The sequence below is a fragment of the Sarcophilus harrisii genome, chromosome 4 (genome assembly GCF_902635505.1).
Source record: "Sarcophilus harrisii chromosome 4, mSarHar1.11, whole genome shotgun sequence".
Taxonomy (NCBI): domain Eukaryota; kingdom Metazoa; phylum Chordata; class Mammalia; order Dasyuromorphia; family Dasyuridae; genus Sarcophilus; species Sarcophilus harrisii.
This window is the reverse complement of record NC_045429.1, coordinates 220072776-220144864: the sequence shown is the minus strand read 5'-3', so window position 1 is coordinate 220144864 and position 72089 is coordinate 220072776. Positions and strand designations below refer to the sequence as shown.

Sequence of the window (72089 nt, the reverse complement as noted above, 5' to 3'; positions counted from 1 at the left end):
GGGGAAAGAAAGAAAAGCTTAGGGAAGGAGCAACTTTATTTCATTCATAATAGAACCTCAGTTCATGTAAGAAACAAAACATTTTACCAAAAAACTTCACTGACTCACTGATGAATCCTGGAAGGATCTTATTTTACATTCTTGAAAGAACAGGCGTCTAAGCTACTAAACACATTTTTGAAATCACAAAGGCAGTCTTTTATCTCCTATACTAAAGTGCAAATTCCTCCCCTGTTTCTCCATTAATTGTGTTACAGAAATTACAGAGTGTGAATCTACATTCCTCATTACATCTCACAAGTATCTCTTATTCTAATTCTCCACTCTAGATTATATCCTGTTATTATGTGCCAAGCACACTGTGCCAAACAAACCCTGGGAAAATAAATGCAAGAAAAAAGAAAGTCTGCTTTCAAGAAGCTTACATTCTTCTGAGGGAAGATAACACAAGAAGGAACCAGAGAAGGGAAAGAGGGTAAAGACCAGAGTGTTCTTTTTCAAAACTAAAACTCCACCCACCCCTCCATTACATTCCTTGTTCCAGATCCCAGTCTCCCATTTCTTTGGTTTCAATTTTCTAATTTAAGTTTCATTTCTCTGTATTAATTCATTTTTCATAACTCTGTGGAAACTAAATCCCCATTCAATTCTCATAGCATAGCCATTCTAAAATGTGTTCTAAAGCAAAATTTCACTCTGATGAGCTACCCAAAATCAGTTAGCTTAAAATAATCCCCCAAAAGAACTAAATTAATTTACATAGAAAATAATAACTAATATTTACATAGCATTTTAACACTTATATATGCATATATTTATAGTAGAAGGGACCCTGGCAACAATTTAGTTCAACATTTTTTACAGATGAAGAAACTGAGGCAGACAGAGGTTAAGTGACTTGCTAAAGGTCACATAGAGATTAGGGAATGGGTTTCAGTCCTCTAACTCCAAACCAATCTTTCCACTATACCATACCACTTTCTATTATAGGGAGTTACTTGAGTCCATTTTTTCTTCATTTAATTGTTAAATAATAGTTAATTTGTCATAATTCTCATTTAAGAAGGCTGAACCATATATTGTAGTAGATACACTACAAGAATTAAGTTATGGTCTCTTCTACCCAAAAGAGGTGCTAGTCTAGTCAAGAAGAAAAAATATATATGCAAGTAATTCCAACACAGCATGTGAAGGATGATGGTTGAGGAGATATTCAAGAGAGAGTGCAAAAACAGAGAGACAAATAAAATGATGTGGTAGTCCTAAGGAGGGAAGAGGTTACTTCTTGCTCAAATGAAGTGATAAGGGAGATAAGGTTACTGAAGGATAAATATGATTTCAATAAAGAGGGCATTTCTGGCAAAGAGATGGTATGAGAAAAGACATGGAGATATGAAAGCAGGAATATATAGAAAACATCAAGCTAGTTTGACTAGAGTATAGTATAAGCAATCTATAGAATTGTATTTCTATATAGGGACAAAGACTTAGAGAAAAATCATGTCAGTTGACTTAGTTGTACAAGATCTTGAACCATTGAACTGATAAACTTATAAAAAAAATCACCCCAGTGCATTGAGTGTGCATGCTTAATGAGTTAATTATTAATGTCTCTTCCTCAAAGGGGGCATTTTTGCCATTTTTGAACATGGATTATATGATGAGGGAGGGAGAACATGTCAAGGAGGAACATGTATTAGGAAAACCAGGAAGTCTTAACTTCATCATCCCCAGCCAATTGGACCCTTGTGCTTCAGGTTAGAAAATAAAAGATTCATTCTTGATTCTACAAGTGTGGATCTGCCCAGGGACTGTCCTTGTGTGGATTGCCAATTTTTTACAAAAACCACAAATAAACCAATTTATTTCATACATTCTTGAGTCCTTTTAATCTTTGTAGCATACTTCTAACAATACCATGTATAGGGGGAAAGGCTTTGGACCTATTGTCCTGGTGTCCTCCTTTGTCATCACATTCTAGATTACAAAGCAAGTTCAGTTGAATAAGGTTGAGGATAGCCAAGTGTATGGCTTACCCTCAGTAAAATAAAATATATCTTTTACAGGTTAGTAAAAACCTATTAACTCATCTCCCTTTTTCAATCTAACCTACGTCCTGCTCTTAAATTAATGTGCCTAATGCATAGATCTAATCATGTAATTTATCTGCCTTAAAAAAAAAAAAAAAAAAAAAAAAAAAAAGCTTTAATGACTCCCTATTTCTGCGGAATAAAATCCAAATGCTTAACACCTCTGACATAGCAGTTAAAAGTACAATATTTAATAAGATACATAAAAGAGAAAGTTTAATAAAAGAGATATAACCAGAGAGTACAGAAAAGGGAGAGGAAACTTTCTTCTATGGGGAAGGAAAAATATCAGAACAGATTAAAAATAGGAAGACAATTTGGGTTTTGTTCAATAGAAAATGGGGAACTATTGAAAGTTTTAGGGTTCATCAGATAAATGACATATCTATGCTTAAAGAAAATTTAATGCTATATATACATATATGTGTATATATATATATATATATATGCACAGAATGAGACAGAGAGAGAGACAGAGACAGAGACAGAGACAGAGACAGAGACAGAGACAGAGAGAGAGAGAGACTGGAGGAAGAAGACCAGCTGGTAGGCTATTGCCTCATAATCCCCTGTCTAACAATATTTTGGGGTCAGCTTGAATTAGTGGAGCCAATATTCAACTTTCAGGGTGATCATTTATACCTTGAAAATTGACAAATAAGGGCTTTAGGTATTACTTTATTGATTACTTAGACTTAAGAAAATAATGAAGAACAAATGTATATATTCTTCTCCTCTTCCCACACCTATCAGATTGGCTAAGATGACAGAAATAGAAAATGATAACTGTTGAAGGAGATAGGGGAAAACTGGGATATTAACACACTGGTGGTAGAATTGTGAACTAATCCAACCATTCTGGAGAGCAAATTGGAACTATGTCCAAGGGCCATCTGTAAAACTGCATACATTTTGATCCACCAATACTACTACTTGCTCTGTAACCCCCAAAAAATCATTAAAAGGTGGGGAGAGGATCCACATGTACAAAAATATTTGCAGCAACCCTTTTTGTGATGGCAAGGAATTGAAAATTAAAGGCATGCCCATCAACTGGGGAATGGTTGAACAAGTTATGGTATGTGAATGTAAAGGAATACTATTGGGCTATAAGAAATGATAGACAGACAGAATTCAGAAAAACCTGGAAAAACTTATACCACCTTAAACTGAGCAAAGTGAGAAGAACTAGGAGAACATTGTGCACAACCGTGTTACAACAGTAACAGCAACATTGTGCAATGATAAACTTTGTTCTTCTCAGCAATATAGTGACCCAAAACAATTCCAATAGACTTATGAGGGAAAATACAATCCTTATCCAAAGAAAGAATTATAGAGATTGAATGCAGATTAAAGCATACTGTTTTCACTTTTTTGTTGTTTTTTCTTTCTTGTGGTTTTTATCTTTTATTCTGTTTTTTCTTTTACAACATGACTAATATGGAAATATTTTTTAACATAATTGTACAAGTATAACCTGTATCAGATCGCTTGATGTCTTGGAGAAAAGGAAGGGAAGGGTGGAGGGAAGAAAAATTTGGAATTCAAAATCTTACAAAAATTAATGTTGGAAACTGTTTACATGTAGTTGGGAAAAATAAAATGCTATTAAGTAGGAGGGAAAAAAGGGAAAAAAAGAAATGATTAACAATACTCCCCCAAAACATGGAAAGATTTATATGAACTGATGCAAAGTGAAATGAACAGAATCAAGAGAACATTGTACACAGTAATAGCACTATTGTATGATTTTCTACTATGAAGAACTTGGCTATTCTCAGCAATACAATGATCCAAGACAATTGTATAGGACTTATGATGAGAGATGGTGTTGTTCTCCAAAGAAAAAAACTAGTAGGGCCTGAATGTAAATCAAAGATACTTTTTCTTTACTTTATTTTACTTAGGGTTTTTTTGTCTGTGTTTTCTTTTACAGACTGACTTACATGGAAATGTGTTTGTATGACTACACATGTATAACCTATGTCAAATTAGTTGTCTTCTCAATGAAAGGGGGAGTGAAGGAAAGGAGGGAAAGAACTCAAGATTTGGGGGAAGAAGAATATTAAAATTGTTTTTACATGTAATTGGGAAAAATAAAATATTGAATTAAAAAAAAAGAAAAATCACTGAGGCAGAGCTCTGAATCAATGGCATTTTATTAAAGGTTCCTTGATCTCCATTCATGAAATGACCTCATGATCTGAGATGTTCCTTCCTCCAGAATCTTATTTTTATAAGGCTTGATACCAGAATTCATGTCTAAATACTTGAGATGAACTGCACAAAATATAGAATTTCATTGGTCGATAGAACTATCTAAAAATTAAGATGGATAAGGCAAGTCATCTCCAGTAACCAAGTGATCCTAAAATGGTCATAAGATAACTCATGTTGAGGAAGAGAGGGCAATATTGAGGTACAAATGAGTTAAGGAATTTTCCAAAGAATTTAGGCATCCCACTATAGTGGGTTTGAACAAAATTTGAACAAAACAGAATGAAGATATCTTTGTCAACACTCTTGTGTTTGAGCAAGTGAACTTCATAACCATAAACAAGTAGTGAACATAACATTAAAGTTTGAAGCCTAGTATATGAACCTATCTTATCTAATTATCCCTATATGATATATATATATATATATATATATCCTTTTATTCTAATTAGAAGTCCTAATCTCACACCATCAAAGAAAGCCTGAAGGAGAAAGGGTAGAGGTATTACCATCAGCTGCTGCTTGATCTAACCCCCTGCCGAGAGAAAGGAAGGAAAAAATTGTTGCCAGTAAGTAATACAATAAGGAAAAAGAACTCAGAAAACTTGTTCATTTTTATGCAGGCACATCCTATTTATAGCCAGCCTTATCAGTTACTATGTATTCATCCTTTTCTTACTCTTTGGTAAAATCTTGATTCTATAGGTAGTATCATACCTTCTGTTTTTCCAAATCTATGACAGGTCTAAAGATCAGTGGACAGACGTACCACCCTCTTTCAAAGGGCAAGTAAGCTCTGAAATTATAATCTTTCTCTATTGAGTCAAAGATTGATGAAATATTAAAGAAAGTCTTAAATTCTTTTCAACTTTTTTTTCAGTGAGCTAACAGAAGGCATGATAGTGTTCAGTAGTTGAATAATTGTTCCTGAAATCTTCTTGCTCTTCATGTAATTTGCTAGCTTCTAAAAACTTACCCTGTAATTTATCGAAGTGCAAGTGGAGGGAAAAAAGCAGTTATATAGAATTTTAAAGGAATATCCAAAAGATTGATGAATCTATAATCTGTATCAGGAGACTGCTGCCTGCCTAGCTATTCTTGGCAATTTAGTAATTAACAACTAATACCTAAATACCTTATTTTGTTGTTCAGCTGTCCTGACTCTTCATGACTCCATCTGAAATTTTTCTTGCCAATACTAGAATGCCTTGTCATTTCCTTCTCCAGTTCCTTTCCAAATGAGAAACTGAGGTAAACAGAGTTAAGTGATTTTCCCAGATTCACGCAGCTAGTAAGTGTCTGAGGCCAGATTTGAACTCATGAAGATGAATCTTCCTGATTCCAATTTTGGTGTTCTATCCACTATACCACTAGATGCCTGAATTACCTTAGAAGTGTTTGGAATTAGAGGGAAGAATATAATGACTCATCTCTCCCTAATTGGTTTCAATCAAGATAATAATTCTCAGGAAACTGAGCCTCAGAAGTCATGTGATACCCTTGAGGAGGCAACTTTTTAGTATATTTTCTGTAAGCCAGCAACAGCAACCTATTTATTTATTTGTTTTTAAATAATATTTTATTTTCCCTAATTACATGTTAAAACAATTTTTAAATTTTTTTAAGTTTTGAGTTCCAAATTCTATCCCTCCTTCCCTCCCTCCACCCTCCTTGAGATAGTAAATAATCTGATATAGATTATAGATGTGCAATCATGTAAACATTTCCAGATTAGTCATTTTATATGGAAGACCCAAATGAGAGAGAAAGAGGAGAAGGAGAGAGGGAGAAGGAGAGAGAGAAGAAGAGGAAGAGGGAGAAGAAGAGGAAGAGGAAGAAGGAGAAAGAATATGTTTCAGTGTATGTTCAGACAATGTCAGTTTTTCTCTGGAGGAGAATAGCATGTTTTGTCATGAACTCTTTGGGATTGTATTGCTGTAAATAGTTGTCATTCACAGTTTTTCATTGTATAATTGTATAATATTGTCATTACTGTATACAACATTCTCCTGGTTCTGTTCACTTCACTTTACATCAATTCATATAAGTCTTTCCAGGTTTTTCTGAAATCATCCTGTATTACCTATACCTCAATAATATTTTATCATAATCATATACCACAGATTTTTCAGTCATTCCCCAATTGGTAAGCATCACCTTGATTTTCATTTCCTAGCCACCACAAAAAAAGAGCTGCTAGAAATATTTTTTACTGATAGATCCTATTTCCTTTTTAAAAAAAAATCTCTTTGGGATAAAGACTTAGCAGTGATATTGTAGGATCAAAGTATATGTACAATTTTGAGCAAGGTTCCAGATTGCTCTCTAGAATGGGATGGATCAGTTCACAATTCTACCAACAGTTTATTAGTGTCCCAGAAACTTTCTATCATTAACAGAGTTGTACCTCTATGTTCAAAATGACCCTCAAAAAAGGATAAAAAATATCCTGTTCAGTCTAGCCCAAAAATAAAGGATCTCAAGATTTGCTGTTAGTAGGGCAGAATCTCCTTCATTTAAAAATGACTTACCCTGTGGGGTGGGAGGAAAAACTGTCTCTGTTGTCCTCAAAACTTGAAATACTTGGTTTTTCCAGGGCTTAGCACAATACCTGCCACATAGAAGATGTTTAATAAGTGCTTGTTTATTGACACTGGTTTTGCTTCCAACCAAGACCTTGGGTTCTCCAGGAGGCAACCTAATTAGAATGCAAGGAGACTAAGAATTATTTCCAGAGAATTTTGGTCTCTCCTGATCTCTAGTTGAATGAAGGAATAATTCTTGCCTCTTTTGATTGTTTCAGATGGCTGCACAAGTATGCTGCTTCACCTAGGCAGATTATTGATTACTAATTCTTTCCTATTCTCTTTTTAAAAGAAATATTTATATTTATTATATTTTAGGAGTTACTCTTAAGTATTAAATTCTCAATATGCAGAATGAATTTTGATGACTTTTTATGTTCATTACTGACAGAAATTGTCCCAATTATTTAATGCTCTTCATAGTCCAAATTTCTCTCTCTCTCTCTCTCTCTCTCTCTCTCTCTCACTTGCTCTCTCTTTTTCTCTCTCTCTATGTCTATCTCTGTCTCTATCTCTATCTCTCTTCCTCTTTCTCCCTCTCCCTGTTACTGTCCTCCTCCTCCTCTCATCTTCTTCCACTCCTCCTCCCCTTATCCTCCCTCTCCTCCTCAACACCTCAATCACACTCTCTCCTCTCCCTTGCCTTTCTCTCTCCCTTTCCCTCTTCTTCCTTTTCCTTTTTTCTCTTCCTCATCTTGATCTTGTGCTGGTTTTTTGGTAAAATAAAGTTTTAGTTTGTTTGTTTGTTTAACAATCTGGCAGAAGCCAGAAGACCAGAGTTTATTAAATATTTCCTCCTGTCTTGTTGCTCAGAATGTCTTAAAGAGAAAAAGGGATTTTTCATTTGAAAAACTGAATCATACCTTGTATTCATCCTGAATGAACCTGTAAAGTTAATTGTAGCAAATAATTTTGCAAATATCAGAGTCTGCTTCTCAGCAACAGAAACAATTATTTTTCTCCTGGAAGTTTTTTTTTTTATTTTAAGCGATTCATCAGATATTGTAAACTGAGTCTTGGCTTCCATAAAATTTAAAGAGATCATAGAATTAAGGAAAACAACTTGTCAGCTATAGCTTCCTTTTCACTGACTACAAGGGAAGAAATAATCTTAGCTGACACCTTCAGATGTGTGTAAATAAGCCAAGTCTGCTATGAAGATATGCTCACTTCTCTGAAAACAGATCTTAAGAATTGAAACAGGAGGAGGACCAAAAAACTCATTATCAGTCATGTGTTCACTGGCAGAGTCTGAGGTTTCATCATTCCCCAAGTAAAATCATGGCTAAGTCCAAATACTCCCTAAGACTTCTCTTTGACCATCAATTAATACGACCAACAAACCCTTAGCCAGAATACTCAAGGCAGGTGAAGTGATAACAATGGGAAAAGTATAGTCTCTAAAGTCAGATGACCTGTATTTAAATACCAGTTTTTCCACTTCTGACCTCATGAGCTTCATTTCTCCATGTCTCCGTTTCTTCATCTACAAAATGAGGGAGTTAGACTAAATGGATTTTTAGGTCCCTTTTAACTTTAAACCTAGGAACTTTGAGGCCAGCATGAGTAGCATGGGTGACTATGCTGTTACACAGAAAGGCCAGAAGAAAAGAGAACACTGAAATTTTAAACAAAAGATATTTCTCAGAACTATATGTTATAATGACTCTCCTACATGCCAAACTTACATCACTTGGAAAATAAGTCCCCAGAGAATGTTCTAACTAAACATATGATAACTGTGAAAACAAAAATCCTCAGCTGGCATTTGGACATCCAAGACATGTAATAAGTGAGAGAGATGACAGCTGTATTGTTGTATTCATGTATTCCATTCTCTCTCTCTCTCTCTCTCTCTCTCTCTCTCTCTCTCTCTCTCTCTCTCTCTCTCTCTTTCTCTCTCTCCGTCTCTCCTTCCTCGTCTCTCCCCCTCCATCTCTCTTTCTCCAATTCTCTCTCTCCATCTCTCTTTTTCTGTATCTGTCTGTTTCTCTCTCCTCTTCCTTCTCTCCCCTTCTGTCTGCCATTTGTGATTATGAAATTAAGCAAGATTTGCAATTGCTCCATTTATGGGTCTGCCCTTTCCAGGCCTAGTAACTGCTGGAGTAGATCTATTATAAGAGACAATTTTCATAATGATCGTAACCAAGGCAGGTTTCCCATCTAGCTTATATCCACAGCCCACAGCTCCTCTAGGGGTATAATTACCATTCTCTGACAAAGCAGTTTGCTGACATGCATTTTCCTATACCTCTATATTCACTCATATTGACGAGGCCTAAGCTTACTCACCATCTCTAAACTCCATATGCAGTTATGTTTTCTGACATTTTCAGTCACAAACATGATTTTTATGTGACAACCAGATTTATAAATGAGAGGAAATTTAGGATTTCCTCCTTATGTTTCACCTCCTTATTTTATGAGATGAGGAAACTAAGTCCCATGAACTTAAGTAATTTGCCCAAGATTACACAGGTAGTAAATAAGCAGGTTTGAACCCCGGTTCAAATGTTTGCATTGACATAATTATGCTTGCAAAAGTCACAACTTGGGAAACAATATCTCAAAAACTGAGCCCCAAATCTTCTAATGGTATCTTTTGTCATCCAGAATTTTGTTAGTGGAGATTGCAATTTTTTTCCACTAAAGGGATCTAGTCATAAATATAATACACATGATTTCATGAAAAGTCCATTAGAAGGTGCTAAACGAATGTATAAAGAAGTTCTCACTAGTCAAGGAACAATAAAAAGTTTCATGAAGGGAGTGGTATCTGAGCTAAGACAAAGAAATTTTTCAAATAAAAAGCAACAAAGAGGTATAGTGAACAATCAATAAATAAATAAATAAATATGAAAAATTGGTGTCTCAAATCCAAATCCTTATCCTCTATTGGAGATAATTAATTATCAGTAATTAATATAATACCCCTATGGATCTGTGATCTCATCAGTATTGTTATTTTCTCCAATATGCTGACTGCAAATCCCCCCCCCATATGCTGGACTATCTTGTGCAAATATTGTCTTTATCAATGTATAAGGTTTGGGGGTTTTTTTTGGGGGGGGAGTATCTAATTAGATACTAAGGATCTTCTTCAAGTAATCTGGATATCAATAGGAAATCAGTGGAGCACATGGGCTATCCATTTGGTACTCCTCATTTTAATAATATGACCATTCTATCTTCTGTTTATGACCTGCATTTGATGAAATACTTTACATACAACCTCTTTTTCCAAATAATTTTTATGTGTAATATGTTGGAGTCTGTTCATACCCTCTTGAATATCTCCATATCCAAGACAAAATCCTCAAATTCAATTCTTCAGAAACTAAAGGAGGAAACTCTCTCTACCTATGCAAATAATTACTTGTTCCCCAGTTTATGATCTTAGGGTTACCTAGAGCATTGAGAGGTTAAGTGAGTTATCTAATACTAATATCTAATATCTAATACTAATAATGTTACAGAAAAGATTTGAACTCAGGTCTTCCTGACTTTAAGACTGGCTCTCTATCAACTGTGCCACATAGGCATTTGATTAATGTGAAGAGAGATAGACAGACACAGAGAGATGGAGAGAGACAGAGACAGAGAGAAAAAGAGAAAAAAGAAAGAAGAAAGACAAAGGCAAATGGAGACACAGAGAGATAGAAATAGACAAAGGGAAAGAGACAGAGAAAGAAGAAAAAGACAGAGACAGAGGAAAAGACAGACACAGAAACACATAGAGAGAGAGATGGAGAGTGGAATTTCTAGAAATCATCCAAAGGCAGAGAAGTTATAATAGAATCAAAGAAATAATCATCCAAGAGAGTAACAGGAGTAGACAAAAATCATGCTTTTTTTCTCATATTTCCCTTCCAGGGAGGAGCTCTTTTATATTAAAGGCATTATAGTTATGTCCTCTCTTCACTCTATGTCAAAGGCATTATGTTGACTTGTTCCTTAAAAAGTTATTTAGCTTGAATTTGCCATAATATCTTGACCACTAGGTCAAGTAGATTTGTGAGTTTGTTTTTGATTTTAAGAAATTTTTATCAAATGAAGAAATAGAATTATTGGTTTTTTCTCTTCCCAGGGAAGGAAAAAAATGCAGTCAAAGCAGACTTTGACCTACTTACTAATTATTGGTATCTGCTTAAAGGGAAAGCACCTCCTAAAATATAATGTAATCTACATTCTATAAAATCCTTGGGTCTTAGGAGGTTGATCAAGGATTTGGAGAGATCATCACCTTATCTATTCTAGTGCTGTGTGTGATGACTCAAGGTCTGAAATACTTATTGAATGTCAGAATGAACTGTGAAAAGAAATAATTCATTTTGATATAGTCTAGGATACTAAATTTTGAATAAATAAGGAACAATAGAATAATTTATAAACTTGCCCCATCCCCTCACCCAACTCTCTTGATTTACCCCAATGGCTGCCATTTAACAATAAGTTAGATTTGGGATCTGCTCACCACTGGGGATGAGGAGATGACTGACTTCTGCTTTTGTCTTTTATCTCTTTTTGCTTTCACATTTGAGTCAGTGGACCTATAAATCTTAAGAACTTTTAAAGTGAAGAGATCCAGGAAAATGCTTGTTTACTTCTCTTACAATCCACACTATTCTCCTTACACAGATAGGGCCCTTGCTCACTTCTGAATATTTACATCCTAGAACTGTCATCTGGCACTAGGAAATGAATGACAGAACTGCTAATGACATCCATTCCTACTCCCAATTCTAGCAAAGGGGTCCCTTCAGGTCTCTTTTTGCCAGGTGTCCAGAGGAGTGGGAAGTTGCTCCCTGCAATTGTTGACTGCCACCACATCCTGGTCTACTTTCACTATGCTCCTGGTCAGAGCTCACCTAAGAGTCTCCAGGTCTTTCTGTCTACCTTCCTAAGCTACCTTAGATTGAAAAACTGATTCACTGTGACTTTTTTCCTTGGCCTTCCTATTCAGAATTATTTGGAATATTTTCAAGGTCCTTGTAGAAGAAATTTTGGGAAGCTGAGCCAAAGTTTGCCTACACTTACTTGACCATGTTGACTCTGTCCTTGTCTTCCAGATATTTTCCACTCAATATATTTATTTCTCAATAGTATTTTATTTTTCAAACACATGTAAAAATAATTTTCACCATTCATTTTTGTAGAACTTTGTGTTCCAAAATTTTTTCCTTCCCCAAGACAATAAGTAATCTGATATAAGTTAAATATGGGCAATCTTTTAAAATATATTTCCTTACTTTTCATGGTGTATAAGAAAAATCAGACCAAAAGGAAGAAAACCATAAGAAATTTTTAAAAACCACCAAAGGTGAAAATACTATGATTCAATGTACATTCAGTCTCTATTCAGTCCGCATTCAGTCTCCATTGTTCTTTCTCTGGATTCAGATAGCATTTTCTATCCCAATGTTATTGGATTTGTCTTGACATTGAATAAGAAGAGCCAAGTCCATCACAATTGATCATCACATAGTCTTGCAAATACTGTGTACAATGTTTTCCTGATTCTTTCCACTTCACTTAGCATCAGTTCACATAAGTCTTTCCAGGCTTTTCTGAAATCAGCCTGCTAATCATTTCTTACAGAACAATAATATTATATTATATTCATATACAAATACCTTATTCAGCCATTCCTTAATTGATTGGCATTCACTCACTTTACAATTTCTTGCCACTACAAAAAGAGCTGTTACAAACATTTTTTTGCACATGTGGATCTTTTCCCCTCTTTTGTGATCCCTTTGGTATTTAGAACTAGAGTTAGCACTGCTGGATCTGTGATTATTCAGGTCAACACCTTTTCTGGAACTTATAGTCTCAAAGTTGCTTAAAATATTGAGGTATTAATTGTCTTGCCTACAATAACTAGTCACTATGTGTTAGAGACCAGGTGTTCCAAGCTCTAAGGCCAACTCTCTATCAATTATAACCAAACTACTTCTCAAAATAAGTACTATAAGTATCATTCATTTTACAGAAGAGTCTCAGAGAAGCTAAGTAATTTAATTATTGCCATACAGGTATTACATATCAGAAGTGGGAACCTCTAAATCAAATCTAGATCTGCCTGATTCCAAGTCTAGTAATCTAGACACAGTACAAGAATTCCTTTAGCAAAAGCCATCGCAGTCATTGGCAGGGATGCAGTTTAAGTCTTCCAAAATTTTAATGCTATCTAATTGAAGAATAAGGTATTCAAAACATCATCAAAAAACAAGAATTATAATATTGTAAGAGGGTCTTTTAAGGTAAAGTAAATTTTGGCATCAAGGTTAAAAATTTGGGGAGTTAATGCAGCTAGCTTGTGAGCTAGGATAACTTAGAGATTTGATGCCAGAATTCAGAGAGCATGGAAGATATTAGGGTCAACTCTCAATTCAGTAATTGAAAATCCGTGAAAGTTAGGTTCATAAGCTCCCTGGACAGAATACTATTAGAGTTGATCTCTTAGGCTCATGCTTCAGGTTTAAAAAAAAAAAAAAGATTTTGAAATTACACCTGGTAGGAGGGAGGAGATAAACTTTAGTCAGTTGAGGAGATGTCCAGGTTTGAGCCAGCTCATACAAAACACAAGCAAACAGTACATAATACCCCTTTTTCCTTGGTTCCTTCTGTGTTCTGTTTCTATCCAACATCATTAAAATTCACTTGGCTACTTGCAGAAAACAAGCTAAAAAACTTAAGAAATTCAAGTTCTGTATTAAGAAAAGTCATTGGCTTCTCTACTGAGTTATTCTAATTATCCCTGCCTCCCAAAACATCCAGGACAATTCCCTCTGGCCCAAGCTCAAGGCTTCTCTAAGCAAAGACTGCCAATCATTTGGCAGTTTTAAGATGTGAAAGAAAAGTCTTCCAAAGATTAACCCAAGTTTAGAAAACTAATTTCTATTTATGAGCTACACCAAGCTCAGAGCCCATACTCCCCCCCCCCACAAAAAAAAGATCATAAGACCATAGATTTAGGAAAGGCCTATTTCACTATCTACCTTTGTCTTTCTGATCTCAAACTTTTGTATCTCTGCTGCTAGGGTCTGATAGAACAAATCCACTGTTGAATCCCTTGACCCATAAATTCACAGCTAGAATTATATTGACAAAAGTCCCATCTCAAGCCTTTTCCAAGATTATTGCATGCTCTCATGCCCTGCCTGATTTCTGACTGAGAAAATAAAGGGAAGCAAAACTCAATGCCCAGAACTCAAGATATTCTTGCCCAACTTAGGCTTGGCAGAGGGAAGGAAGGAGTTCTAGCAGAGTGCAGAGCAAGAGATTAAATATACCTGATAATAATTTTCTATAAATTAGCAGTACCTCAGATTCTGTTACTGCTATTGTATGTACTTTTGTGACTTAGTGGCTAGGAAGGTAGTCCTGATAAGGCAGTTGTAATGTATTAAACAGCCTTACACTTGGAGAAGATTTGGATTCAAATTTTGGTTGTATCACTTATTAAATTAGGGATTCTCAATATTACAATTTCAATGAGGACTATTTGTGTTAATTCTATAAGCTTTAAAAGAGAAGAATTGATCTATTACCCCTGTCTTTTTCAATTCTGCTATGTAGAGATGAAGGCAACTTTATATAAATGATTCTGTGGTCATTTCATGTTGACTCTAAGAAAGGAAAAAGGAGACAAACCCATGCACAAAATCTTCATGTCCAGTTGATATTTATGTAAGGATTTTCAGTGATAGGCTTGAATCCTCAGAGAGATGAAAGACATAAAGGAAGACTGTGGTTCTCTAAGTCTCTGCTCATATTGGATCATGGCACAAAAGCAACACCCAAAAAAGTTTCCCAAATTTTACCTTTTGCACAGGAAAAGTCTCATATTGTAGAGATACTCCCTTGACTGGGGGTTGAAGAAATTTCCAAGGTGGAAAAATAAGGTGTTATCTGTTACCTTCAATTTCAGATCTGTGCTTTGGTATTTTTGAGCACTGTCATTGATTAAAAGGACAAAAAAAGAGAAAAGGAAATAAAGAGAGAATCTGATTCACTCCATGACTGACTTTGAGTCTGTTCTCATAGAGATAGGAGCCAGCTCTTCATAGACTTGGCTAGACTTCTGAGAAATTTTCCCCTGCACAGGTGGTCATGAGCTCATGCAAAGAACAAAGGTGCCATTAAGGTTTTTTCATGGACTAAATTTCTGATTTAATTCTTAACTCTTCTTTGCCAGTCCCCAGAATCTAAAGCACGGACAAAGTGAATAAGTAAAATATTCACTCAAGTCCTTCCTATGGCAAAACAGTCCCTGCTGAAAAGAACTTAAATGTACAAAAATGTTAATAGAGGCTCTTTTCATGATAGCCAAAATTTATAAACTAAAGGGACCCACCTATTAGGAAATAGATAAACAAATGTGATGTAAGAAAATATGTAAGGGAATATAATTGTGTTTTAAGAAATTATTAGAGGCAGCTAGGTGGCACAGTAGATAAAGCACCAGCCCTGAAGTCAGGAGGACCTGAATTCAAATCTGACCTCAGATACTTAATATGTTTTAGCTATGTGACCCTGGCAAGTCACTTAACCCCAATTGCCTCAGAAAAAAAAATTACTAAATGAATAGTTTCAGAGGAAAACTGGGAAGACCTCTTATTATCTGATATACAGTAAAGAGCAGAATTAGAAGAAAAATTTAGAAAATAGAGAAAAACAACTTGGAAAGACTTTAAAACTCTGATCAATTCAATATTAAACCATGAATCTAAAAAAATGAAGATGAAATAAACAAACTTAAAATGAAAAAAAAAACGTGCATTTTCAGATATGAACCATGAAGGAATTTGTTTTGCCCCTCTATGAAGTTATGTATTGAGACCCTTCCTTTGCAGGGATTTTCCAGGTATAATTTGCTCAATGGGGGATAGTTGGAGGAATGACTTATTAAAAAAAAAAAAAAAAAAAGAACAAAGTATCTTTATGCTATGTATTTCAATGTGATTTATAGCTCTATAGCAGTTTTGCTCTGAATTAACACTCAGGCACTGAACACTAACAAAGGGGAATGTTGAAAATATACTGTATCATCTTACTAACTCAAAGATAATATTTCAATGCATTGTTTTAATAAGGTAGGGACTGCTACTTATATTACTTTTCATGTGGATGAATACACAGTATTGAAAAAATGTGTTAAATGCACAGGATTTAAAGTAAACACCATATTTTAAAATCATTGTATTGCTAAGATTCATATTCTGTGTAATAATATTTAAATAAAAAAAAATCCCCTGTCCTCAAAAAGTTTACTTAACAACAGCCAATATTTATATAGTGCTTTAAGGTTTACAAATCACTTTACATATATTATTCCACTTGAGGCTCACAAAACTTTGTAAGAGATATGCTAGTGTTATTTCCTTTTGACATATGAAGAAACTATGTTTGAAAGTAATTGAGTAATCTGCCCAAAGACACATTACTTAGCAAGCATCTGAGAAGGAATTGAAGTTTGGATCTTCCAAGTTCAATACTCTTTCCATAATAATAGACTCCTTTCAAATAGAGCTGGTGAAGCAGGATAAGATTAAACTATAAATCCTTAAACCTAATTCTGATCTGTAAATTTCTAAATCCCTCTGAGTCTGATCCCTCTATAGTCTGACTCTAATTTAGGATGCCAATGTTATTGGTTAATCCCCTTCCTACCTTCTACATTTAAGCCAATCCAGAACTAGGCAACTAGATTTTGCCTGATCTTTTCCTATTCTCTCTTATCCCTGTACATTCATGCAATTTGACCTTATACCTGGAACATATATTCTTTTTATCTACTCTACCTGAAATATTTCTTCCTTACAAATTAGATCAGATGCCATTTTCTCCCAGAAACCTTCTCTACTCCACTCCATCTCAAATTTTCTGACACTTTGGATGTCATCCTTCACCCTTATTACATCCTATTTTGTAACTTTTTTCTGAGACAAGTCATAGCATAAACCTAGAAATATCTTCAGAGAGTTGCCTAATCAGAGAATTAAAATGGTCATCCATAATCACAAAAGTAGTAACCTAAATTTTGAAAGAAAATATAGCACCACACCACACTGATTCTCAGAACCACAGTCAGATGTAGAGAAAATCACCTAACAATTCTTAAGTGTTGTCTTTTTAAAGAAGTACCCATTCTCAGGGTTCAAAACTTTTTGACACTTCCTTGGTATTCCTTCTTGTACAAGAGATCAAAAATATTGCCCTTCTTTGTCCCATGATAAGTTGGGGCTAAGGAACTATCCACATGCTGAACCAGCCAATCATTGTTCACCACTCTAAATCTAAGCTTACAATCTAAAGTAAGTGCTTCACTAAATTGAGTCCTGAAAATGAACACATTTATATAACTTAATTTGACAAAGAAATTATTCTAGATTCCTAAAGTCTCTAAAATTGGGGCATAAGTTCTTCCAGGACCTACTAAGATCAAAAGCATTTGATTTTGACAACAGATTCTGTGTGCTGCTTATGAACAAGCCTTGCTAAGGAAAGCCTCATTTCCAGAATTTTGGCCACCAGATAATGCATTTTTTTGCCTTCAGCAAGCCACAAAAGAAACAAAAAATGTAATGAAGAAATTAATCTAATTTATAGGAAAAGAGTTAAAGCTCAAAGAGAGGTCTAGTCTATCCATTCATTTCACAGTTGAGAAAACAGAGATCTAGAGAGGACAAGTTACTTACCCAAAATCATGGAATAAGAGGAAGAACCAAGATTTGAACCCATATCCTCTGTCACTAAATCCAGAATGCTTTCCATTGTCCTCAAGGTTCCTCAAATTAAACAATATTTTCTTAAACAGCAATCTTTGAGAGACATGATTATTTTACTGTGTGAAAGATTTTTACTTTTACCTGGGATTTCAAACCATGCCTTCTACTTAAATCTCCAGCTTTATCCAAACACATTATAAATCTTACAAACAAAACAAGGTATTTGTGAGGCAGCTTTTGATATGAAGTTTCATTGATGTGAAAGATATTGTTTATTCTTCCTGCTTAGAGAAAATCTTGACTGCTTCTTCAGCAATCTGACCCCTCCTTTCCCCCCGCTCTGTTTTTCCTCTTTCCACTCCCTCTCTACACCTCTGCTTTCAGGTCCTTGTGATTTGTGAGTCCAGAGAATCAGATTCAATAGACCAGCATTCATCAAAACATATGCATTTCTGGGGCTCAGAAGAGGAATGCATTCAGAACACCAGCACTTATTTCCTTTTCATGTCTCCTGTTTTGAAGTCCAATGCGATAATTAAGTTTCCTCTTTGCTCTGAAGAGATTCTGAGAATGCATCAGCTCTTTGTAAAAAGAGCGTTTAATATTTACAGTTCAATGTAGTGCACTATTTTGTAAAAAATAATAATAATAATAATAATAATATGGAAATTAAACAAGGTACTCAGGGAAAGGAGCTTCTTTTGTTGCTTGGGGGATGGGAAGAAGCTATGCAAATTAAGTCCAAAATTAAATGTATAAGGAGTTGTTGAATGAATTAAGGAAAGCTACACAAAAGAGCTGAAGTCCTATAATGCTGCCATACAATGAAATCACAAAAATCATAACATATATTTCTCATCTCAGAATGCATTTTATTTTAAAACAATGGCCAAGTCTTTATCCACTACTGTGGTGATGGTTCAGTCATGTCCAACTCTTCATGATTATATAGACTTATCCACGGGGTTTTGTTGGCAAAATTACTGGAGTGTTTTGCTATTTCCTTCCTCAGTGTGTCCCCATCTTATAGATGAAGAACCGAGATAAGGATTAAGTCAGTTAATAAGGGTCATACAGCTGTTGTTCCTCCATTTCAAAGAGGATCACAACATCAAAGGGTTGTCTTAACTTACTTGTAAACTGGATTAAGTGAAGCAAACTTGCACAATGTCATCAGCCTCACTCTCTCTTCCAGAATTATCAAAGTCCAACAGCGAAACAAAAATCAGAACAACTAGCAATAACTCAAGATACAGTGGATCACCATGACATCCTCAATGCTTGACCAAGCTTTAAACTACTTCATGGCCATTGGAATAAATTGTTTTCATCTATCCATTTCACTAGAGGAAGTCTTCACTTGTTTAGAGTAGACATTCCCTTAATTTACTGACAAATTTGTTGGTTATCCTCAACTTGTTTTAGCCCATCTGATAAAATGGTTACTAGAGTATGTCCACTGTACATGCTACACAGTTTTTAGAACCATAGGTAAGAGCTGAATGAGAGATAGACATCAAAAGGGGATGAATAGCCCTGAAAAGAACTTGGCAAGCCCTTATACCAAAGGTACCAGTCCACCCTGAATACTTCATAGATTCTTATCTTCCTGAATCTAGGTCTAGTGAGCTATCCACTGCACCACCTGCTGCCCCTTTCATCTTATACAGCTTTCGAGAAAAATTTTCTTGATTCTGTGTCCATGGGGAAATAGATCCATTGTATAGAAAGTAAAGATATTTACTCTATCCAAGAAAATTTGGGAGGAATATAGGGGTAAGAATTTGCATTCACTATCTGAAATTAATTCACTGGAGAAAGTTAGCCAGACCATTAACTTCTCTGGGCCCCAGGATACATATCTATCATCCATCCATTTATCCATCTATTCATTCATTCATTAATTTCTCCAATAAACAATTAAGTGCTTACTATTATTGACAGACACTGTAGAAGATATACAAAGTTAAATTTTAAGACATAATAATTACTCTAAAGAAATAATAAAAATATACACAAAATAAGTAGTTGTTAGGCAAGACATATAACTTTTTAAAATAACAATAATGAATATCATTTTGCAATACCATGTATCTAGACTTAGAAATAACTTCAAAGGCCATTTTACAGATGAGGAAACTGAATTCCAAGAAGTTCATGACTTGAAAAGGTCATTGAAGAAGTATGTAAAAGTCAAAAGAAAAGATTTTAATCCAGATCCTTAGCTTCCTTTGACAATATTCTTTCTATTATGCCATGCCACCTCCTATACTTGCATTGAAAAAAAATTATTTGAAAAAAATTGAAGTTTTAGTAGATTGCAAACTCAATATGAGATATCTATATGACAGCATTCAAGAAAGTCAATATAATCTTGGACAACAAATTAAAGGAATCATATTGTTTCAGACTAAGGAGGTAAGAGCTCTCAAGTTACCCACATCAGGAGTGTTATGCTTATTTCTGGGCACCACATTTTAGGGAAGATATTTACTATCTGGAACATGACTACAGAAGAGCAATCAAAATGATGAGAGAGCTTGAAACCATACCAACAAGGAGATTGACAGAAATTAGAATAGTAAGCCTTGATTAAAGAATACAAAGAGTATATAAAAGCTTTTTTCAAATATCTGAAGAGTTGTCTAGACTTTTTCATCTTGGTCCTACTTGGAGAAAAAGGTAAAAACTGCGGAGAGGTAGACCTGAAGTATATGAAAGGAAAAATTCCCTAATATCTAGAATGACCCAAAAAAGGATTAGACTCCTTTGGGAAAAAGAAATTTTCTCTTTCTTAGAGATCTTCAAATGAAGGTTTTATGGCTGGTCACAGGTAGGATGCTTATTCAGGTTCCTTTGAAAAAAATATTATATTCCAATATTCTGTGAATCTATATTAAACTCATTACAAGGAAGGTGCTCATGAATTCTCACTCTATTGCGTTGAACTCACTACCTGATGACTTAGGATACTGTTCAAAAGAGAATTGTACCCAAAGAGATCATAAAGAAGGGAAAGGGACCTGTATGTGCACGAATGTTTGTGGCAGCCCTCTTTGTAGTGGCTAGAAACTGGAAACTGAGTGGATGCCCATCAGTTGGAGAATGGCTGAACAAATTGTGGTATATTAATATTATGGAATATTATTGTTCTGTAAGAAATGACCAACAGGATGATTTCAGAAAGGCCTGGAGAGACTTACACGAACTGATGCTGAGTGAAACGAGCAGGACCAGAAGATCATTACATACTTCAACAACAATACTAGATGATGACCAGTTCTGATGGACCTGGTCATCCTCAGCAATGAGATCAACCAAATCATTTCCAATGGAGCAGTAATGAACTGAACCAGCTACGCCCAGAGAAAGAACTCTGGGAGATGACTAAAAACCATTACATTGAATTCCCAATCCCTATATTTATGCCCACCTGCATTTTTGATTTCCTTCACAAGCTAATTGTACAATATTTCAGAGTCTGATTCTTTTTGTACAGCAAAATAACGGTTTGGTCATGTATACTTACTGTGTATCTAATTTATAGTTTAATATATTTAACATCTACTGGTCATCCTGCCATCTAGGGGAGGGGATGGGGGGAAGGACTGGAAAAAATTGGAACAAAAGGTTTGGCAATTGTCAATGCTGTAAAATTACCCATACATATAACTTGTAAATAAAAAGCTATTAAAAAAAAAAAAGGAAGTGTATTTAGGAGTTAGGTTTGGTTGGTTTGGATTGGTGTTTTTTTTTTTTTATAATCTGTACAGGAAGATGGGAAAATATAACCAAAATTCTACTACCTGAAAACTTTACCTGCTGTATATAATCAAAACCCACAGAAATATGGAAGGAGGGAAAGAGAGATTGAGAAGAGAGGAAAAGTAGAAGGAAAGGAAGAAGAAAGGAAATGAGAAAGGGACTAAAGGAGAGGGAAGAAAAAGGGAGAAAGGGAAGAAAAGACAAAAGAGAAAGAAGAAAAAAAGGAAGAAAGGAGGGAAAGGGAAAGAAAAGAAGGAATAAGGAAATAAGCATTTACTATGCATCGGCTATGTGCCAGGCATTGTGCTAATCAATTTACAAATATTGCCTTCTTTAATGCTCATAACAATCCTGGAGAGTAGATGCTATTATTATTATTATTACCATTTTACTGTTCAGAAAACTGAGGCAGACAGAGATTAAGTGACTTGACTAGAGTGATATAATTAACATCTGAGGTAAAATATGAACTGAAGTCATATTTCAGGTCCTAATTTCAGGTTCAGCACTCTATTTATTGTACCAACTAGCTTCTATAAAATCCTTTGCAATTTTCAAAGCATTTTACAAATAATATTTCATTTTGTCCTATGAAGTAAGGTGCTTTTATTATTCTCATTTTGCAGATGAGAAAACAAGCAGAAAGGTTAAATGACTTATGCAGGGACATACAATTAGTGTCTGAGGCAAGATTTAAAGTCATTTTTCTTTTTCCTTAATTAAAGCTTTTTTATTTACAAAACATATGTATGGGTAATTTTTCAGCATTGACCCTGAATAAGTTATGTCTATGAATGTTATCAAATATTATTGTTTTATAAGAAATGATCAGCAGGATGATTTCAGAGAGGCCTGGAGAGACTTACATGAACTAATGCTTAGTGAAATGAGCAGAACCAGGAGATCATTATACACAGCAACAACAAGATTATACAATGATCAATTCTGATAGATGTGGCTCTTTCCAACAATGAGATGATTCAGATCAGTTCCAATAATCTTGTGATGAAGAGAACCATCTACACCCAGAGAGAGGATTGTAAGAAATGAGTATAGACCACAACTTAGCATTTTCACTCTGTTGTTGTTTACTTGCATTTTGTTTTTTCTCTCATTCTTGATCCAATGTTTCCTGTGCAGCAAGATAACTATATAAATATGTATTCATATATTGGATTAAACATATAATTAACATATTTAACATGTATCGAATTACCTGCCATCTAGGGGAGGAGGTGGGGGAAAGGAGGGGAAAATTTGGAACATAAAGTCATCTTTCCTCACCCAGACCAGTGATCTGCCCAGTGTACCACCTAATTGCCTTAGGAAGATAATGGAAGCCTTCATGGAAGAAGTATAACTTAAGGACCTTGATTTCAAAAATCAAAGGCAAGTATGAGCATTCTAAACATATGAAAGGATATGAGCAGAGATCTGGAAGTCAAGAATGCATAGGATATGTTTATAAGTCACAAACAGTCCTATTTAGTTAGAGCAAAGAATGTATATATCATCTTGAGTAAATCTTTTAACCATTCAATACTCCAAGCAAATCTAAGTTGCAGATCAATTATTAATCTGTATTGGTAAAGAATTTATTTATCCTACAGAAGTAGAAATCACAGATATAGACTAAAAGTAAATGTATTAAGGAATAGTGAGAGGATCATTTTTGATTAAGATGGTGAAAGAAAAGTTGTAGTGGAGACTGGCTTTTCCCCCATATGCTCCAGGAATGATATGAGAAGTACTTGACTAACTTGACTAAATAATGATTAAGAAAAACAAAAAAATAGAAAACCCCTTCAGTCCAGCCTAGGATTATATAAAATGACAGTCAGAAAGAGGTTTCTGTCAAGGAAGCTAAAATAAGCTCAGACTAACAGCCCTAAAGCCCATAGTACCCTAACCAATCCCAAGAGGGAAGAGACAAAGCAGAATACAGCACCTCAAGTGAGACTGAATAGTAGTCTAGACTCTCCGTCTCCACTTCCTCAAACCTTACTTGTCCTTTTTCATTTTTAGTTGTGTCCAACTCTGTGTGATCCCATTTGGAGTTTTCTTGGCAAAGATATTGGAGTGAAGTTCTCCAGCTCATTTTACAGATGAGAAGACTGAGGCAAGCAATTAAGTGCTTGCTCAATTTTAATCAACAATGATATGATTCAGGCAAGTTCCAATGGTCTTGTAATTAAGAGAGCCATCTGCACCCAGAGACAGAACTGTGGAAATTGAAAGTGGACCACAACACAGTATTTTCACTATTTTTATTGTTGTTTGCTTGTTTTGTTTTCTTTCTCATTTTTTCCTTTTTGATCTGATTTTTCTTATGCATCATGATATTTGTAGAAATATGTATAGAAGAATTGTACATTTTAAATATATATTGGATCACTTGCTGTCTAGGGGAGAGGAGAGGGGAAGGAAGGAAAAAAATTACAACACAAAGTTTTGTAAGAGTGAATGTTGAAAATTATCTGTGTATATAGTCTGAAAATAAAAAGCTTTAATTAAAAAATGAAAATGAATAGAAATAGAAAAAATAAATGGAGAGGGGAGAGAGGGTGAGAGAGAATTTGGAGCTAAAAATTATTTTAAAAAAAATAAGTTAATATTGTTGCCACATGTAATTGTGAAAAATGAAACATTAAACTTTAAAAAAGTACTTGCTCAAGGCCACAAAGTTATGTGTCTAAGTCTAGATTTGAATTCAGGAATACACTGGCCTGCCCAGAATTCTATCCACTGTGCTACCTAGTTGCCCTTGAAACTCTTCACAATCTGGTTTCTGCTTTTCCAGTTCTACAGAAACTGCTTCCCAGTACGAGTCCCAGTAAGATCTAATATGATTTTTCCTGTGAAAAATAGCTTACTTCAGTCTTTTGTGTACTAAGACTCATCTTTAGCATATATGCAAGGCTTTGTCTTTTCCCAAGGGTCTGAACTGAAGGTTCTTTTTTTATGTTGTATTTCAACATTCCATTTTGAGATAATCTCCAAACCCTTTTTTTAGATAGGCTTCAATTATTTCCACATCTTTCTTAAAATAACATATCCAGAATCAGAATCCATTTGTACTTGAATAGATTGTTGTGACCAAAATCACTCAGCACTAGTTCAGCTGGTTCTCAAGTTAGCATTCAGTTCATCACTGGGCTTATACTCAAAGCCTTCTCAGCTGGTGGGAGCTGCCAGAATTGGGCTTCCCCTTTGAGACATATTGAATCTTATTGAGAATCTTATTACCTTGAGAATCAATTTTATTAGAATTGGAGAAGCAGAACATATTGCAAGGGGTCCAGGACAGCTAGAAGGCACAGTGGTTAGAGTACTAAACAAGTTGGTATATTCATGAATTCAAATTTGGTCTCAATTATAATTGTGTGATCTTGGGCAAGTATTTACCCCTGCTAACATCAGTTTCCTCATCTTTAAATTGAGTTAGAAAAGGAACTGGCCAACCATTCCAGTATCTTTGCCAAAAAAAACCCCCAAAGGGGATCATAAAGAGTTGGACACAACTGAAAATGAGAAAAGCATTGAAGCAAGATTCTTGGTAAAGGATCTAGGATAAATCAGTTAATCATGGCTGTGCCGGCTAATAGCTTTCCAGCCTGGCTGTAAGGATCAAATGAGGCAATGTATGTAAAGCTCCTTATAGTCTTTTTAAATGCTATACATGTCAGCTATTATTAGTATGATAATAGATTTTAAAGCCTTCTTTAACTTTTCAAGTCCTATACAAATATAAGATGGTTTTGTCTTTCTGATTTAACTTTTGTCAACTATGTAGGGCTGAATTCCCATTCCCTGTAGAAGTTTGTGGTATTAACAGATTTCTTTAGGCTACTAATAGCAGAGAGTAATACTTGTCATTTTGGTTTGACCGTCCTATGAGGAAAAGATTCTTAGGAGAAGCTGAGAGTCAAAAAGAAACCAAACTGTATTTGTGGCAATGTTTGCTCTATGATGCTCAAGTAATATGGAGAAAGGTAATATAATGCCTTTACACAGGCTGTCCCTATCCCTGATGGCTAGACTACACTAACTTCCACCTCTTCAAATCCTGAACATCCTTTAAAGTTCAGTCACTGTACCATCTTCTACATGAAATCTTTCCTGTTCCCCTCAGTCATTAGTGCCCCCTCTCCCCACACAGCACCCCACCTTTCTTTCATATTCAATTTATCATGTATATTTTGTACATGCCCTGATGCCATCTCCTTGAGGTCAGGGACTCTTTCACTTTTCTCTTTGTATCTTCAGTCCCTAGTCTGGCATACTATAGGTGCTTAATGTTTGTTTCTCAGTTGATTGATACAGTGGGAAGAGGAATAAATCCCCAATTCAAGAATATAGGTTTTAATCTCTTGCTAATTTCTCTATGTGTGACCTTTATTTCTTCCTTGGGTCTTGATTTACCACTGGCAAATTTTGTGAGCACCTAGATCAGGCGTTCTAGAATCTATGAATTTTGTTTTTAAAAATGTTTTGATAACTATATTGTAATATAATGGGTTTTATTTGGAATCCTACATTTTTATTTTATACATTTTAAAACATTATTCTAAGAAGGGCTCTATAGGCTTTACCACATTGCCACAAGGGTCCTAGACAAAAAAAGAGAACTCTTTAACCAATATGATTTCTCAGTTTCATTTTAGCCCTAGATCCCATGTTTTAGCTTAGATATACAGCTTTCTTTTTTAATTTGGGGAATGGGAGGCTCCCTTTAATTTTCTTTTTCCAGCTAAAGAAATTATAGTTGATAAGAAATGTCCCCCAGTACTCCTAGCTTGCTTACTGTGAACAAAGTATTATGCTGCCTTTGTTGGTAGTCATTTAGGATATTACCCTTCCTTTTGCCACTCCTTCGCCCTACCTTAAACCAGGTATCATCTGAAATGACTATCCTTTCTATATCATTCTATCTCTAGCTCAGGGTTTCTCACCTCTGACTGATTCAGAGTGGAGGTTAGACTGATACAGTGAGATATAGCAAGACTTAAAAGGGTGAAGGGGAGAAACTCAAAAAAGGCAATGTTCTACTCTTCTGTTCCCCCCTACTCTTTTTTACTACATTTAGGGTTTTGGAATTAGAGCCCCAATTTATTTCTTCACCTTCAACCTGTGTGTCCATCCGGCTTATCTCTCCAAGAAACTTTACTCCTCACCTTGTAATCCTAACTCCTGAGGGGAAATTCTCAGTAAGATCCAAGTATAATTTTTCCTATGAAAAACAGAAGCTCCAGTCTTTTGTGTATGAAGAATCATCATTAGCATCAATACAAGGCTTTATTTTTCCTAAGGGTTTAAATTGAGAGTTTTCTGTTGTATTTTTATTTATTTTGAAAAATATTTCCTAATTATATTTTTATCAATTTTTTATTTTTACTTTCATTTTCAAATTCTCTCTCTCCCTTTATTCACTCCCCCACCCATTGAGAAGGCAAATACAATGACCATTATAGATATGAAATTGCACAAAATGTATTTCAACATTAGCCATATTAAGAAAGGGGGCAAGAAAAATAAAGAAAATTTTTAAAATGCTTTAATCTATACTCAGAGTTCATAAATTCTCTCTCTAGTGGTAGATAGCCAAATTAGGGGTTCTTAATTCTACCTCTTTCGAGTTCATTGATTTCATGGAGTTCATGAACTTGGATGGAGAAAATGCATCTTTATTTCAATATAATTGGTTTCCCTTATAATCCTATGCATTTTATTTTATTCATTTAAAAACAATAATTTGAGAAGGGGCCTATAGACTTCACCAGACTGCTAAAGCTAAAAGGGTCTATCACACAAAAAAGGTTAAGTATAACCTGAACTAAATGGTTAAAAAAAAAAAAACTGTAAGTGGGGAATCAAGAACACTACTTCTTTCTCTTTGGTACTAGCAATAAAATATCAAAGCAGTTTTATGTAAATCATTTTCCATAGCAAGGCAAGAAAGAGAAATTCCCATCCATAAATCCATTAACAAGCATTTATTGAAGGATTACTATGTGCCAAACATTGAGTTAGGCTCTGAGGGGTGGAGGGCAAATACAATAAATAATCAATCCCTACTCCAAGGGAAATCACATTCTATCAAAAAAAAAAAATGCAGTAGTAATAGAAGGGGAACAGGTAAGCCAATATCTGAGACCCCAGCTTCCCATAGCTGCTTTCCCAGAATCTAGGGTGGTCCCTTTCCCTATTTCTAAAATCAGCTCCAATATATTAATATTACTACTCCTGGCTCAGAGCTGAAAAAGTCTCCTCCTGGTAAATTGTAGGGTCATGATGGAGTAAGCAAGCAGAGTAGCCAGATTAGGAAGATCCTAGTTGGTAAGAAAAGACATTACCATTCTATCAGAGACATAACTAATCGTTACCAGTAATTCTGGAAATCAAGCAAAAATCAGTTGAGAGGAGGGGAGTTTTCAAATAGAATTGCCTTGGTTAATTTTAGTTGTGTCAGAAAGAAGTTTGTGCCTCAAAGAGTCTAATCCATATAAAGATCTTCCATTGGAGGAGGTAAAAGATAGAGAGGAAGTGGAGGAGGAAATAGGCAGGCCCAGGAGACCATTGGAAAGACAAAAGCCCATGTGCCATAATGGTTAAGAAAGTAGGACAAAAGTACATATATCTGTAAGGGTTATGGCCTTGGAATAGCAGGCCAAAGAACTGCCCTAGAAAAGAATTCTTTCTTTTTTTTTTTTTTTTTTTTTTTTTTTTTTTCCAGTGTCTACAACCTGGAGAAAGGATCAATCTTCCCAATCTAAGTACAGTCTGAGTTAATTTTCCCATTGAATTTTTGATGATTAGGTTGTAGGAGTAAAGAGGGTTATTTAACAAAGGTAGAGAAAAAAATCTAGGATTACTTTTTTCCCTATGAAGTGGGGAATATTGCATCACAAAATGAGATCAAAATCTGACAAATTTACTTCTGTGTGAATCTGACTCGGGCCAGATTTGGACAAAGTTGTTAAATCTATTAAGAAAAAAAGTAGCCAAAATCAAAACTTATTTTCCATGATATGGAATGGAAAACCAGGTTTCACTGCAAAATCACAACTCCATTGGATTTTTTGAAGGGAATTAGTCTATTTGGAGATACTCCATCTAGAAGACCTAACTTCATCAAACCTGACATCCAATTTTTTTTGTTCAGTCATATTTTGGTTGTGTTCAACTCTTTGTGGCCCCATTTGAAGATTTCTTGGCTAAGATGCTAAAGTGGTTCACCATTTCATTCTCCAAATCATTTTATATATGAGGAAACTGAGGCAAATAGGGTTAAGTGACTTGACCATTATCAGATATCTAATAAGAGTCTGAGGCTGGATTTGAACTCATCTTCCTGACTCCAGATCAGTACTCTATCCACTGTGCCACTTAGATGCTCTTATGTCCAAAGTGGTGCATTTCAACTGCTCTGTAACTATTTTAGGGCCCCATTATAGAACTGTAACAAAGACAAAGCAAGAAATTAACTTACCCCAGAACCCTAAAGCTGAGAGGAATAGTAAACATGTCAAATTTATATCTACTATTTTGAGATGCAAGCTGCTCTAGTGAATAGACAGATGGATTCAGAGTCAGGAAGACCTAGATTTAAGGTCTGCCTCTGCCATATACTGGCTCTATCATTGTGGTCAAGACAGAAGAAAACAAAGTTGGGAAGATACACAACAATAAGGAGAAGCCAATAGGAGTGATAATCTTCTAGCTAATTCAGGGGGTCTGCTGTTGTAAGAGGAAAGAAAGAGAGTGGGGGAAGTCAGCAGGTTCCTGGCACAATAATAATGAGTGGAATGAAGTATATCATCAAAATATTTTGTTTCATAAGTATGAACAAAAATGACATAAACATTACATTATTTGCTATGAGAACTGCATATTTGAAAATCATGACAAGCATGTGTAGTCATATATTATGAGTAAATAATGTCTGTTTGAGAGAGAGAGAGACAGAAAAAAGGAGAGGAAAAGAGAGAGAAAGGGAAAGACAGGGAGGGAAGGAGGGAGAAAGGAAAGGAAGAGAGAGAGAGAGAAACAGACAGACAGAGATAGACAGACTGACAGAGACAGAGACAGAGACAGAGACAGGGAGAATATTCACCTTATTTATTAATTAATTCTGAGAGTGATAGTCTAATTCTGGTATATTCTAGGTCATTTAGGATTTTGTGGGCTTGACCCAAGAATTTAACCACCGTATACATGATTTCTATAGGGAAAATGTGTCCTGAATTCCAAACAATCTTTTGAAACACAGATGTGCCTATTGGTAGGATGGAGACTATTTGTAGTACTGTTAAAACCTTTCCTCCCTGCCTAAAAGGCTAATAGAATCAGAGGATTTAGAACTAGAAAGGATATTAAAGTTCAAGACTCTAATTTTATAGATGAAGAACTCGGAAGAGGTTAAGATCAAGATCACATAATTTGTAAACAGCAGAGCTGGGACCCAAACACCGGTCCTTTATGGCTAAATTCAGTGCTTTTTTTCACTTGTGAAAAGAAACAGAATTATTTATAGAAATATGAAAGTGTTCAGAAAGCTGTAAAATGCTATATAATAATAAGGTATAGTAATCATTATCCTTGTTACCTATTTCAGCACTTCTGACAAGATAGGAATTCAGAAAGAAAGAAGGAGAGAGGAAGGGAGGAAGGGAAGGAAGGAAGGAAGGAAGGAAGGAAGGAAGGAAGGAAGGAAGGAAGGAAGGAAGGAAAGAAGGAAGGAAGGAGGGAGGAAGAAAAGGAGAGGAGAGAGGGAGGAAGGGATGAAGGAAAAGAGAAGGAAAGAGAAAGGGAGGAAGGGAGAAAAAGAAGGGAAGGAGGGAGGAAAAAGTCAAGAAGGAAGGGAAAAAGGGAGGGAGGAAAGGAAAAAAAGGAGGGAAGAAAAGAGGGAGGGAGAGAGGGAAGGAGAGAGGGAAGAAGGGAGGAAAGGAAAGATGAAGAAAGGAGGGGAAAAGGAAGGGAAGGAGGGTGAGAGGAAAGGATGAAGGGAGGGAGGGAGGGATGAAATAAGCAATTATTGAACTCACTGTGTGCCAGGTTAAGCAATTTACAAATGTTCTATCATTTGATCCTCACAACAACCTGGGAGGTCAGTACTATTATCATTCCCATTTTAAAATTGAGGCACTTGAGGCAGGCAGTGGTTAACAGACTTGTGCAGGGTCACACAACTTATAAGTGACTGATAAAAATGAATCTAATGAAATCATAAGTCCTATCCCAATAATAATATATTACATTTATCCAATGTCATATATATGCATGTATACATATATATATTTGCAAATAGAAGTATATACATGATGTATATAAACTTTAATACTTAGTATACCAAATGAGTTGAAACAAAGAGAGGGTCAATATTAACTCATTTGTTTCTTACCTAAAAAAGCCAAGGAAAATTTCCTTTGATAGCACTTTGCAACCTGTAGGAAAGCTAACCCCTATCCTCCAAGTGCCCTCTATGTGCCCATGTGACAGGCTTTCCCAGGGTCCCCTTACTATATTTTTTTAATCAATAGCACCGATTCTTTCTTCCAGACCATGGACTAGTTTAAGCCATACTCGGTTCTCAGAACATAAGAAAATTCTTATGATAATTTGTTGATTTGTCTACTAAGAAAGTAAGGGAAAAAGAAATGGCAGGAGAAATTAAGAAAGGGCAGGAAAATAAGGTTAGAAATGGGAAGTGAAAAAGAAGGGAATGGGGGATAGAAAAGTCCTGGAAGCAGTATGAAATAGAATGATGTGGTGAAAAGATAAATATATGCATATATACTAGGGTATATATGTATATACTTAGTCTTGTGTTATTTAAGAAGAGAAAAATTTGTGTTATCTTTGATTTCTTATTTTCAAACCTCCATGTTTATAAAGTTCCTGGGTATTTGGCATCAGACAATCTTGGGCAGGTCACTTAAATCCTCCAAACCTCAATTTTTCTTCTGTAAAAGAAGTTGGATTAAAAGGTCTCTAAAGTTCTTTGTTACTCTAAATTCTATGATCTTACATTTCTCTTTTTCATCAAGAACTATGAATCCCTGTGTGGTTCCCCATGTTCCTATTTCAAGTTTGAAGATAGCCATCCACAGCAAAGGTTCCAACAAGGGTTGTATTTTTTTTTTTTTTTTTGATACTTCCAGACCAAAATCATCCTTGGAAAGTCTTGCCTGTTATCTGATAAGAAATTAAATTATATCATTTGGAATTGTCACTGCACTCTGCATTTGCTGCCTAACTTATCACCTTTAATCTTATCACCATGCTGATAACTCAAGTCTTTTGACTGATACTGCCTACTTCAGCCACCTCTCCACTCTGGAGAGTCCATATCACCACATTCCACATTTACTACTCTGCCTGATATCAACTCCACTGAACAAGATGCTTCAGGATCTCCCACCTTCCCCCTCCACTGTCATTTCCTATCTCCTTTTGTGCATCATCTCCATACATTAGACTGTAAGTTCCTTGAAGACAGGAACTGTGTTTCTTTTTATTAATTGAATTCCCAGTATTTAGCACAGTGTCTGGCACATAATGAGCACTTATTGGATTGGTTTATTGGATTTAGAAATGAATTCTAAAAAGACTCCGGTATTGTTTGAAATGTAAAGCCTTATTGTTTGTCTTGTGTGCTATTTAGAAAGATAAAACTTTATGTTATCATTGATTTTTTTATTTTCAAATCTCCATGTTTATAAAGTTCCTGAGTGGCTAGGTCCCACTATCCAAAAGGTAATTGGGGTTTTTATTTTTTAAATAATAATGATATTTTAATCATGTTTTAACATAATTTCAATGTCCTCCCCCTCACCTCCATCTCTTTCTTAAAAGCTTAATTGAAGCACCATGTGTTTTATTGATTCTTCCCCTAGTTGCTAATACCTGCCCTCACAAAATGCCTCTTAATTTTTAAAATGTACTTATTTGTACATATGATGGTTCTGCCCATAGGCAAAGGCAAAGACTTCCTTTTTCATCCTTATATCCTTATCACCTAGAACAGTACCTGGCTCATGGTTGGCATTTAGCAAATGTTTTTTAATTGATTGCTACATGTACAATGTTTGCTGACTAGTGAGTTGACTAATAGGTTTTTGAGAATGACTTGGGGAATTATGTGAGCATAAAAGTGCTATCCATTGCTACCTTCAACAACCTTCATTATTCTTTGAGATTCTTGTCTCTTCCCTTCTCCATATATTAAGACATATAAAGAACAATTAATCAATGACAGAATTCATCTAAATTGATATCTTAAATACTTAAGACTGCTAAGTATTTCTCAAGTTCTGAAAGCCTACAGGAAAGGCAGTTCATGGAAAAACAAATTAAAAATAGGGTACACATAATTTTAATAATTATATAGCTGGTTCCTCTGCTGCCTCTGGTCTTTTATGATTAGTTTCAACTTAAGATGAATGTAACTGGATGCTTCTCTTCTGAAAACCATTCACTTATGTCATGGATTGCCAACAACTAATGAAGTACTTTTCCTTTTAATCAGGCATGTGGGACACATTAGGAAAAGAGGTATCTTTCAAGGAAATAGAAGGCAGAAGGCATGTGCAATCAGGAAAATGAAAACACAGAGTGAAACATCACCAATGGATAACATATTCCTTTGTTTTGTAAATTTAAAGAGACTTTGAGGAAGACACCCCTTTCCCAGGACATTGGGTTGACCTCCTCTGATAGTTATGAAGAGTAGCAATCTTTGCTAGAGGGAAAACACCTTAATAAATTTACAGATCTATTAGAATCTATTTTAAACTAGCATATCAGGGGAAAAGCACAGGATAATAGAAAGTACAGAAGCTTCAGAGTTCTGACTCTATGACTGTATGTCATATGAATTGTATGTCTATAGGAAAATCAGTTCAACTTTCTGGGCCTTTGTTCCTGGACAGATTTCTCCAAAATTCCATCTATTTCTGCTTCCAATGGTCCAATGGTATGTACATAGGAACAATTTCTATTTCATAGTAACTGCCCTATCAGTCTTCAACTGAAAATAAAGTGTCAGATAACCAAACAGAATAGGGATTAGAGTTGTGACTTATTTCATTGATTTAGGGAATTTTCAAATAAGGAATTGGCTCCACCTATGCAGGTTACATTGCAACTTACCATTCTAGAGAGCTGTCCAGAGGATTTGAACTCAGATCTACCTGGTGCTGAAGCTCAAGACCATGCTACCTCTCAACAAAATATAATGGTTTATAGTTTTTGTTTTGATTGGTTAGTCCCTGTCAGTCAACCTTGCACAAAGCCAATACTTTTAAATCTTTGAGAAAAGTGAATGAATCGATTATTTCATGATGATTCAATACATACTTTATTTTCAATAGAACCAACTTTTGATTATGAAGTTAAATTCTATTTTTCACTTCAAGTGAAAAGAGCTAAAATGTTATTCATCTATGAGGGAAAGGACAGAGGCAATCCAACTGGCACAAATATTATAATATGTTAAGCTGGTCCAGAAAGAAAACCAGACTTTTCACATAGCAGTACTAAAAAAGCTGGACAACTTGATTTTTCGTTGAGTGAGGTCAAGAATCGTCCACAAAGTTCTTGGGGAAATAGCTAAGATTTGTGATAATAGCAGGTACTGCAGTGGCATTCTGTGTGGTTCTCCACTTTTGCATTGCCCATCACCGTGGCCTTAAAAAAAAAGGTAATAAAAACTGATGAGTCAAGTTGTTTTTACTAAAGAAAGAGTGAGTTAGTTGTATGTTGGTTTAAAACTCTGGAGAGAGGAAGTTAGGAACTAAGTAATTGTTTGCTAATCATATATACAAAATATCTTCCTTTCTCTTAATATTTGTGATATATATATATATATATATATATGTGTGTGTGATTTAGGTTTTTGAACATGCATTAAGGAATTGTATGAACATAAAGATGTTACTCCATTGAATCCCCCTGTTTCTCCCCTTTTTCTCTCCATATATGTATGTACATGTATATGCATATGTATATATATATATGTATGTATGTGTACTTATATATGTATATACATATATACAGGGAGGGAGGAGAGAGAGACAGAGAGAGACAGAGAAAGAGAGAGAGAAGAAGAAGGAGAGAAAAGGGGGGAGGGAGGAAAGGAAGGAAAGAGAGGGAGTGGGAGAGACAGAGACAGAGACAGAGACAGACAGAGACAGAGACGAGAGAGAGAGAGAGAAACCCCTACCACCACCATGATATCCACCAAGCTAGAAACTTAGAGATTGACTGTACAGATGGTGATTGGGGTTTGGTTTCTATTTGAATGCTATAGAACGCTGCAGACTAAAAGGTCTCACCTTTGTAAACGTTTTGGCCACACAGCATGTGGCCTCTGATGTAATGTTCTTTGGAACCAACATGGTCTTCTTTGATCTTGGTGGAGTAGGATATGCTCTTGAAAAACAGCATCCCATGCACTGGTAAATGGGAGCTCCTAGCCTGGAGAAGTATTTGTTCTCTTTCAGCTTGCATTCTGGACAACCTGTCATAATGACATAGGAACATTACAGAATATAATGAAAAAAAATCTACTATTTTTTTCTGATGTATCTGATTTTAACAGCTTCTTTTTTTCTTATTGAGAGAATGATAATCAGTCCTCCTTAGGATATAGTCTCCTCCCCAAGCTTGTACATAACATTCTATTAACACTGATTAGAATAATGCACATGGAAAAAACAATTCCAACAGATGTGCATGTTGAAGTTTCAATTGTGATAGCTCCTTTCTTTATAAGCACGGATTCCCCAGTCTGATGATAATAGGATGCCTATAGGGAGAGCAAAATATGAGGGTTGAAAATACCATGCTGGTATGAAAAACAGAACTTTGCCCAGAAGTAAAATGTTCTTTCCTTTGTAGTTTGTTATGCACTTCTCCTAAAGGGAAAGGCATCAAGAGCAAGATGCATATGTTGTTTAAAAAGTTTTAGTGAATGGAGAAAGAGTTTGATACTAAGTCTAGCATCAGAGACATTACAGGATAGGGTGGAGAAGATTGATCTTGGACTCAGGAAGGCCTAGATTCAGATGCTCTAACACACAGTGGTTATGTGACCATGGACAAGTAATTAACTCTTCATGTCACAAGGGAATTCACCAAAACTACAGGGAATTTACAGACACTGGGATATTCACACATGGATTAAACTCAAGTCCAGACAAATAAAAAACAAAGTAGCTCTATTGAAAACCTGATGTAAGACTGTAACCACTTATCTAGAAGAAAAATCGAGTCCAATCATGGTTTACAATTTCATAGCAGATGGAAGTAAACCAGCTGCAAGATGTGATTGTTCAAACAATATAGCAAAGCAAATTTATTGCATAAAAATGTTGGATAGAAACAAAAATAGTTTTTCTCACTCTATAACTGATGTGAAAATTCCTCTCCAAATAGAATTTTACAATTTCCCCAAGTCTTTTGGGAGATGAAAAAAGATAATAAGACAACTGAACATGGAGAATTTTCTATTTGTAAGACTGTGAAATAAATGAAGAATAATAACAGACTTCTCCATTCGAGATGAAAATGTCCTTGCTGGCATATAAATGGAGATGTAAAATATCACTAGTGCTTTACATTTTCTGAAGCTATTTTCATTTTATGTTCACAACCCCCAAAGTGCCTAGATATTTATCTGGGAGCAAAGATTTATGACCACATTAAGTAAGGTGGTAGAAATGTAATTAATGTGGTTATTGATGTATGTCTAACAATGTGTTGTTCCCATTGCTGAATACTGAAGTTAGCTCACCCACCCTGCATGATAAACTCCCCATCTGGGAAGGAGTGGAGGATATGCAGAAATATAGACAAGGTGGCCAGAATGACAGCTGCATACTTTCTATAGTAATCCATGGCTCTCCTGCAAAGATAGACAAACAAATGATTAATATGGCATGTGTAGTGATAATGAATCTTTTTCATAATAACTATCCTGATTTATTACCAGTCTACAGAGTGCAGCAGAGCATACACTGAAGCTATATTGGTCACTTATATTGGAAAGAAGCCAGAAGAAGGCTGGATTCTATACAAATCCACAAAGATGACTGCTGTTGAAAATATATATTATACATATATATATAAAATAAACACACATACATATATATGTATATATATATATATATATATATAATTTGTGTATTAAAGAATGGGGATCAATAAAAATGTGAGCATCATCATCATCATCACCATCATCAACAACAAGATGATTACACAGTGGAAAAAATACTTTCTCTAAGATCAGAAATCCTGGATTCAAATACTGTTTCTGATATTTGCTTCTTCTGTAACTTTGGACAAGTCACAAAGAGGATTGGTCTAGATGGCCTCTGTGTCTCTTCCAGCTTTAGATCTAGGTTATGATTTAGTTTCTGACAATGATAACTCATGAACTTCATCTAACAAGGCACAAAAACATTGAGATCTACATGAGAAGAAAGAATATTCACACCAAAAAATTCACAAGTCATTTGAGGTATTCAAGTCAGAAGTATATAATATCTCTGTGTATGAATTATGTATGAAAATAAAAATAGAATTTATATATGAATAGACTTATTAAGTAAAAAATCATGATCCATAATTTTTGTTCTAGCCACAGCTTCTCATTTTAATGAACCTCAATCCAACTGGTGTGGGTGCTCCATGCACCAACAAAAAACTCAGCCCTTTTCACCCTATATAATTCTTGTCATATCTCTCTTTAAAAATCAAAAAAGGCTGTATTGATTTTTTAAATGCATATGATTATCATTTCCAAATACTCTCCCTCTCCCCAATCTTAAAAAAACCCTTCCTTATACAAAGAGAAACATGAGTAGGCTACAAAAGACAATAACAAACTTAAAAAAAAAATAACAGAAAATTACATCACCAAGGAACTGTGTGACAGGATATAAAAATAGTACTGATAATTTGCCAAGATCAAGGGATAACCAGCAGATAAATAAAGGGATGTTGGCAGAAATCAAAGAAAACTTCCAGCACATTGGATAGATTCCCTGTGGTGAAGTTTGAGAAGGAAGGACATGAACCGAGTCACACAGGATGGGTAGGCATTGAGGGGTTGCTATTTCATCAGAGACAGTAACTGATTTGATGAGACCACAGATCTGTTTGAATGTTGCATATTGGGAGCCTTTGGCATGGATTGTTCAGGTCAATTAACTCTTCTTGACCACCGTCTTAAGTACCATTGTCACTTCCTCAAATAGTTACATAAATCATTAGTCACTACTTAGCTGTTCCAAGATCATTGCTGGTAAGAATAGATTACTACAGAAATGCTTAGGAACCTCATTTTATATCTATTTCATTTTCTCCTTTTAGTTTCCTTTACTAATGCTTTCAGGATGAATTGGCTTTTTTGGACTTCACTACAAGCTTATTTTAACCTCAAATACTTTATGTTGCTATATGAGATGTTACCACTCTTAGTCTTATATCATCCTTCTATATAATATTTTGTTAATATCCTTATACACTAAGTTGCCATTGTACATGAATGTTCTCTCATTTGTCAAAGTTTAATGTTTGTTGACTAAAATTGTTTCTGAGTTTTCCTTAACTCTTCATTTAGTGGTGATTTTACAAAAGTTAAACATCTTCAAGAATTGGTAATAGTTGGGATCAATATTTTTACTTTGGTCTACTCATTTTTTTTTTTGGAGTTGATAGTTCACTTATTCTAGTCAAATTGGAGCTGCTATAATCTTTTTTAGCAATGTCATCATTATCTTCTCATTTCCATTCTTTCTTCTAATTTGACTCTCTTCTAAACTATTTGCATGCAGCCAAATGATTCTGAAATAACTTTTACATTACTAATTAGTTGTTAGTACTTAGATAGGTATCTATTTGTTAGGTAACCATTGTTGCCTATCTTTTTAGAAATAGTGTCAGTCAACCAGCATTTATCAAACTCCTACTAGATATGAAGAGACTACTGAACATAATCCTAATATTAAATGGATAGTAAAAAAAAAAATAGGTCTGGAAAGAATCTATGTGTGCAAAAATGTTTGTAGCAGCCCTTTATGTAGTGGCAAGAAACTGGAAATTGAGTGGATAACCCTTACTTGGAGAATAGTTGAATAAGTTATGGTATATAAAGGTAATGAAATATTATTGTTCTATAAAAAAATTATCAGCAGGATGATTTCAGAAAGGCCTGGAGAGACTTACATGAACTGATGCTAAGGGAAGTAGAACCAAGAGCACATTGTACACAGCAACAGCAAGATTATACAATGATCAATTCTTATGGATGTGGCTCTTTTCAACAGAGAGGTGATACCCAGGCCAGTTCCAATGGTCTTGTGATGAAGAGAGCCATCTTCACCCAGAGAGAGAACTATGGCAACTGAGGACCACAACATGGTATTTTCACTTTTTTGTTGTTGTTTGCTTGCATTTTGTTTTCTTTCTCATTTTTCCCTTTTTGATCTGACTTTTATTGTGCAGCTTAATTGTGGAAATAAGCATAGAAGAATTGCGTATGTTTAACATATTAGATTACTTGCCATTTAGAGGAGAAGGTAGAGGGGAGGGGAAAAAATTTGGAATACAGTGTTTTGCAAGGGTAAATGTTGAAAATTAATTTAATAAAAACATTAAAAAAAAGAAATAGATCTGGAATTTGAATCTACTCATATTTACTCACTCTTTTCTATTGTGATAAAAGAACCCCAAAGTAGATATACTTTTTGGCACAAGCCCCTCATCAGACTTTATCTGAAAGAACTAGAATGTTGTAGATAACATAGTTCAATATCAGAGAATAAAATGTACCCATGCTGTGTTTTCCTTTTTCTGAATAATGTTTCCTCCACCATATGATGAAAAGTGGGCTTAATATAGAATGAGAACTGGTATATGTATAATGTAAAAGGGACTGGTCAACAAGAGCTCTGCCTTTAGGAACATAAACAGCGGATTCAGCTTGTTGATGTTCAGTCATGTCCATCTCTTTATGATCTTATTTGAGATTTTCTTGGCAAAGGTACTGGAATGGTTTGCCATTTCCTTCTTCAGCTCATTTCACCAATAAGAAAACTGAGGCAAACAAGGTGAGCTGACATGCCGAGGGCCACACAACTAATAAGCATCTGAAGTTGGATTTGAATTCAGATCTTCTAGATGCCAGGTTTCATTGTACCACCTAACTGTCCACTGAGCTTGAGACTATCCTTATGTGGATTTTGAAAAATGGGCAGGTATTCCATTTCCATTTTGTTAACTGCATAGTGAAGAAATTAACTGTGAATTGCCAGTTAAGCTAGAATTGGAAGTAGATACAAAAAGCCTGGTAACTACCTGTCCTTTTCCTTCTGTGGTGGTGGACACAGTAGGGAGGATGAGGTACTATGTGCATCCTCCAAATACAAGAGAGATCTCAAGCTCTCTTTACCTGAAGTTACCATGAAACTCAGAGCACATGGCACTGATCTTGTTAAGATATATGGTTGTAGTAGCAGCAATGACCTGATACCAGCTGCCCATCTTCCCACCATATGGCCTGGGAACACATGGCCCTTCTGTTGTTTCTAACTCTATCTCTGTTATATCTTTACACATATTTATATCTGTGTACAAATATATAAATGTTATCTCTGTTATATCTCTAATCTCTTCTGTTTTTAGGTGGCATAGTAGCTGATCACTCTGTGAATTTGAAACCTTAAAAAGGGAGGATAGAAAGAGAGAGACATAGAGTCAAGGAGAGAGAGAAAGAAACAAGGAGAGAGACAGAGAGGGAAGGGGAAAGAGAGAGAGAGACAAAGAGACAGAGTGACAGAGAGAGGGAGGAAGACAGAAAGACAGAAACAGAGAGAGAGAGAGACAGGAAGAAACAAAGAGATACAGAGAGAGATAGAGGATCAGAGAGAGAAACACACAAACACAGACAGAGACAAGAGTCACAGACACAGACACAGAGCCAGAGCTGTCCAAGGTCTGAGAAACATAGTTGAAAGCAGTACCAAGTATCTGCTAGGAACCAGAGTAGCAAGGAATAACCCCAAAGGCCAAGATACTGAATCCTATGAGAGAGAGACAGAGAGACAGAGAGAAAAAGACAAAGATAAAGACAGAGATAGACAGGCAGAGAAAGAGAAAGAGAGAGAAAGACAAAGACAGAGTCAGAGAGGCAAAGAAACAGAGACAGAGAGAGACATATAGAGAGACAGAAGATCAGACAGAGAAAGAGAGAAACATACAGACACAGAAAGACAGAGAGAGGGACAGAGCTGTCCAAGGTCTGAGAACCCCAGTTTAAAGCAGTACCAAGGATCTGCTGGGACTCAAAGCAGCAAGGAATAGTCTCAGAGGCTAAGATACTGAGTCCTGTGAGAGAGAGAAAGAGAGAGATGACAAATCAACAGACCGACACACACACACACATACACACACACACACACACACACACACACACACACAGAGAGAGAGAGAGAGAGAGAGACACAGAGACAGAGACAGAGACAGAGACGGACAGAGAGAGAGAGAGACAGAGAGAGAGAGACAAAGAGAGAGAGACAGAGACAGAGAGAGAGAGATATGTCTAGTGGGGAAAAGTTTTATATTAATTGCTATTGAGTTTGAATCTTCTCTCTGTGGGAATATAAGGGAATATATTTCCCTAGGTGTTGGAAGTGTTTGTTCTTTTGTTCTTGATCTATCTTCTCAGTAAATATCCTTTGTAAAAACTTATTAGTTTTAAATGGGAAGGAGAAACGGGCCTTCATCGCTGATGATATTAAGGGAAATACACTGAAATAGAGATTTAGGCTGATGACAATAGAAAAGGGCATCACTCGTTCCTTAGAGTACTTCTAGAGAACAAAGGGGGAGATATAACTTGCTCAGGAATCTAACTTGAGTTAGGAGAGTGAAAGTTAGGCTAAGAATCCTCCAAATTTTAAAGGCCATACATATGAAAATGCATGGCCAGGGAAAACAATAGAATCAACATGATTTGAATTCAAACCCCACAATCTGAATTCAAACCACACCTCTGACTATGTGACTGAGCAAGTCACTTAACCTCAATGTGTCTCAGAAAACTCTTTAGGATTTTTCTTCTAAGTTGAGATCATTTTTAGGGGGAAAAGTCCCTACAATGAAATTTCTTCATACTGATGAAATCAAATATCATTTGCATATTTTACTTATGTGTCTGTCTGAGAGGATAAAACATTTTTTCTGCATACTTACATAAACCATGATCCTTATAAGAATAATGGAATACCCTGACACCAGAGTACTTTGTCTACATATGACCTAAATGCACTTCTTGTGTTCATAGGAACCTAGGATACTTGGATATCACTTGGGTAATAATAACTCATGATAATATTGTGATTCATGATTTACAGATTTCATCTGAGGGCAGCTAGATAGCGCCATAATAGAACATTGGCCCTGGAATCAAGATCTGAGTTCAAATGAGACCTCAGACACTTAATATTTACTATCTGTGTAACCTGGGCAAGTGACTTACCTTGACAAAAAAAAAAAATTTTTTCATCTGACACCAATCATAAGAGGTTGGTAGTACATTATTGGGTCCCATTTTATAGATAAGGAAACTGAGGATCAGCGGGGTTAATGACTTGCCCAGATTAAGATAACTTTTCAGATTCTAAGGTTGGGATTCAAATATAAGTCTTCTAATTTCAAATCCAACTCTCTTTCCACTAGAACTTGTTAGATGCAACTGAAAACCAGTCCAAAAATCACTGAGAATTTTGAGGATAAGGAATCAAGTGGATTACTTAACTTTAAATCTTAAGAGCATCCTTAACATCCTGGGTTAGAAGAGCAAGATTTAAAAATTATGTGAAAGTCCTCCCTAACAACACTTATCAAAAATGCTGTAATGTTTGTAAAGCTCTTTATTTCCACTATTTCTATCAGGATTGCAAAGAAAGTATTATTAATCCCATTTGATAAGGAACTGAGAGGAGACATGATATGTCCATGGTCACATAAGTGGCAAATGTCAGAGCCATAATTTGAAAGCAGAACACCTGACTCCAAGTTCAGTATCCTTTTCACCATAGCTGTGCTGTCTTTCCCCACCAAAAGGCAGTCCAGAGCCGAGTTTAAAATACCCATGGCTCAAAACTGATGTTCATTTTTCATCTAGACTAACAATAAAATGTGCATAGGAATATGCTAGCATATACCATGACCCTTATAAGTGATTTAATTGATTAGTACAACTAACAGGTTGAAAACCCAGCAAAGTAGAGAATTTATAAGCATAGCTATAGCTAAAATAAATATATAGGTCATGATTTTTACTTAATGCATATATTCATGCATAGCTAATTTGGTTTTTATGTTCATACATAATTAATGCCCCAAATCCCATATGAATTGATGTCCCAAGTAGCACATAAAATCATGAAAAAAAATTCATAGTTGAAACTGGTTTTCCTTTTTAGCTTGTATTGTTTTTGTGCCTTGACTTCACAGCCCATATATTATGAAAATTCGCACATTATTCAGAGACCCATTACTTAGAGATTAATTCAGAGAGAGACTATTCATAACAGGTTTGCAGGGTTGGAGAGGAACAATTCAATACAGATTTTAAAATACATCTCATAATGTATTAAATGAGCAGAAAATCCAGTGTGATCCTAGGAATTAGAGCTGGAAGGAATCTTGGAGATCATCTATTTTGCCCTTTCAATTGACAGATGAGGAAATTGTGACTCAGAAAGGATAAATGGCTCATCCATGTTGGAATAAATAGTAAGACACAGAGATGGGATTCAAACCCAGACCCTCAGACTTCAGATATGTTCTTTGTTCTACCATATTACATCTCTATAGGTCCACTTGTCATTCATTTTTTTTTAATTTTTTAAAGGTGAGGAAGGGATTAAGGAGAGTGAGAGAAATGAGGTCTTCCTCAAATGTTATGGACTTTCAAAGGGATTTCTCATGTTCTTTTTTTTCTTTTTGGGGAGAATTTGAATTAAATAATGTACATGTTCCAGGTATTTTTCACCTAAATTCAATGCAAGTCCTCCAAACAAGTTGAGTTTTGTCAATATTGGAGGGAAGGGGAGAGAAATTCAGAGATCAGAGAAGCGACTGTTTGGGGATATGAGTTCTGAATTTCTTAATAATTTGTAAATATCTATGAATTTATTAGAAAGATGGGACAAGCAGAAAGGAAAAGGAAAGACAAGGCAGGAAAACATGATAAATCAGCTAGAATGTATTTGTTTTGTGCTATTTCTGGTTTGAATTGAATATTTATGCTAAAACCCCAAATTTGGAATAACAACAAAGAAAAGATCAAAAATAAAAGTGCAAATAGAGAATTGTGTTTTATATTGCAGAAAAACTGAGAGGGGAAAGGGAAAGGGAAAAGACTGTAAAACCCAAAATAGAACAAAATCTCCAAAGATTATAATTCACCAGGACATGATTTCTCAATCCATTCAGCTACAGGAGTCTTAGCTGGCTGCCATGGGAATTCACAAGTGTTAAATGTGCCATAGGCAGGAGCCATTCCTGTGTTGACTATAAAACTCATACACTACAAATTACAAAGAACACACACAAAGGAATTACATAAGTGAGTTCTAGGATTTGAGCTGTGTATTTCCTAATATATAGTAGAATATATTTGTGCACAAATACAGTTCTATGTCTATTTACTTCCTTCAATATAATTTGTAGGTAAATGGAGGAGGGAAAGAAAACTTATTCAGAGTAAAAATTGTTTTTAAAATGCCAAAGTACTGAGGATTTTGGAGTTCTAATGATCTGCTTTAATTAAACTACACTGAAATGCAATAAAGATATATACATATAGAACATTAGAGTTAGACATAGGGCTAGATCTTATCTTAATGAATGTAATATAAATGTTAAATAATGTTAATTTATTTTAAATAGCAAACAATGTTTTCTGAATGATGCCAATTTACCCAATAGGTGAGGAATTCACAGAATATTTTTTCCAGCAGTTATGATAGCCATGCTTGAACCATTTGGTGACCCATCTGACCCCAGAACCCCCTTTCAGGAATATGTGATAGTAAAGGGATGAAATGACCAAAAAGTTCCATGGAAATTGAGCCTGTAGCATTATCTTTATTTAAATGATTAACATATCAGCAAGAGGATAAGGAGTTGGATTGGACTTCAGTAAGTGATAACTAACAAAAGGAAGGATATCAAAGATATCAGCATCTTACCCACCAATAATCATATAGAGTTAAACAGAGATGGTAATCCAGAAGCAGTTTTAGGGATTGGAGATAACCATTTAGGAAAGGAAGACAAGAGTAACCTTACTCACAGACCAAATAATTACCTACATGGTAGATAATATTGGGAGACATCCTAAGACCTTTCACCCAAAAATATATCTTCAAAAGATGACATTAGTTGCCTCAATTGCTCTCACTAGCCTTAATCACTGAATGGGTATAGTCTCAGGCCTTCAACAGGTCTTAGCTTAAAAAGGCCAAAGTTGCATCCAGAACCATCTCCAGTTGTCTTGATCTATATTTTGCCACTGGACCCAGATGGCTCTGGAGGAAAAATTGAGGTAGGTAACCTTACATAGCTCTCCCCCACTTAATTCCAATTCACTTGCATGCCATAGCACTAGCTCCCTGATGTCATGCTCCTTTTTGAGAACAAAACAAACAAACAAACAAACAAACAAACAACAAGGTAATATTGGGAGACATACTCAGCAAGACCCTTCACCCAAAAATATAACTGTATACTGCCTGAAATTCCATAAATTAGAAATATATTCTTTTTTAATCCTCTTTTGAAATTCAAATATTCCACCAAAGTTAAGGAAGCTAACAGTCATTTATGACTTAATATAATTCATTTTAGGAATTTTCTTTCTAATACCTCACTAATATCAGAAGAAAAAATAGGAGTCTGCTTTAGGAAAGAGAGGAGGAAACACTTCAGGAAAGAGCTGATCTTACAGGGTAATGGACAAAAAGATCTATGATTTGAAAAGGAAGAAAAGGTTTGTCAAAGACAAATTTGTATCTATGTCCAATTTTTGCAAAGGTCTTCAAAGATTTGAATTGTTGAAATGGAAAAGCAAGTATTTTAAATGTGCTGTACTAGCATGATTTAGCTCTGGTTCCAATGTGAAAGGAGTGAAATTTAATATCCAACTTGATTGTCTCGAAAGATAGGAAGACTAAATGGAATATTAACAGAGACCAAAGGAGGTAGAGATAAAGAAGTGAATAAGATTCATCAGATCAGTAAATATTTACATATCTCTCCTGAATTGATATTCTCATCTATGTATTATTTATCTGTGTGCTGTATCTCCACCTACTAGCTTCTAATCTGCTTGAGAACAAGGACCAAGACTTATTCTTTATCTCTAATGACCTAGATTTTGGCTGAATGAGGAGAAAAAAAGAAGTGAAAATCATTTAGACAGAGAAAAATGAAATTTAATCATTAAGAAAAATTTTAAATAACTTTGAAATTACACAAGATTCCAAATGCCATATTATTTAAAATACCTTTTTTTCTAACTCTTTTACAAGTCTTCCCATCAGATAGTAGTTGAAAAAGAGACTTCCTTGATTAGTTTGGTGATCTTCTAAGTGAGGTGACTTTGGAACTTTTTGAAAGTGTTTCCTTATGGAGCATGTAAATATGCCCATAAGGCATTTTGTTGAAAGGTCAAAAGACATTCCTTAATTAAGATTCTGTTATTGTACAGTCTTCACAATGAATTGGTTAGCCCAGACTCAAGAGAATGGTGTCTTATAGGACTCAACAAGTAGTATAGTATTTGCTGGACTATAAAAGGGAATTAATTAACAGACCTATTCTATCTTAATTCTTTGGTTTTCCACCTTTCTTCTGGAAAAGTATTGAAATCATAACAGATGGGCAGGATTCCCCTGCAAAACTCTTGATATTGAAGAGACCAGCATACACACACACACACACACACACACACACACACACACACACACAATTATTAGTGCATACCTTGTGGAATGGGCACATGCTTACCCATGTGACCCAAGAACGGAGTACCTGGATAATGTCATCTACAGTATCTGAATTCAAAGATAAGGGATTTCCTGGACAGCATTAACCCTAATGTTGCCTCATAAGTAACTATATATATATATATATATATATATATATATATATATATATATACTTTGAAAGTTTAGGAATGCAACCCTCAACAGAGACCAGGGAAAGTTCTTAAGAAAAACTCTTAAGAGAGAAAAAAATGACTATACAGCTGGTCCAATGTGGGGAAAAGTAGTAGCAAAGAGAACTAGGCACTCTATTATTACAGTAAATTATTCAGATGATAGGGATTCATTGGAAGTGTTCCCTATCTAGCAATCCCAAGTATGTTTCTCTTCTGGGACAGTGTAAGACCTCAGAGTAGTACCGTAAAGTTGACCACTTGTATGGATCTCTGCAGTCTGCAGGAATTCACCAGAATATCAAGGCATTATTGATCTAGAAATGCCAAGTTCAGTTCCCTTCTAAAGGAAATCTAAACAATAGCATGCTGAGGCAGGAAGATTTTAAGATTTTGATGGAAAAGTGAGACCCAATGGAGAGGGATGGAGATGCTATTTGTTTATAAGCTATTGTAAATGCCTTTTGTTGTAGTTTTCTGAATTCTTTTGTGAACTGTTATGAGTCTTTTACATGTTTTTGGAGTGAAATAAGGCTTTCCTGTTCATGATATATACAATCAAGTTAGCCATGAGTACTCAAGCTATGGATCCTTTTTACCCACATATATGAAAATCTAAACACAAACTATATTCAGTGATTTTTCCCACAGTAAATTCTGAATGGAAGCATAATGAGCCAAAGAGAGAACATATTTACATGTTATATCTTATCCCTTCTTCAACATCCCACCATCCCCTGCCCCTACCCAAGATCAGAACTAGTCTCTCCAAGTCCAGGGCTTGAGGTACAGGCACATGGATAATATGTCTTTTTGATGTTCGGTTTTGAGATTTTGAATTATCAAAAAGAAACTCAAATAATTGAGTTGATTGAACAGAAGAATAGAAGCAAAAACCTAGTGCTGGAGTAGACAACATTAGGCAAAATAAATTCTTTACTCAGCTAAAATATCAACTCTTTTGGCAACTTCCAGGACTTCTCTGCCTAATAACAGCTATGGTGAGTTGAGGTCAGGGCCACTTCTGCTAGCTATTGTTACTGAATCAACAGGTAGGAGAAAAAAATTTTCATTGAGTAAGCATTATCAGATATTTTTTCTGACTAGAAGAGGTTATCATACATAAGCCCAACTTTGATCAAATTGCAGGGAGCATATTGAACAATTTCACTCATTCCTTCAGCTTCATTTAATTGTTATCAACTAGGTGGCACAGTAAATAAAACTCTGGGTCTAGACTCAGGTAGACCTGAATTCAAATCTAGCCTCAGACACTTACTAGATGTATGACTGGAGAAGTTACTTAACCTTTCTTGCCTTGGTTTTCTCACTGTAAAATGAGGCGGCAAAAAAATCGGACTCTGAAATTACAATTAGCTTGTGAAGGAAATAAAAAATGCAGGTGAGCAAAAATATAGGAATTGGGAATTCAATGTAATGGTTCTTAGTCATCTCCCAGAATTCTTTCGCTGGGCGTAGCTGGTCAGTTCATTACTGCTCCATTGGAACTGATTTGGTTCATCTCATTGCTGAGGATGGCCAGGTCCATCAGAATTGGTCATCATATAGTATTGTTGTTGAAGTATGTAATGATCTCCTAGCCCTGCTCATTCATTCAGCATCAGCATCATATAAGTCTCTCCAGGCCTTTCTGAAATCATCCCGTTGGTCATTTCTTACCGAACAATAATATTCCATAATATTCATATACCAAATTTATTCAGCCATTCTCTAACTGATGGGCATCCACTCAGTTTCCAGTTTCTGGCCACTACAAAGAGGGCTGCCACAAACATTCGTGCACATACAGGTCCCTTTCCCTTCTTTAGTATCTCTTTGGGATATAATCCCAGTAGTAACACTGCTGGATCAAAGGGTATGCACAGTTTGACAACTTTTTGAGCATAGTTCCAAATTAGTATAAGGAACTTAATAAGACTTATCTGTTTAGATTCCTAAATGGGAAATTTGATACTTCTAACTCATTAAAACTTTCTCATTATTATGGCAGTTAGGAGGAATTTATGTAGACAGAGGTAGACAGATGTGAGTTGAATATGAAGGAATAATATCTTTTCTTAAAATGATAAAATTAAGGAGTGAGAGAGGAATGTACTGAGAGAAAGGGAAAGGGAGAAGTGGAATGGTGCAAATTGTCTGCCATAAAAAAGAGGCAAGAAAAAGCTTTTGCAGTGGAGAGAAAGAGGGGGAGGAAAGAGGGAGAGAGTAAACCTTACTCTCATCAGAACTGGCTCAAAGAGAAAATAACATGCATACTCAATATGAGTATAGAAATCTATCTTACCCTGCAAGAAAATAGGAGGGGAATGGTACATAGGAAGGGAGGGAGGGCATAATGAGGAAGGGAGTGGTCAGTACCAAAATACTTTTAAGGAAAGACAGGGTGAAAGGAGAGAGAGAATAAATAGGAGAGGGAGGAAATATAGTTAGCAATAGTAAAAAAATGAATTTTGAAGCAAGTTTCTCTAAGCCTTCATTTCTCAAACATAGAGAACAGAGTCAAATTTGTATAAAAAAATTATGCCCCAACTGATAAATGATCAAAAGATATGATCTATGCCTAAAGGGCTATAAATTCATCTTTTGACTTAACAACACCACTACTTGGCATGAATACCAAAAGAAATTTTTTTTAAAAAGGGAAAATGATACATATCTACAAAAATATATTTCTAGAACTCTCTTCTCAGGCAAAAAGAAAATTAGAAATTGAGGGGATGCACATCATTTGGAGAATGGCTCAATAAACTGTGGTGTATATTTGTGATTGAATATTATTGTTCTATGAGAAACAATGAGGAGGATGCTTTGAAGAAAAAAACCCTGAAAAGCAAAGTGAATTATACTGTATACAAAATAATAGCAATGTTTTGGGATGACCAACTGTTAATGACTGATATTCTCAGTAATACAATCATGTATGACTTCTTTGAAGGATTTATGATAAAAAATTCTATCATACCCAAAGAAATAACTGATTGTGCCCAAATGCAGATTAAAGCATTTTCTCTTTCTCTCTCTCTTTTTAAGTGAATTTTTTCATTAAGGTGGGAGATCTATTTTTTCACAACTTTTATGGAAATAATTTGCATAACTTCAAAAATGGTTTTTTCATTTGTGAGTTGGAATAAGAGAGAGAACCTAAAACTCAAAAATTTTAAAAACAAATGTAAATTTTTTGTTTTGAATGTAACTGGGGGAAAATATTTTAAATAAGTTTTTAAAAAATGAAATAAAAAAGTTTGAAATTACTATCAATGCTTCCTATAAATCTCAGCACTGATTGCCTTATCCTTGCCATACTTTGATTAGACTCACTTTGAGAGGAAGTGGGTCTGGATAAACAGAAGAAAGAAATATTGGGTCCTCAATTTAGTTGGCTTTTTTCATCTAATGGAAAGTCTAAAGGCACGAAACCACAAATGATAGTAAAACACACATAATCCATTCCAGCTGTGCAGCTATATACCCAATAGTTAAGGAGAATCCTATCATGGAAAATCTGGTAAGAACCAGATACAATTTCATCCCTCTTCATACAAACAAACACACCAAGAGTATTTTGATGTTTTCTTACCATCGGTCTTTTTTTTTTTCTTTTTACCTTCTCCCTTTTAGTCAAACTTCATATACCCACTACTTTTAAGATTTATAAGCTATTCTTCTCACAACAACTCTGAATAAAGTAGAAGCATTACTGTCTCCATTTTACAGATGAGAAAACGAGAGTAAAATGATGAAACATCTTGCTTAAGATCACACACAGCTAGTACAGTTCAGTAACTAGGGCTCCAATCCAGGTTTTTTTACTCCAAAGCCTCTCACCACTCCACTATGCTATTCTTGGAATTCTTTGCAAATGTTAAATGAAGAAGCATAGGGTTTATTTTATTTTTAATTTTTTCCTAATGAATAACAGATTTGGAATTTCATGAATTTGGCTTAAGACTCATCAACCTTTTTCCAAGTTAGGGCTAAAGCCTAATTAGCAGCAGATTTAGCCTGATGTCCATCTCTCTTTTGCTGTTCTACCATTTTCCCAGGGCCTCTCCCCATAATGACTCACACTAGGAACCCACCCTGAGGAACTTTTCCTTCCTTCTTTCCCACTAGTATCTTGCATAGAAGCGAAAGGAATTTCAAACACTGAGTTCAACTCCTAAAGATGGGACTTTGCACTGGTCTTGGAGGTGAACCTCTCTTTGGCTCATTTTGTCCACATTTTTTCTTCACTTCTTTTAGGCACTTCTATCTTTCTTTCCTGCACCTATGTTTTCTCTTTTTCCTTTTCTTTGTCTCCCTCTCTTCTTCCTTCTTCACCTTAGCTGCTCACCTGTAAATTCCATCTCTACCTCAAAAGTTTATACACTTCACTCTTCTTAACAGGGTTCTTCTTGGCTTCTGGCTAGAGATATGAGAAGAGATGACAGTGCCAATGGCAGCATCAATGAATGAGGATAAAGAGAGTTTTGTTTAAAGTATTTTTGTAATGCTAGACAACTGGCTCCAATATCAGGTTAGATCAATGACTCCTCCTGCCACTCCTCCCATTCCAAGAAGAGTAATTTTAAAATCCATTCTAATTCAGCTGTATGGTTCTAATTTTCATTGCTTCCTGGGTCTCTGGAATTCAAAAAACCTTCACTAAATAAAAAGCGCAGAGAACAGCATGTTGCTGGCATAACTGGGGAGATTAGAATCAGATCTTTGTGTAGGAGGTTAGAGTTGAAATAACAGATCCTTAACAGGGTAGGCTGGTAGTGCAACAAAATGAAGGAAATAGCAATAAAGAAGACAAAACTAAAAATAGATGGTTTCAACTTAAAAAGTGGACAGAAACAGCTGGTACAAAGACCAAAAGCTTGAGGATAAATCAATAGCCTAATCATTTGGATTAATATGGAAGTGAGGTACGCAAACCATTATTTCTATTGTTTGGTGAATTACTGTTCTTATCAGTCCAGTAGGGACTAAAATGAAGTAGATGGATTTAAAGAAATAAAGAATTGGATGGAATAATGAACACAAATGTGAAATGATATATGAATGAAGTTATATTTATCCAAAGAACTCCAAATATCCATTAACTCACAACTTCCCCAAAGAATGTTGAATCTGGAGTCAAAAGATCTGTGTTCAATTCTCAGTTCTACCACTGATTACCTGGGTGACCTTGAAAAGTTTCCTTAATCTCTCTGGATCTCAATTACCTCATCTCTAAAAAGAAAAGAATGTGCTATAGACTAGAGGTCTATACACTCAACCACCTGGGGTATTGTGGGATGCAATATTCCTGAGTTTAGACTGAACCAGATTAAAATGTAATTGGGAAATATTTAACAAAATAAATTAAAAAAATAGATAACAATACATGGTTTTCTAAGTCACTTTGGGATTTATGTGTGTGGTTTAATGACTATTAGAGTTTGCTATTAATATAAACAACTTCTGAAATCCCTTCTAACTACTCCAAAATATTTTGAAGTCTCCCTTCATCATTATCCCTAAAACAGACAGCAAGGTAAGAAAAGGAGATCATAAATCATAGTGACCATACCAAAAATAAGTCACATTTCCTGATTTATGGAAGCAGGCTTTTGTCTTACATACTTTAAGGTATTTGCAATTTTGTTTTGTATTTGTTATCTTCAACTGGACTGGAGTTAAAGTATGATGAAGCCATAGCAACATCATAGATCTAGAGCTGAGGTCATCAAATCCAACCCTCTCATTTTACAGATAAAGTAACTGAGACCCAGAGAGACTGGATGATTTTTTCCAAGGTCCTAAAAGTAGTAAATGTATAACCAAGATTCAGATTCAGTCCATATAATGTCAGTTCTTTCTATTACTAAATTGTTAAATTCGTAAGATCCTGAGGACTAGGGTTTTGACAATTACAAAGGGAAAGAAGAAAAAAAGAAAATTTTTAACCGTGGCTAGCAGGAAACTAAAGGGATTGTAGAAGGCAAGGATGATTTAAAATGCTTTTTCTGAATTGTTCTTATAAAGATCACAAATGTTTATCAGTTTGTTTTTTCCTAATTTGACTCCATTCAGGTGGATCCCATTACTACTGCTACTTTAATTATTAGTTAAAGCTGCTTTCTGATGCTGATATAATTATATAATTAGAAGACTAGCTCTTTCATTACTCTCCTGATTTTACAACCGTTCTTATACAGTCTATGAACAATGCATCCAAGAGCTAAAAATCAATGAGAAATGTTGCTGAGAAAGAAAACCATGTATTATAAAGCACAGTTCTCAGTCCTCATTAATGAACATTTACAATGTCTGTTATTCCACAATACCCAGTGAACAGGTAAACCTAAATGAACTAAGTGCTTCTGGCAATAAATTATGATATGGTTTCAGTGTAGTCCACTACCATCTATATGAGTCAAAAGTCACATGCAGGCATTATTATTATTATTATTATTATTATTATTAATAAGCAGCCTTCTTCCCATTTTTATACTTGCCCGGTGGTTTATTATGATTTTAGCTTTCCTAAAGCAAATGAGTAGTTTAAAAAATTGAATCACAGAAAAGGTTACATGTTTGTCCAAGGTCACTTACCAATCTAGTATCTGAAATTATATTATGAATAGAGGTATATTCACATTTCCAGTGAATTATTATTTCCATGATAAAATCAAAGCATGATCCTCCCAATGTGAAAGTTACCTGGTTTTGTCACTGATAATTTTTAATTGTTATCTCCCTAATAAGTTGGATTTCTCAGCTTACTAAAGGAAAAGGAACACTGGGTTTGGGGACAGAGAATCACAGATTTAGAGTTGGGAGGGACCTTGGAAATCATGTCTGAAATTACATATAGAGCAAGTAACAGAGTTGAAATCTGAAATCAAATTTTCTGACTCAAAGAACACTCAAGAGTTCTTTCCATTGAGCCACTTTGTGCTACTTCACGTAGATTCAAGTCCTATTTCTACTTTTTACTCCTTGTATAAACTTGGACATGGTCCTTGAATTTTCTGGATCTCAATTTCTTCACTTGTAAACTGAAGGGGTGTGGATTAGGTGATCTCCGAGGTTACTTCTAGCTTCAAATCTATAATGATATGGGTCCCTTGGATCTCCCACCTTTGCTCTCTACTTTTTCTTCTGTTCTCTTCTATAGTTTGGTGTTGTCAATAACATATATGCTCAGTTAGTCTCTTAGGTTGCAATGCTTTTTCCTATGCTCTGTGGAAACCTAAGGATACATACTTTGTACAATTCACTGGGAACAGTGTGGTATTGTGGAACAGTCATTGAATTTGGAATCAAGAGAGATTTATATTTGAATCCAACCTTGTGTTACTGAACAAGTTGTTTAATCTTCTAAACCTCAATTTTCTCATCTGTAAAATAAGGATAATAATAGTAATACCTACCTCAGAGGGCTTCTGTAAGGCTCAAATAAGATAATTTATTCTAAGTATTTTGCAAACAGCAAGATGCTATATAAATATCAGTTATTATTTTTATTGGGTTTTATTGGTTCCTTTAATAATCAGCCTTTCCATTAGCCTGATTTTATCTTACAAGAGTTTCATTTATAAGATCATGGATTTAAAACTAACAGTTTTTAGTTAGATGCCATCTAACTAAAATTCCTCATTGAGTAAAATAAAGTCATACAGGTAATAAGTGACTGAAAGCAGATCAGAATTCAGGAGGTAAAATCATTTCTGTCTGATTCCTATAGGTCTTACTCTTGAGTTGAATCTATACAAGCCTCAGAGACAACTGAATTGTGTGTCACTCAGCTGAGGAATTCAAAGATTTTTACAAGGGGATTACTCTTATGAAACAGAACAATGGCTCTGAAATGAAACTCCCAAAAACAAAAGTAAAAAAATGTATGCATAGATTACATAGTGAAAATAGCCTAAGATCTATTATTAGGAATAACTACAACTTAGTCATACCGTTGCAAATGGAAATATTAATTGATTAATATTAAAGTTTCCAACTGTGAAGCTTTTTGTTGTAACATGGAGTCTAGGATCTCTTATATTTCTTCCTGACAAGATGCATATTTTTCTTTCTCTCAGAATTTTTGCGTAAATTAGAGTTCCACACTAATATATGTATATATATGTGTATATATATATATATATATATATATATATATATATATATATAACTGAGGATTTATTCTGAAATGTAATCAATTCCTTTCCTAAAATATTTAAGATCTGACCTTTTAAAATAATAATGCTAGTAGCTAGCATTTATATTTCACTTTTAGGTCTTCAAAGTGCATCACCTAGTATTGTTTAATATTTATAACAACTCTGTAAGGTAAATATAATCTTCATTTTACAGATAAGGAAACAGAGACTCCAACTTAACTGATTTGCCCAAGGTCACATAGATAGCAAGTATCTAACATTAGATGTGAGTTGAGGACTTGCTTGACTCTAAACCTAGTCCTTTGTCCACTACGCCATGCTGCTGCTAAAGTAGGAAGAAACAGGAAATATTATTCACTCAAAACCTATTTGATTACTGGATAAAAATAAATTTCAGAAGACTTAAGCCTGAAGTTAAAATAAAAATTAGTAATCTTTTGATAATGAAAAAAGACACATTTCTTAAAATATATTATGGTGACAGCTAAGTACAATGTACTGCAGTATTTTGAATAATTGACTCTGAGATGCACTAAAATAAATTATCTTTAATTCTTTTTTAAAACCATCTACAGATGTTTAAAAGGCATATTCTCTATTAAGGAATAATATGTATTTCACTGTAAAGCATCTTCCTTTGGAATTTGTAAAGGGCTTTTTAAAATTGACACAGGAAACATCAAAATTGAAGCACGTTTTCTGCACTTGCCAGAAACAAAATGTATGTGCAGTTCACAATATTTTCCATGTTCCCTTCTCATGTTCTTCAAAACTAATTAGATAGGGGAAAAGAGAACTTCTGAATATCTGCTTTCAAATCCCTAGCTCTCTAAAGGGATTTTTTCAACCAAGGTTATAGAGATGTAATAGTGATTTTTTTTAAAAATGAGAACAGTTATTTAGTAAAAATTTAAATGAGACCAGCATTAACTTCAAACCATAGACCAACTAACTATTTAATCCCTGATGACAAGAGCATAACTAGGGCAGAACAGGCAAAGATTTTTTCCAAGTGCTAATATCTGGCACAGGATTGGGAAAAAAGTTTCCCATCCCACCTACAGAGCCTGACATAATAGTAGGTGCTTAATCAACACTTATTGACTAACAGACTGTCTTTATGCCTTAAAACATTCAAATTCCTATTGGAGTTCAAATTTCCATGGACAGATGCAGAAAGAGAATTAGGCAATCTGGTCATGGGTCAATAGAAATGGGTGAAAAATGGGTGAAAGAATCTTCCTTCTCTCCATTCAACTGGACTGTTTCTAGCGCTCTCCTCTAAGGCCATACTTGTGCTACCACTAACCAAACATCATCCCACCCTGAAACTGAATTTACTCCACATGCCAGTAATCTTAAATCTGCTTCTGTTGGCGACTAGAATAATTTATCAGGGAAAGGTTCTATGTCAGTAATAGTCACTAACCCCTAAGGAAATATTGGTCACTCAGCAATATTTTAATAATTTCATTAAACTAGCAAAATAATCAGAGAGATGTTAATCAGAAACTTCCTCCTCTACTCATTCATTAAGTCCAATCTGGATTTCTGGATCATAAATTATCAGGAAATCCTGTTCTCAATGCTGAAATTATGAAATGTTCTTCCTCTGGTCAGTTCTAAGGCCTTTCACTAGCTTGAAGCCTGACAATCTACAAAGCTCTGAAGCTTCCATTTAATTCTTTCTCCTCTGCTTGACCCTTAGAAGCTGTGACCTAACAAAAGCCTTCTAGTTGACATCAAAGACTCTTCTAGGAATGAATTCTGAGACCAAAGAACACACTTACATCCCAGCAGAAAGGGAAACTAAACTGCTGGCTTTCTCCATGTTAGACTCTGTGACATAATGTCATCTTTGCCTATGATCACAGATCCCAGCTTTCCAGACTTCACTTGGGAGTTCAACTGTAAGTGCATTAGAGAGTCTGAGTAAATGCTTCAACCTAACTCCTTTCCTCATTCCATTTATCTTGCCCTGACAGTTTTCAGAGAAGAAAAAAAAATCCTATTTTGCTTCTAGTCTCAAGCTTTTCACCTCTACCACCCCCCAATTCAATGAGAATTTTAAAAGACATTTCATTCATGTTACCTTCCTTTGGTCTTTTCTGCAGGATGAAGACAGGACAGTTGATTCAGAATTTGAAAAAGCAGTTTAGATTTCTGCCTGGGATTCTGAAAGCAAAAGCTTTCCCTTCAGCATCCATAGTTAATAAAGATCTTTCCTGCCTTTTATACAAGCAGTGTTCAATCCCATATGCCCACCTAATCTAAGCCCTAGGATCAACTGCAAAGTCTGCCCGGTGATTGAATGGTCCTTGATGTAATCACTGGCATATCAGTTTGGCCTTATCTCTTGTTTTGGGCTCAAATAATTTTTTGTTTTGACGTTTGTTAAGGTGGCCATGACATCAAGGTCAGTTTATGAATGCTGTTGTTCTCTATCCTTTAACCCCCACCATCTGATCCCCATTTTATCAAAACTTATGTGGAACATGTGGAAATTGGATATTTTCCTATAAACAAGGTCCTAAAAGCATCTAGCTTAATTAAAAATATTCTACTTACTTAAAGTAATAGGAAGCTTGCAAATTTCAAACAATTAAATTTAAAATGCTTCCTGAATCATGATATTATTCCAATAGAGAATCAAAAAAGTATGAACATAAAAGTCTGAAAGGTTTTGATGGTGGTAGTGGTAATGGTGACAATAATTACAGTACTCATTTATATGGTATTTTAAAGTTTGCAAAGTTTGTTATTCCATTTTCTCATTTGAAGTGGATCCCTTACGCAAATGACATATTATCTTTGATGCTTAGTAGACCTATCTCGCAAACAAATCATCTAATCTTCCTGGGCTCAGTTTCTTCATCTATAAGCTGAGAGAGCTGAAGTAGATGGTCTACAAAACCTCCTCTAACTCTAAAACTATGAAACCAAGATCCCCAGATAGTCCATTTTTGTTTGTGTTTTGATAAGGTAGAAGAATTTGTTTTTATTTTTAAGAGAAACGCCCGTGGATCCATACCAGCAGGGTTCAATTGGATTCACTCCCTGACATCTAACATGGAAAAACAGGGGAAAACATTTTTAATTGGAGATATTGAAGGAGACACTCCTACTTTGAGAATCACAAATCAAATTAAATTCTCTCTCAGATGCCTACAGGGACATGGAAAGACCATGGTACAAATTTGACTGAAGGTTTGTTTATGGCTGTTTTTTCTGTTGTTATTGTTTTTTATTTATAGAGATATTTGGTTATTTTCAAACTCAAACCAATACATTTGTTCAAGAACCATGCATATAATTAAGGATCACAGTTCTAAAATCCTAAACCCACTTTGCAGTAGTTTGGATTGTTGGAGATTTTCTTTATCTGTTTTGAAAGAATAAGTATGTACTGGGATTATATCCCAAAGAGATTATAAAGAAGGGAAAGGGACCTGTATGTGCACGAATGTTTGTGGCAGCCCTTTTTGTAGTGGCTAGAAACTGGAAACTGAATGGATGTCCATCAGTTGGAGAATGGCTGAATAAATTGTGGTATATGAAAATTATGGAATATTACTGTTCTGTAAGAAATGACCAACAGGATGATTTCAGAAAGGCCTGGAGAGACTTACACGAACTGATGCTGAGTGAAATGAGCAGGACCAGGAGATCATTATATACTTCAACAACAATACTAGATGATGACCAGTTCTGATGGATCAGGCCATCCTCAGCAACGAGATCAACCAAATCATTTCTAATGGAGCAGTAATGAACTGAACTAGCTATACCCAGAAAAAGAACTCTGGGAGATGACTAAAAACCATTACATTGAATTCCCAATCCCTATATTTATGCACACCTGCATTTTTGATTTCCTTCACAAGCTAATTGTACAATAATTCAGAGTCTGATTCTTTTTGTACAGCAAAATAATGTTTTGGTCATGTATACTTATTGTGTATCTAAGTTATATTTTAATATATTTAACATCTACTGGTCATCCTGCCATTTAGGGGGGGGGGGGGGGGGGGTAAGAGGTGAAAAATTGGAACAAGAGGTTTGGCAATTGTTAATGCTGTAAAGTTACCCATGTATATATCCTGTAAATAAAAGGCTATTAAATAAAAAAAAAAAAGAAAGAATAAGTATGATGTTTCTAAATCTCAACCCATGCTTTGCAAAACTTCCCTCTGAAGCTTTGAGATCCATTGATCTAAGGGCCAGGATAGAAAATAAAATGATTATCTGTCCTAGCTACCCATTTCCTTCCTATTCAAAATTGTTGACTTGGTTTCTTTTTCTTCTCTCCACTGTAGAGATTACTATCCACCCTGCCCACCCCTCACACTTCACCAAATTGATTTTGAACATTATGAAAATTGATGTCATAACAATCATATCCTGTCCTCCACCTCTAAGTGCTTCATCCTCTTGCCCTTTCAATGTTCCTGTGCTGCTAATCCCTAACCTTGTGTCATCCCTAAACATCTGTTTTCAATGATTACACTCTTCTCAAGCCAGTAAAAGCTATTGGAAAAAGTCATGATAGCTTACCTACTGTGCCTGTAGAAAGAAAAGTAAAGGAAGGAAGAAAGAAGGAAGGAAGGAAGGAAGGAAGGAAGGAAGGAAGGAAGGAAAGAAGGAAGGAAGGAAGGAAGGAAGGAAGGAAGGAAGGAAGGAAGGAAGGAAGGAAGGAAGGAAGGAAGGAAGGAAGGAAGGAAGGAAGGAAGGAAGGAAGGAGTATGCTTCCTAACTGCAACTAGGCCCTCACCAATGCAAGGCAATTCTTTTATTAATTTCTGCTTGACTCTCTATCACAATCCCTCTTGTGAGTGACTACTCCAAGTTTTCCCCTCCCTTTTAAAATATCCAATACCAACCTCATCCATGGTGTCTCTCACCAAATGGCATGGCTTTCTGCTTTGATGAAAAGACTACAGTCACCTGTCCTAAGATCTCTCATCTCCATTTCTCCATAATGCAAAACCTCTTAACCCATTCTTTCTTCTTTACCTTCCTCTCTCAGAGGATGAAGTAATCCTCCTCTTAGCCAAGACTAAACCCTCCACTGGTACCTCTGATTCCTGTTTGTTTTTCCCTTCTCCTCTTCTGAAATCTTTTTATATCATGGGATCATAGAAGCACAAATGTCAAAATTAGAAAGGATCTTAAAAATCACCTAGCTCAACTACTTCATTTTTCGAATGAGGAAATTGTAATCCAGGAATATAAATGATTTACTCCAGATCACATACGAATGAAGTAACAGAACCAGAGCTCTGAACTCAGTTCTTCTGACTCCCAAGTCTAATGTTTTTGCCTATTTCTTCTCACATTCTTTTTTCGATGACTGCTTCCAGGTATACCAACATCTATGGATCCTCCTCTTAGTTACTAAGCATGTAGAGTAAGTACTTACCCCCATTAATATTTTTTGCCTCTATTTTCTCACTACCCATCTACTCTTCAGTGTTTTATCATCTATCGCCATAATTTCACTGAAACAAATCTTTCCAAAGTCACTAGATATTTCCTTATCACCAAATCCCTTTTCTAAACCTCAGCACCTGGATCTTTTTGCAGTGTTTGACAATATTTACCACGATTTATTCATGATACTCTCTGCTACTCTAACTTCTACAATCCTTCTCTCTCCTGGTTCTAGGTCTGCACTTCTTGCTATTCACTCTTGATTTCTTTTCCTTGTTCTTCTTTTAGGTTCGTAAGTGTGGGTGACCCCTACAATTTTTCTATCTCTACACTCTCTCTCTCGGTGATCTTATTCATTCCCTGTGGCTTCTATGATTATTTCTATGCAGATGTTCTCTATCCAACTCCCATCACCAGTCTTGTATTTCCAACTGACACAGAACATTCCTATCTACATAAAGATCTGAAACTTAACACTTCTGAAATTGAACTTAATATCTACCCTTCAAAAACCTGCCCCTTTTCCCAGATTTCTAGTTTCTGTTGATGGCACCATCTAAATTCAAGCTTCAATCATCAGTTAATCAATAATATTTATGTGCCAGTCTCTCTGCTCAGCATTGAGGATGCAAATACCCCACCCCCCAAAAAAACTATCCCTATTCACAAGGAAATTATATATTTTTTACTCCGCTCTTTTTCAATGGTCCATATCCTATCTCTCCAATATCTGTCCCAAATATCCTCTCTATTCACATTGCCACTACACCCTCACCTCTCACTTAGACTATTATTTATTTCTCAATAATATTTTATTTGTCCAATTATATGTAAAGATAATTTTCAACATTCTTTTTTGTAAGATGTTAAGTTCCAAATTTTTTCTTCTTTATTCCCTTATCTTCCCACTCCCTACACTAGTAAGCAATCTTATATAGGTTATATGTATATAATAATTTTTAAAATATTTCCATATTTGTCATATTGTGAAAGAAAACTCAGAACAGAAAGGGGAAAACACAAGAGGGAAAAATCAAAAAAAAAAAAAAAAAAGGTGATCCACATTCAGTCTCCATAATTCTCCCTCTATATGTGGATGATATTTTCCCTCCCAAGTCTATTGGAAAATTCTTGGAATAACACATTGCTGAGAAGAGCTAAGTCTATCATAGTTGCTCATCACATAATTTTGCTGCTATGATATACAATGTTCTCCTAGCATCAGTTCATCCAAGTCTTGCCCTGCTTTGCTGAAATCAGCCTGTTCATCATTTCTTAGAGAAAAATATTATTCCATTACATTATTACATCATAATTTATTCAGTCATTCCTTAATTGATAGTTCTCCACTCAATTTCCAATCCTTTACACTACAAAAAGAGCTGCTAGAAACATTTTTGCACATGAGTTTTTCCCCTTCTTTTATGATCTCTTTGGGATATAGATTCAGTAGTAACACTGCTGAATCAAATTGTATGCACAGTTTTATACCCTTTGGCATAGTTCCAAAATGCTCTCCAGAGTGCCTGGATCAGTTCACAACTTCACCAACAATGCATTAGTGTCCCAGTTTTCCTACATCCCCTCCAACATTGTCATTATCTTTTCTTGTCATCTTAGCCAATCTTACAAGTGTGAGGTGGTACCTCAGAGTTATTTTAATTTGCATTTCTCTAATCAATAGTGATTAAGAGTATTTGTTCATACGATTATAGATGGCTTTAATTTCTTCATCTAAAAATTATTTGTTCATAGTCTCTAAGCATTTATAAATTGGGGAATGATTTGTATTCTTATAAATTTGAATCAGTTCTCAAAATATTTTAGAAATGAAGCCTTTATTGGAAAGACTGGCTGTAAAAATTGTTTTCCAGCTTTCTGATTCCCTTCTAATCCTGGCTGTATTAGTTTTGTTTGTGCCAAAACTTTTCTTAATTTAACATAATCAGAATTACCCTATTTCTTGTTTGGTCATAAATTTCTCCTTTCTCCAAAGATTCTCCAAAGGTAAACTATGCTTTGCTCTCCTAATTTGCTTATAGTATCATCCTTTATGTCTAAATCATGAATCTTTTTCTACCTTATCTTGGTAAAGAGTGTGAGATATTGGTTTATACTTTGCTTCTTTTTCCAGTTTTCCCAGTACTGGTCAAATAGTAAGTTCTTATCCCAGAAGCTGGAGTCTGAGTTTATCAAACAGTAGATTAATATAGTCATTGATCACTGTGTCTTAAGTACCTAGCCTACTCCATTGATCCACTACTTCCTTTCTTAGCCAGTACCAAATGGCTTTGATGATTGCCACTTTACAATATAGTTTTAGATCTGATACAGCTAGGTATTTGGGGTTAGGGTGGTTCTTACAGATTAATTTTGCTATTTTTTCTATCTCTATAAAATATTTTTTGACAATTTGATTGATATAGTACTGAATAAATGGGGTAATTTAGGTAGAATTATCATTTTTATTATATTAACTCAGTCTACCATCTATCACTTAGACTAATATAATAACCTCCAAATTAGTCTTTCTGACTTTATTCTCTCTCCCTTTGTATATGTACAGATACATATAAAAATCATAAGACTGAGCTTAAAGGGACTTTAAAGATCATATTACCATGGATTTAGAACTATAAATAAGGAAAATTGGAGGTCATCAAATCTAACCACCTAATCTTACAGAAGAGGAAAGTCGGATCCAGAGAGGTAAGTTAAGTGCCCAAGGTCATGAAATCAGTATTATAACTGAAATAATATGAAACCAGGATTATAACCAAGGTCCTCTGTTTCCAAATCCCTTGTCCTTTCCACTATAACTCATCTGGCAAAATCCCCTCTTTCTACTGATAAAGAAATCAAGGATTATTAATTTGCTATAAATAATGCAAATAATAAGTACCAAAGCAAGGATTCAGACCCAAGTTTGATCCAAAACCAGTGTTCTTTCCATTACACCAAATTCCCTTCTTGATAAAAGCTGACTATGTTACTTCCTATCTGCAAAACCTTTATTGTTGATAGGATAAAATGCAGACTTTGTTAAGATACTCCAAAATCTAATATTACTTATTACTAATCTTATTTCATACTAGCCTTTTTCACATTAAAATTTCAGCCAAACCCTACTACTTGCTGTTCCCAACTTTGTACTTCATTCTCCTGTCTCCTTAGATTCTCACAGGTAGTCCCTCTCATACAAGTCCAATATAGAGCCTCTGCAGCTGATCCCAAAAAGATTGGACTCACTTCATGTTTCAGGTTTAATGTTGAGGAATGATGTTTTTTTTTTCATTAAAGGGATTAAATTTACCATCTTCAGATTCAAACTCTGCACCTGGCTACTAGGGGGATGGTTTTACTTATGGTTCAAATCCAGGACCTAAAAGGTGCTCAGTGCACAGCATGAATCTGGTATGTAATGAGATGTTTATTGATACACAGAAAGAGGAATGGAAGTATAAAATAATCATGGCGGCTGTTCAGTCACTCAATTGTGTCCAAGTTCATTTTCATTGTTTCCATGATGCTATCTATAATCATGGTATTAATTATTAGAATGATATTCAAGTAGTTTATAACTACAATTACAATCAGTGGTAAAGCTAGCATTTAAGACTCAGGACAGAAAATAGTTTGGGTTTTTTGGGAGGAAGAAAGTGAGTAAGATGGGAAGTGGGAAGAAAATACTGGAATGAGTGAGAAACTCTTCAAGGTCTTTCATTTCATATCAAAAAATAAAGTCCTTTCAGTCCTGGGACATCACAAGACCAGGAGGAGCCAGCAAATTCATCACTATCAAACAGTTAAGGAATGATTCACCATGTTTTTGAAGTCCCCTGAAGGTTTTAGTAGATCTCTGACACATGTTCCCCAGAATGTTGCCTTCAGGTTCTTTCATCCCTCCAGAAATATGGGTCATCCTCATCTCTAATTACTCAAATCCTTCTCTTTTTAAGGCTTGTTTCAGTTTCTAATTCCTTCAAGAAGTCTTCCTTCATTTTCTACTTTGATTTCTGCTTTTCAAAATTTATCATTTTTTTGAGATCTCTATTGCCTAGATGTTTTTTGTTCCTATCACACTCTACCCAGTACCATATTTATCTATATATCCATTTTAATCTCCACATTAGACTAGTAGAGCTTTGAATGAAAGGACTATATAGTTTTTGTATTCCCTGGACCTTAGTACAGTGCCTAAATGGATTTTGTTGCTTTGTTTCATTTTGGTCTGGACTGTTTATTCTGTCAGGGAAGTCCTGATGAAGAAATTCCTTTTACCCATGAAGACTGGCAACTTGTTCTGCAATTTATTCAATCTTAACCAGTTTGGAGGCCATTGAGCGAGAGGTTAAGTATTTTTCCCAGGATCATAAAGCTAGTGTAAATCACATTTGAATTCAAGACTTCCTGACTCCAATACTGGTTCTTTGTCCACTATGCAACAGTAATTCTATATACATGATAAATAAATATTCATTTGACTATCAATTAGTTTATTTCTCTTTTTTTTTTTATTTAATAGCCTTTAATTTACAGGATATATACATGGGTAACTTTACAGCATTAACAATTGCCAAACCTCTTGTTCCAATTTTTCACCTCTTACCCCCCCCACCCCCTCCCCTAAATGGCAGGATGACCAGTAGATGTTAAATATATTAAAATATAACTTAGATACACAATAAGTATACATGACCAAAACATTATTTTGCTGTACAAAAAGAATCAGACTCTGAATTATTGTACAATTAGCGTGAAGGAAATCAAAAATGCAGGTGTGCATAAATATAGGGATTGGGAATTCAATGTAATGGTTTTTAGTCATCTCCCAGAGTTCTTTTTCTGGGCATAGCTAGTTCAGTTCATTACTGCTCCATTAGAAATGATTTGGTTGATCTCGTTGCTGAGGATGGCCTGGTCCATCAGAACTGGTCATCATATAGTATTGTTGTTGAAGTATATAATGATCTCCTGGTCCTGCTCATTTCACTCAGCATCAGTTCGTGTAAGTCTCTCCAGGCCTTTCTGAAATCATCCTGTTGGTCATTTCTTACAGAACAGTAATATTCCATAATATTCATATACCACAATTTATTCAGCCATTCTCCAACTGATGGACATCCATTCAGTTTCCAGTTTCTAGCCACTACAAAAAGGGCTGCCACAAACATTCGTGCACATACAGGTCCCTTTCCCTTCTTTATAATCTCTTTGGGATATAATCCCAGTAGTAACACTGCTGGATCAAAGGGTATGCACAGTTTGATAACTTTTGAGCATAGTTCAAACTACTCTCAAAATGGTTGGATTCGTTCACAACTCCACCAACAATGAATCAATGTCCCAGTTTTCCCACATCCCCTCAACAATCATCATTATTTTTCCTGTCATCTTAGCCAATCTGACAGGTGTGTGAGTGGTATCTTAGAGTTGTCTTAATTTGCATTTCTCTGATTAATAATGACTTGGAGCATCTTTTCATATGACTAGAAATAGTTTCAGTTTCTTCATCTGAGAATTGTCTGTTCATATCCTTTGACCATTTTTCAATTGGAGAATGGCTTGATTTTTATAAATTAGAGTTAATTCTCTATATATTTTGGAAATGAGGCCTTTATCAGAACCTTTGACTGTAAAAATATTTTCCCAGTTTATTGCTTCCCTTCTAATCTTGTCTGCATTAGTTTTGTTTGTACAAAAACTTTTCAGTTTGGTATAATCGAAATTTTCTATTTTGTGATCAGTAATGATCTCTAGTTCTGCTTTGGTCATAAAACCTTCCCTTCCACAGGTCTGAGAGGTAAAGTATCCTATGTTCCTCTAATTTATTAATAATTTCATTCTTTATGCCTAGGTCATGAACCCATTTTGACCTTATCTTGGTGTACGGCGTTAAGTATGGATCAATGCCTAGTTTCTGCCATATTAGTTTCCAATTTTCCCAGCAATTTTTATCAAACAGTAAGTTCTTATCCCAAAAGCTGGGATCTTTGGGTTTGTCAAAGACTAGGTTGCTATATTTGTTGACTGTTTTATCCCTTGAACCTAATCTATTCCACTGATCAACTAATCTATTCCTTAGCCAATACCAAATAGTTTTGGTAACTGCTGCTCTATAATATAATTTTAGATCTGGTACAGCTAAGCCACCATCATTTGATTTTTTTTTCATTAATTCCCTTGAATTTCTTGACCTTTTGTTTTTCCATATGAACTTTGTTGTTATTTTTTCTAGGTCATTAAAATAGTTTTTTGGGAGTCTGATTGGTATAGCGCTAAATAAATAGATTAGTTTAGGTAATATTGTCATCTTTATTATATTTGCTCGCCCTATCCAAGAGCATTTAATATTTTTCCAATTGGTTAGATCAGACTTAATTTGTGTGAAAAGTGGTCTGTAATTTTGCTCATAAAGTTTCCGATTTTCCCTTGGCAGATAGATTCCTAAATATTTTATATTATCAGTAGTTACTTTAAATGGAATTTCTCTTTGTAACTCTGACTGTTGGATTTTGTTAGTGATATATAAGAATGCTGATGACTTATGTGGGTTTATTTTATAACCAGCAACTTTGCTAAAGTTGTGGATTATTTCTAATAACTTTTTAGCAGAATCTCTGGGATTCTCTAAGTATACCATCATGTCATCGGCAAAGAGTGATAATTTGGCTTCCTCATTGCCTATCAATTAGTTACTCTTATTCATTTATATTTGAGTTTCAAAGTACTGATGGCAGTGTCCTTTTTTTAAAATATAAGTTTCTTATTTCTGAAAATTGTTTTCCTCTCCTGTTCTAATGATACTTCTTTGGAACCTTTAAAATTTCTTGGAAAGTTTTCCCTTCTCCCACTTTTCTTCATTTTCCTTCCTTTCCTTTTTTATTCCATCTTTCCTTTTTATCTTTTCTACTTTCCCTTCTCCTCTTTCTCTTTCCTTCTTTCTTTAAAACAATGTGAATAGTTAATTGCTCCTAGTGATGCCCTCTAGAGACAGAATGACATTTCAAATACCTGAAAAAGCTATCATCATTCTTCCCATTTCTATCAAAGTTTTTTCTTCTCCAAGCTAAAAAATTCCAGGTCTTTCAAGTAATTCTTATGTGATATGGTCCTAAAGTATCTCACCATCTATTGCCTTTTTTCTGGACACTCCCAGGCTTGCCAATACCCTTTCTTTATAGCATTCTTTCAACCATCACTGATGGAGGTTGTGCAATCACATCTCACGATTTTTTCAGAACATCTACCTCATGGGGTTAATGTGAGAATGAAGATATAGTGCCCTTCCTTATCTCTTTTAATTAGATTAATTTTTGCTTTTGCTTGATCTGAGATCAGGATGGCTACCTCTGCTTTTTTGACTTCACCTGAAGCATAGTAGATTTTGCTCCAACCTTTTGCTATTGTGAGAATCAAAGGAGACAGCATATATAAATAAAGAAACTTATAAACTTTTAATTGTCACATATGTATGAACTATCATCTCATGATTATCATCTCATTTATCTGTATATGATGATTTGCACTCCATTAGAGCAGCTGCCTCTTCTCATCTTGTTGCTTTTCTTAGATTTTTCTATGCTCTTTGATCAGCTCTCTTCTTTTCAGCTTCTTTTCTCTACACCCCAGGCAAGAAATTACACAATTATATGACAATGACATAATAAATGTATGTTATTGCATGGTTTTCTGAAAAGCCTATTTAGAGTGACAAGAGTTTTCTGTTCTACAAGAAATTCTGGGATGAATGAAAAACATTTTGGTAGAAATGAGATTTTCACCAATCCAAAAAGCTCTAAGTGGATGGTCACCTTAACTAAAAAGAACACATAACAAAAAATAAGAAGAAGAATGGACAGAGTTATGTGCCTAAGGAAAAAGTCTTGGATTTCTGGCAAAGATGGTGAGATGAAAGGTTTTAGCAAGTACAGATCTATGAGAAACGCCTAAGCAAAGGCAAGAAGGGGTGCCAAATTCAGCATTGATTGATGGATGAGAAAGGAAAACCAAAAAATTTTCTCCATATAGTCTAATACTATACCAGAAGACCATTAAAGGCTTTTAAGTTACAACTAAAGTACATCAAGGTAGGACCTAAAGCCATTGTAATTTCCACTAAATTGAAATCAAAACAAGTGGAATCTTAGTCTGTCCAGATTATAGGAGAACACAAAACTGACTCCCAGTAAGTAATTATTCAAAGAGAAACATTAAGCAAAGGCACCTGGGCAGCCCATTCTTCCAGGTCTTTCAGAAAGCTTAAAACCAGCAAGTGTTCTAATATCTTGCCAAGACTGTACTAGTGACAGCCACCTCTTAGTAGGTGACAGTTCAGAGGGACAGGGATAAAAGAGACACCCAGTGAATGGCTTCAAGAAGTCCTGAATCCAATATAATTTGGTAAATTCAGTCAGAGCCTTGCAGGACCACAAGACTGAACAAAACTGGAACCACAACGGGCCACCAAAAGACAGAGAGAGGCAGGCAGAAGCCAGAGATTGAGGCAGAGAATTTTACTAGACTCGGTTCAAGGCTTAGCTTCATGTTCCTGATCAGGATTGGAGAAGAAAGAGGACCCAGTACCCATCATTTCATTCAAAACAGTGGTAGCAAGCTGGCTACAGCATCCAAACTTCAGTAGGGATATGTACCAGAGACTGACCTAAGCATAAAGTCTAAATCCAGGAAATGAGGTTGGATAAACAGAAGAAAAATAACATAATGAAGAAATACTATGTGTTAAGAGAAGGCAAAGAAAAGCAGAAGAATCAACAAGAATTAATTAACAACAAGACCTGTGTTAGGTCCTGGGGGTACTCATCCAAAGAAAAGGGAAGACTACAAATAGGTGTACAAGTATATAAAGAAATACCAATAGAAACAAAATAGTTAAACCAGGTCATGTTGGGAAGAAGAGCACTTAGAGTGCCTCTTAAGTAGAGATAAGATAGAGATGAAAAGGAAAAGCATTCCTGAGAGGGAGAAAAGCCCTTTCAAAGGCAAGGAAAAGAGAAAGAAAAAAATTGGAAATAAATAAGAGAGAAGGCCAATTTGGTTGAATTGAGAATAGAGGAAGAGGGATGAGCAAAGATGCTATAAAAATAAATTTAGGCTGGATTATGAAAAAGATAAACAACATAATTAATCTTAAAGGGAATAGGAAATAAATCACTGAAGTTGATTGATTAAGGGATTTAACAAAGTCAGATCTACTTCTAAGGAAAATTATTCTATTAAATAGGATAGGGGACAGCTAGGTGGTGCAGTGGATAGAGTATCAGCCCTGAAGTCAGGAGGACCTGACTTCAAATCTGATCTCAGACACTTAATACTTCCTAGCTGTGTGACCCTGGGCAAGTCACTTAACTCCAATTGCCTCAGCCAAAAAAAAAATAATAATAATAATAAATTTTTAAAAGATAGTATAAATTGTAATGGGGAGAGATTTGAAGTAGAGAGATAAAGTGAGCCTATTAAAATAATCTAGGCAAGTGATTATGAAGGCTTGAACTAAGGTGGTAGCCATCTGAATGCCAAGCAGGGGTCAGATAGAAGAGATATTATAAGGATAGAAACAGCAATTGATCAAATATATAAGGTGAAGAAGCACCATATATGTGTGTGTGTGTGTGTGTGTGTGTATGTGTGTGTGTGTGCGTATAAAATAAGGTGAAGAATCAAGAATAATGCTAAAATTATGAACACAGCTGAATAGAAGAATAGTAATAACTTTGATAGAAATAAAGAAGTTTGAAAATGGGATACTTTGAAGGATAATGAACATATTGCATTTTAAATGTCTCTGGGACATTGCATTGGAAATATCTAATAGGTAATTGATAATCCAAAATTAAAGTTCAGGGAGAGATAATGTGTGTGTTTGTGTGTATGTATGTATGTATATATGAATACATGTATGTATTTGTATATGTACATGTGTGTGTATGTGTAGATATGTATATAGAGAGAATATCGTATAGTATAATACAGTATACAATAGAATAGTATATAGTATGATATGGGTGTTTATGTTATATTATATTTTATTTATTTATATTCTACTATATTGTACATCATGTCATTTATTATATTCTAATCTGTCATATCATGTTGTAGTATCTCATATCAGATATCATATAAATGTTATATTATACTGTGCCACATATCATATCATGCTATATTATATTATAATTATCCCTATGAAAATGGTAGTTAAACTAGTTAAGTGAGAGTTAAGCTAATGAGTAGAGAGATAGACAGAAACAGAGAGAGAAAAGATGGAGAAGAGAAGAGAAAATAGCATTCTGTTCTATTGAACAGAACCTTGGGGAACAACCACAGATAAGTAAAAGAATAACTCTAGAAGAAATGAAAGTGAATATTTTTTAAATGGTTTCTTCTCAAAGACTCTATGGAAAAGTTCCTTAACTATACATACCATTTGCTTCTAACAATATTACTGCTTGGGTGAATATCCCAAAGAGGTCACAGGTTAAAAAGATAAAAATAAAAACATTTATGGTGCATCCTTTGTGATAGGAAAAAAATGGTAATAAAGTGGACACTAAAACTTAAAATGACCTCAAAACAATGCAGTCCAGTTTCCTCCTTTCACATATGAGGAAACTGAAACTTAAGAGCTTAAGTGAGTAGTTCAAAATGACATATCTAGTAAGCATTATATGGTGGATTTTGACCCTGATTCCAGAGGCAACACTCTTTCCAATGTACCATATTGCCATATATTAGGTAATAGCTGAACAAATTGCTATATATGAATGTAATAGACTATCACTGTAATGTTAAAAAGAAATGAATATAAAGAAACTTTGGAAGAGATACGGACTGATACAGAGTGAAATAAACAGAACTAGAACAATTTACATAATTCAGAGGAAAATAATACTGAAAGATATCAGAATTAATCAATGCAATGTCCAGTCAACTCAAAGGAATGACAAGAACTATAGGCAAAAAGAAACTTTGGATATGTAATGCAATGTATATAGTCAGATATGGACAATGTATTTGGATTTCTTTTTTGATCATTTATATTTCTAAATTATAAGCAAGGCATTTGAACATAACATTGATATTAAAAATGATTTTAATCTATTTTTAAGAAGAAAGAAAGAGGTAACATAATATAGAAGATATAGAGCTGCTCTCAGAATCAAGACAAACTTAAATTCTTGTCCTGTCTTTGACACATATAGTTGTGTGACCTTAGGTAAGTCATTTAACCTCTCATTTGCTCATAAGCAGCTCACTAAGACTAAAAACATTGCAGAACAGTTACTCATTTGCATTGAAAAGGACTTTCATATTAAAGGGAATGAAAATAAAATCCTTGGTAGGAAGGAATTAAGGAAGGAAGGAAGGAAGGGAAGTGAGGAAGGAAGGGAAGCGAGGAAGGAAGGGAAGGGAGGAAGAAAGGGAAGGGAGGAAGAAAGGAAGGAAAGAAGGAAAGAAGGAAAAAAGGAAGGAAGGAAGGAAGAAGGAAGGAAGGAAGGAAGGAAGGAAGGAAGGAAGGAAGGAAGGAAGGAAGGAAGGAAGGAAGGAAGGAAGGGAAGTGAGGAAGGAAGGGAAGGGAGGAAGAAAGGGAAGGGAGGAAGAAAGGAAGGAAAGAAGGAAGGAAGGAAAGAAGGAAGGAAGGAAGGAAGGAAGGAAGGAAGGAAGGAAGGAAGGGAGGGAGGGAGGAAGAAAGGAAGGAAAGAAGGAAGGAAGGAAAGAAGGAAGGAAAAGGAAGGAAGGAAGGAAGGAAGGAAGGAAGGAAGGAAGGAAGGAAGGAAGGAAGGAAGGAAGGAAGGAAGGAAGGAAGGGAAAGAGGGAGGAAAGAAATAATCAAGGGAGAATGTACA

At 35.1% G+C, this 72089-nt stretch overlaps 1 protein-coding gene across 1 annotated transcript; it reads right to left on the bottom strand.

Moving 5' to 3' along the window:
- Positions 1-33731: 33731 nt before the first annotated feature.
- On the bottom strand, positions 33732-57103 carry CGA (glycoprotein hormones, alpha polypeptide). Its single transcript, XM_003769263.4, is given in 5 exon segments — positions 33732-34080; positions 34728-34912; positions 36192-36298; positions 56888-56955; positions 56957-57103. Coding segments are annotated over 5 exon segments (480 nt in total). The 5' UTR covers positions 56999-57103; the 3' UTR covers positions 33732-34002.
- Between the last annotated feature and the right edge of the window lie 14986 nt (positions 57104-72089).